This window comes from Geotrypetes seraphini, chromosome 13 (genome assembly GCF_902459505.1).
Source record: "Geotrypetes seraphini chromosome 13, aGeoSer1.1, whole genome shotgun sequence".
In the NCBI taxonomy this organism is placed as follows: Eukaryota; Metazoa; Chordata; class Amphibia; order Gymnophiona; family Dermophiidae; genus Geotrypetes; species Geotrypetes seraphini.
Genome location: NC_047096.1, coordinates 60,442,726 through 60,514,814, shown reverse-complemented (window position 1 = coordinate 60,514,814; position 72,089 = coordinate 60,442,726). Strand labels below are relative to the sequence as shown.

The 72,089-nt window shown below is 43.0% G+C and overlaps 1 protein-coding gene across 2 annotated transcripts; it reads right to left on the bottom strand.

The window, feature by feature from the left end:
- Positions 1 to 30,309: 30,309 nt before the first annotated feature.
- On the bottom strand, positions 30,310 to 70,916 carry LOC117347204 (collagen alpha-1(I) chain). 2 transcript variants are annotated; one of them, XM_033917797.1, is made up of 51 exons: positions 70,706 to 70,916; positions 68,719 to 68,910; positions 66,975 to 67,006; positions 66,829 to 66,864; positions 66,626 to 66,709; positions 66,443 to 66,508; positions 65,643 to 65,687; positions 65,217 to 65,270; positions 64,471 to 64,524; positions 61,711 to 61,764; positions 60,619 to 60,672; positions 60,431 to 60,484; positions 60,264 to 60,308; positions 59,206 to 59,259; positions 58,588 to 58,632; positions 57,609 to 57,662; positions 55,426 to 55,524; positions 55,283 to 55,327; positions 55,090 to 55,188; positions 54,227 to 54,280; positions 54,009 to 54,116; positions 53,704 to 53,757; positions 51,868 to 51,966; positions 51,001 to 51,054; positions 50,797 to 50,895; positions 49,748 to 49,801; positions 47,397 to 47,450; positions 47,249 to 47,302; positions 47,079 to 47,132; positions 45,688 to 45,732; positions 45,468 to 45,566; positions 44,263 to 44,370; positions 43,877 to 43,984; positions 43,232 to 43,285; positions 43,034 to 43,087; positions 39,553 to 39,660; positions 38,605 to 38,658; positions 36,549 to 36,602; positions 35,929 to 36,090; positions 35,272 to 35,379; positions 34,810 to 34,917; positions 34,550 to 34,603; positions 34,334 to 34,441; positions 33,897 to 33,950; positions 33,670 to 33,777; positions 33,054 to 33,107; positions 32,718 to 32,825; positions 32,332 to 32,614; positions 31,831 to 32,021; positions 31,473 to 31,715; positions 30,310 to 30,956 (listed from the first exon to the last, which is right to left on the bottom strand). In XM_033917797.1, the coding sequence occupies exons 1-51, from the start codon at positions 70,794 to 70,796 to the stop codon at positions 30,810 to 30,812; spliced, it is 4,353 nt and encodes a 1,450-aa protein (XP_033773688.1). In that variant the 5' UTR covers positions 70,797 to 70,916; the 3' UTR covers positions 30,310 to 30,809. The 2 variants fall into 2 exon arrangements, with proteins under 2 accessions (XP_033773688.1, XP_033773690.1); XM_033917799.1 differs by lacking the exon at positions 68,719 to 68,910.
- Between the last annotated feature and the right edge of the window lie 1,173 nt (positions 70,917 to 72,089).

Sequence of the window (72,089 nt, the reverse complement as noted above, 5' to 3'; positions counted from 1 at the left end):
ACAGATCACAATGCTCAATTGAGTGAAGCATCGAGCTAGCTCACGCGGCAATTTGCTCTGGACCAGGTGTTTAGGGGCCAACTTCTGTAAGCACATGAAAACATTTACCAAAAGCTTGTAACGTATCTTGTCCCTTACTTTCAACCAATACAATCTTATAAAATATTCCGGTACATGCTCACGTCTGTCCAATTTAAATAAAGAGCGTACTACTGAATTCTGGGCCACCTGAAGCGCACCCAAATAAGATTCTGGTACTCCCAAGAACACCAGACAAAACCATCAACTGCAACACCATCCTAAACAATGAGACCTCCAAATAAAGTCTAAGACCATTGACTAACCGAAGATGAAAATACACTTTCCGAACTACTGCAAGCACCTGCCCTCTCATAGTGAGTCCTGAGTCCAAAAGCACTCCGAGATACTTCACGGTTATCACATTCTACAATGAATCATCAAATGATATAAATTGAAATCAAGCACTTACCTGGCTCCTGATGCAAAAGATGACCTGGAAACCTTCTGCTCTTCCACCAGTATTCGGATGCTATGGTTTATTCTTCTTAGCAGAGTGGTAAATATTCCACTCCAGATTGAGTGCCAAATTCCACAGTGTAGTGGTTAGCACTCTGGACAATGAATCTGATGATATAAGCTCACATCATTTAACACTTACCTGGCTGTTCTGCTGGAATAATCATTAGTATAGTACTCTATAATAAATCCCTTGTAGTCTAATGCTAGGATTTAACCCAGAATCAATTCATGGCCAGTGAAACCTGGTTTGAAAGGAAATCTAAATTTGTTACGATGAAGTACACCTCAAAGAGCCATTAGCTGAAAATTGAAGACTAGAGGGTAGAATGTAAAGTTAGAGATTGTAAAGTCAATAAGCCTTTTTGTTATTAAAGTAAATAAAAACATGACAATGCAACGGATAACACATCTAACTGCTAGGGATCGGAAGATTCTAGGTTCAACTCCTGCCCGACTGATGCTTTCTTTTACTTTAATATACTCTAAGATCCTTGAAATAGAAGATAGTAAAGTAAAAGATTTTAATACATTTATATACTATCACTCTATAACTTGCAGCGCTTACAAAAACTACATATATACAGCAGCGTAACTAGGGAGGATGGCTCCCGGGGCAGTGCAAGAAGCTACTTATGCGCCTGCCCCCACGTACGTGAGCAGCATCTTCCACCTGCTGCTGGAGCCGGCCTCAGCTCCCTTCTGATCTCACCTCCTAGTTCCGTGCCCAGGAAATGATGTCAGAAAGGGGCCGAGGCTGGCGCAAGCAACAACTGGAAGATGCTACTTGAACACCTGTCCCCACGGTGGGACAGGATCCCAGCTAGGCCTACTTGCCCCTGTGAATCCCTGTCCCAGAGTTGAATGAAAGGCAGTGTAACACAGCTCTCAGTGCCTCTCAGAAAAATTGCACACTGAGACATCTCCGTTGTAACACAAAACACTTTAATGAAAAATCCAAAATCTCCAATAGGATGGTCAGTATGGCACGAGCAAATTCCTTATTGGAAAAAAAAAAAAAGTTTCAACAGCTCCACACACATCTTTAGCTCCAGGTAAGTCTCTTGAGTTTAAACTCAGCACACAGTCTCTTGAATACAAAAATAAACTTCCAAACACAACCAGTGCAATGGTTTGAGTCCAATGTTAAGAAAAATCAACCAAAACTTTTCTTCTGGCCCAACAAGAACAGTTCATTCCACAGTTTCTAACAATCCAGACCAACACTTGTCTCTTCATGGCATAAACTCTGGCTCTGGCTGGTGCCCTGCTTGGGGTAGAGCCAAGTTTCCCAAACAGGCTGGGAGGAGATAGGCACCACTGGTGTTGCTGCCCTCATCCAAAAGACAGGCACAGGTTTTATACTTCACCCCCACAACACAACTCAGAGCAGTGCACACGCTGCTCCAAAAAGCAAAACCCAAAATGCAGCTTCTGCTTCACAGTTCCTTGGATGGCTGGTTACACCCCACAATGTAACCAGCATGAACACTTAGCCAGATTTGATGGCTTGAATATAAATATCAAAATGAAAACTTCAGTGAACAATAAATTGTTTGGGTTTGCAGCCTACTCACAGACCATTTGTTCCTCACTAATATCAGGAAAAGCAAAGTCCTGGTAATCCATTGGATAATCCTCTTGCTGGGTTTCTGTAGCTGGCTTAGCAAGGCTTTCAGCTAGTTCCTCTATCTCCCAGTCAGTAGTCTCCATGGGGGAATTGGCTTGTGCAGGTTTCTGCTCAGCTAGAAGGACTGGCCTCCTTCCCAGCCTATGGTCAGCTGCTTGTTCCAGCTGTCTTCTTCCTCTGTCTGAAGATGAAAGCTCAGGAAATGGAAACCTCAGCAATTGACTGTGCATCAGCAGTCATCTTTCATTGTGTTCTCCACATCGGATCTTCCAGATTGGGAAATCTACTCCACAATATCAACATCTTATTAACAACCAGTCCCTTGAGAAAGGCTTTGTTAGCCGAAATACAGCCCATGTCGGATCCATTAGTTTCTCATACGATTGATGTGGATATACATTTTTTAGCATTGGTTGAAGATATTTTGAAGAAATAAAGGAAAGTCAAGAACATTGTGTTTCGTCCAGTTTCTTTCTTTGCTGGATTGCTCCTTTTTCTGTGGAACACCGGGTCTTCTTGTTTTGCTTTTCACATCCTCAGTACCCAGCCACGCCCCATCCTAGCAGGGACAGGCAAGTTCTTGAAGGGCCCTGCACTCTGACTGTCAGCATGAGCTCTAGACATTCTTAAAGGGGCAGGCTCCTGCCTAAAGCTGTGCACAGGATTTTTATAAACTGCAGGATATTTCACAGACCTGCTGAAAGGGTTTCCAATGGGGCTTACAGGATCTTTCTCCCTGTTTCTTGCAGGGCTAGTGGGATTCCTGTCACACCACGTACCTCTTGAAGGATTCGCCTATGTGACCCTGCATCATTCACCTGCTGCTGGAGCCGGCCTCAGCTCCCTTCTGATCTCACCTCCTAGTTCCGTGCCCAGGAAATGATGTCAGAAAGTGGCCGAGGCTGGCGCAAGCAGCAAATAGAAGATGCTATTTGAGTGCCTATCCCCACGTACCTCTTGAAAGATTCGCCTGCGTAAGCAGCATCATCCACCTGCTGCTGGAGTCAGCCTCAGCTCCCTTCTGATCTCACCTCCTAGTTCCGTGCCCAGGAAATGATGTCAGAAAGGGGCCGAGGCTGGCGCAAGTGTCAAGTGGAAAATGCTACTTGAACGCCTAACCCACGTACATCTTGAAAGATTCGCCTGTGTGAGCAGAAGCATCCACCTGCTGCTCGCGCCAGCCTCAGCTCCCTTCTGATCTCACCTCCTAGTTCCGTGCCCAGGAAATGATGTCAGAAAGGGGCCGAGGTTGGCGCAAGACGCAAGTAGAAGATGCTAATCACGCCAGCGTCCCCTTGAAGATGGCATCCGGGGCGATCCACTCTACCTTACTATGCCATTGCATATATAATTAAAACCATTACAAAGATGATAGGGACTTGCATGGCCAAAGAATTGTCAGTTCATGTTTGGATTTTTTGTGATATTTGAGTTGGTTTTTTTCAGTTATTTCACACATTCATTTGTAGTATTTTAATGTATTTTTTAATTAATGCAAATTGATTGTTCATGCATTGATTTCTAGATTTATGTGTGTGTCATTTATTGAATTCCTAAAAGTGTTAAGGTTCCCAAATGAACTGAATGTACTCCAACAAATGCACATCCCCAGAAGCTGCAAGTAGAAGAAAAAGTGTGAGGGTGAATCAAAAATTAAAGGCAATTGTTAAGTTACGCGATAACCAGAATAGAGCAGGTGAAATGCAACATATGTACTCGTAGATTGACTTTTGGATAGTTCGTCCACACATAGTGCAGCACTCAGCCTTTAATCATATGGCAGCCATGAGGTCAGAAACATGGACGCTCCATTGTAAGATTGTACCAACGAAGAACAATCTGCAGTAGTGTGCTTTCTCTGGGCAGAGGGAGTGAAACCTGTGGAAATTCACCTTCTGATATTGACAGTATGGACATATGAAAGGTTTATGAGGGGGTAAAAAAGGTTTAAAGCGAGAAGAACAGGTGTAACCCAAGAAGGTCGTTCTGGTCACCCATCAACATCGTGAATGCAAGAGAACATTGACAGGCTGCAAATTTGGATATCAGTTATGAATCTGCATGATGATTTGAAAAACAGGAAAGTCTGCCCATGATGGGTTCCCAAACAGCTTACTGATCTGCAAAGCAACAGTGTGTGGAGGTTGTAGCCCAGTTCCTGAGATAGTATGAAGAAGATTTGAGTATTCTGGAGAGAATTGTCACTGGCGATGAGACATGAGTGCATCACTGTGACCCGGAGCACAAAAGACAAAGCAGCCGAAAAACTTCATCTCCGCAGAAATGCAGAAGCTAGTTGAACGATACGACAATTGCATAGGGACTCTGTGGGAAAGTGATATGTTCAATTGCTCAGTTACTTTTATTAAAACCGTTAAATATATTTTGCCTTTACTTTTTGATTTACCCTCGCACTTAATATGATCAAAGAAGCAGATGATAGTGCTAAGAGGAAGGCCAAAGAAGGTGTTCCAAGACTCAGAGATGAAGGAGAATGTGTAGAGAATGATGAGGAAAAATTTGTGTGATTTAAAGATTCATCCTGACTTGCTAAATTGGTATCTACAGGGTTGCCTGGTGAAACTGTTTCTATTTGTGGGGAGTTGTGGTGGGGCAAGTGGGCAAGGCTATGCAAACTGAACCAGGAGTAGAATGATGTAGAGGAATACCGGGACAACAGTTTAGTAAGAGTACCTTGATGAGGCTTCCATTTCTCTTGAGTTTCTATGAGTTGGGGACGGCTTCCATTGGTCATGAGTTTTCTGAGGAACTGCACCAAGAGCTGCGCAAAGAAGCGCACCTTTATCTTGTGCCTTAGATGACATGCCAAGCGGTGGCACACCTCTAGGTGAACTGCCTTAAATGGTGGCGCGTAGTGGGGGACACCAGGGGGGTAGATTGACTCTCCTATGTCTGATCTAACTGCTCCGTTTCCATGATATAGATGAATCACACTGGGGCAGCTCTCGAAGGCAGTGGATAAAGGATGGAAGGGCTTCTCCTTCAGCTCTGACGTTATGAGGGAATAAGGGGAAAGCAAAGTTTTCAAAGTCCTACCTTTGGTGGGTGGTCTTTCCACCATTTGCCATTCTATTCACTCTGAAAAGTGCAGTCTGGATGAATAAAAATTAAAGCAACTATAAAACCTATATTGAGGACCAGGGTTCACAAACTAAAATATTGTGAAATAAACAAACATCAAACTTGACCCCTAGGACCCGAGGAAAAAGTGCAAATTACATTAAAATCACAAATTACAGGAGGTTTTCTTGACCGACGATTAACTTGAAGTTGAGTTTTGATTTTTCATGGGTGTAGCCTCTCCCATTCTGAGGTCTTTTTTCCTCCTTGTAGGTTTTGAAAGTTGGGTCATAGGGGTCATGTTTGATGTTTGAATAAAAATGAAACCTTTTACTTCTTTGACTTAAATCTTCCAAAGTTTCTTACTTTAACCTTCTCATTCAAAACTGATTGATTGATTTGGTTAGTTTTATCTCCCGTCCTCCCCACGTAAATTCTAGGTTCTACTACCCCTCCTCATTCACATGGCTCTCTTATTTCTTTTTTACTATCCTTTCACTCTCAGACTTCTTCATCTCAATTTGTCTCTACCTGACCATCATCTAATAACTTCACACTTAACTACAATCTTTCCCAATCTCCATCAACACATTAGGAATCTTCAGGCTATTGACTCTTGCACTCTCTTAACAGGGGGCATCCTTCCTGCTGGGGGAGGGGACGGATTGCCTGGGCCGCTAAACTGATTGTGGCAGCTGCAATCAGCTCAGCGGCAATCCAATCAGAACTTATACCTGTTTCGACTTCATCTAAGTCAAAACTTATAAGTTCCTTCCAGGTAACTTTGTTAAACCTTCGATTATCGCTACAGGACAACTAAGTTTGGTCGGCCCACCTCCCGCCCTAACCACTTCTCCAAAAATGCCCCTTTTCACTCTGAGTGCACAGCGGCAGTCAAAAGGCCTAAGCTGCTTCTAGATACGTCTAAATCCTGTTTCGATTATCGGCGGGTTTTTAGATGTATTTTTGTTTTGATTATGTACTTCTTAGGTCCTAAATTTATGCTCTTAGGTTAATCTCTTAAATTTGTGCTCTATTTTCAGAAAAAAATTAGAAGCACAACTTTTCAGCGGAAAATTCATCTTCATTTTGGATCTTAAAAGATGGGGTGCTGAAAAGTTCTCAGCCCAACCAACCAACTTCCTAAATTCTAGTGTTATTTTGCCACTGACGCTGAAAAGAGTGTTATCTTATTTCATTAAGTGGCCAATTTGCAGAAACTAAATTCTATGTTTTGATACTGTTTCAGATCTTTGATTTAACCATATCCATGTCATTCTCTTCTTGTTGGACTGAGAACGATTTAGCATCCCCTCGTAAATTTAGGTCTGCTATTCATTTGTTCAATGTTCAAGAAGTTGGAGAAAAGGGAAAAGACTATGCTTGTGTTAAGAAAAAATCAGTTCCTTGCCAAACCCTAGTCTTTACTCCAACTTCTGTGACTCCAGTCTTGCTTCAAGGACTCCTGTTCTGCCGGGATTCTTGTTTCAAATACTGTATACCAGTTCTGGATTCAAAAACTCATGTATCAGAGAGTCTGCTCAAGACTTTCCAGAGTCTGTTTCCTGCTTTATCAGAGACTTCTCCATTGATGTCTGTACTCCAGATATCCCAGTAATGGCCTCTAGAGACTCTTGATCCTGTCTTGACTGGCTTCTCTCTCCAGTCCAGCTGTCCCACTGCCTATCTTCAGCCTCAATCCAGAGATCGCAGCACTGATGACTTCAGTTTCAGAGACTCTAGTTCCAGTCCAAGGCTTGTCTAAGGCTTTCTCTTAGTTGTGTCCAATTTCAGCTTCATCTCCAGTAACTGGACCAGGATATCTAAAAACCATCTGTGAAAATACCCAAACTAGCTTGGCTATAAGGCCCCAGTATAGGCAGATAGGAGGGAGATATTCTGCCAGGGCCAACAGGAAGGAGGCATGCATTGGAATACAGAGCCAGCTTGTTAGAGCTGGGCCTGTGCCTTGATTTTCCTGATCAGCCCATCAGGACCACACATAGCGTGCATGAAGTATGTCTCCCCTGCTTCTTTGCTGGGCCATTGTATAGGGTTTACTTGCTCTTTTGCATCTTGGGCTGCTGTTTGTCTAATTTTCAGCTTGCTTTTGCTTTCTTATATTCCAGCATGGCTTGCATTTCTCTTTATGGACAGTTGCAAGTGTGAGCACTGTTTCAATTTCCCTTTTAAGCTAAAGACTTGAAGACCAATTTTAAACGGAACTTAGGAAGTGGAATTGATACGTCTAGATGTGAACTTGTACAATTTCTGTAGTATTTTAGAAAAGGTTCTTCCAACGTAGCAGCCTTGTGATTCACAAAGTTCGTTTGTAGAAACAAAAAACAAATCACACACTTTTCCTGGGAACATTCATATCACATTATATATATGGAAAACATTACACAGGAAACTCGGTAGCTTATACATGTAAGTGCTGACACGTATAATATGGTATTTTTCACAACCTACACATGTGAATGCTCTTAATTCACCACAGAGGCTACAATTTTTAATTGGTTTCAGTTTTAGAGAGGGGAATTAGAGAATGAGTTTTGCTTAAGGAGGATATATCCCTTCATCCCTCTGTAGAGGCCTGACCTAAATGGGCACTTTTAAAAAAACATTCATGTGCCAGGAAACAGCAGAAATTCCCCAGGTTGATATATTGGGATATGGAGATTGGGGGTGTAAATTTTGGTTCTGCCCAAACCCCACCCAAACCACATCTCTTTGCAATGTACATGTAGTAAATAGTGGTAATTCCATGTCAGCTGGTCCAGTTTCAAGGAGGGTCTCCACTCGACATCTTCTATGAATACAAAATTGCCCAAATAAATGGCCCCCTAATTCTGGACCTAGTTGAGACCATGTCCCCAGACTCTGGATATCTTCATTAGAGGTCCTTGAAAAAAAAATTTCATCAATTTCTGAGATGGTCGTGGGGAGCTCTGGACCACTTAGACGCGGACTGAACCATATGTGATGACCCATATGTGACCTGCTGAGAGAAGATGGGATGTGTAGCTTATATATAGCAAAAAAATAGAGGGATATCAACTGCATAATCCTGCAAAATTTCCTCAGGGATGGCCAAATTATGTCTTTTAACACATTTATCAATAAATGTGGGGTTTTTAAGGCTGTAGAACATGAAAAACATCACAGCTGTGGAAAAAAACTTCTATAGTCCCTTTGCGCTGATTCTACAGTACACAAAACTTTCAAAACTGAAAGCGGCCCCAATTTACCCTCCAAACTTTTATAGCCTTTATCTCTGTTATTTGTAACCTCACTTCTGGTATCTTTTACTAGTTTGCTAAAACCAGGTTTTACTTGGGTAAGTAATATACACCTGTAAATTGTGAATAGAACTTTTAAAATATGGGCCTAGGAGTGGTTTAAACTTTATTGCTTATGAAATGTTAAGTGCTATTAAACCTTACCTTTAAACTGCACTTTGGTTTGTGTTCATCTGTAGCTCCTTACGTCCCAGTCAGGGTTCCCTGGCGTGCCACGCCTTTTGTCTGCCATGTTTTGGGGTGCAACCACCAGTGTTGGTGCTGCTTTATCCCTCTCCTGGTGTTTCTCCAAGACTGGCACCTCTTTGTATCTCTCGTAGTGACTTGGAGACTTCATGTCAGTGTTGAGGCCTTTTGACCCTCTTTTGCTGCTGTGAGGTCCGTCATGGCACTCTTGAATCTTGGAATACTATTGCCTCTGTGACAGATGCCTGCTAACAAGTTACAAAAATTCAGTAGAAATGGATGGAAAGTCCTACCGTTAGGGTGAACAATTGCTTCCCTCATTGATTTTAATGGACCCTGAATGAAATGAAGGAAGCAAAGTTTTCCGAATCTAAAATCAAATCACAAGGCTGATTGGCACAAACAGAAACGAAACCATACATCAATCAGTTATCTATAGTTGTACTGGGCATTTGCAGTTCTGTACACCAAACATGAAAAAGCTTGAAAAAGCGTACAATCTAGTTATGACTGACAAACTGGACAAAAAAGGTGCATCTATACACAGTGCTCAGGTAGGGAATTACAGAGGAAATGATGACAGATGTGGGGGGTTTAGCAGATGGGTTGGAGTTAGGAATCAAAACCAGCTTCAAAGAATTGGGATTTCAGCATGGATCTGAATACTGCCAGAGATGGAGCTTGATGTACCGAGTCAAGCAGTTTGTTCCAGGCATACGATGTAGCAAAGTAGAAGGGACAAACTCATGAGTTGGCCATAGAGGAGAAGGCTACAGATAAGAGAGACTTAACCGATGAGTGGAGTTCCCGGGGAGGACTATAGGACAGATGAGAGAGGAGAGATATTGAGGAGTTGTGGAGTGAATATACTTGTATTTGCGGAAACAGGGAGCCAATGAAGTGACTTGAGGAGAAGGGTAGTGTGGACATAGCGCCACTGGCGAAATATAAGGCATGCAGCAGAGTTCTGAACAGATTGAAGGGAAGAGAGATGGTTTAGCAGAAGACCTGTGAAAAGCAGATTGCAATAGGTTACATCTCATCTCATAAAATATAAGATACATAGTAACATAGTAAATGAATGGTCCATCCAGTCTGCTCAACCATAAATTGACTTAGTTTAAATGGTCCTTTTTCTTAGAAATTTCTGGGCCAGAAACCCAGAGCCCCGCCCAGTGGTGTGCTTAGATTCCATCTACTGGAGTCTCCATCAAAGCTCACTCCAGCCCATCTTAAACATTCCAGCCATCGAAACCCTCCCCAGCCCGTCCTCAACTGAATGTTCATATACAGGACACAGACCTGCCCAGTACTGGCCTTAGTTCCTTCAATATATACCCATTATTTTCTGATTAGAGATCCTCTGTGTTCATCCCATGCTTGTTTGAACCCTGTCACCGTTTTCCTCACCACCATCTCCCTCAGGAGCGCATTCCACGCATCAACCACCCTCTCCGTAAAGAAGAATTTCTTAACATTACTCTTGAGTCTACCACCCTTCAACCTCAAATTATGCCCTTTGGTTTTACCATTTTCTTTTCTCTGGAAAAGATATAAGAACACTGAGTCATCCATCCCCTCAGATCTTTCAATATACTCAACTTTAGAACCCAAACACCACCAGGATCTTTGGTTTCTGCCAAAACTGAATGTGACCAAAATTGGCTGCTCAATTTTGGGAAAAAGCGAAGCAAAAACATAATTACCCCACCCAACAGCCCCCACCTGACCAAAAAGAGATCTCCCAGATCCACCCACCAATCTCACAAGCCCGCCGTTGCAGTTCCCAGCAGAAATTTTGAGACTGGAACCATGCATGGACTAAAGCAATCCCAAAGGATTACCCAAAATGCATAAACATACCATTCAGTACAAAATAAAAAGGTTATGTTTCAATACTTTAATAAAAGCTTTAGTATAATTAAGCAATTTTTTTAATATTTAGAAGAGAAAAATAAACAGACACATAAGTGACCAAGATAAGAAAGGAGGGAACCCTCAGGAACATCTCAAGGTTTCCTTTTAACTAGAGAAGTACTGTTCCATGAAGAGATACCCCCCTTCCCCCCCACACACACTCTTTTTGATACAAACTATGTTAGCGTTTTAAGTGCCGGTCATGCTCATAGAATTCCTAAGAGCGTCTGAGCTGTTACCTAGCGCAGCTTTGTAAAGAGGGGGACAATTAAGTATATCTATATTTAGGCTGTGCTACATAAAGTCTGCACTGCGTTTTGGAGCCGTTTTCCCACTATATATTGGTCCATAATCCCCACATTCTTGTTGCAGTCTTTACCCCAGTTCTCAACATTGAACGTACACTTTGAAACTTGCCTCTTTCAGCAGTTAGCATTTCGCAAAGATTTTAAAATTCTATCTGTGCCTATCTCTGAAAACGGCTCCTCTCAATATGACTAAAATTATGCACATTTTGGAAAAAAATTATACTTTTAGTTGCATTTAGAGGGAAAATTTTCAGACAACCAATCATCAATAGAGAACAAGTACAGATGTATAATGGGGAAAAAACCTTCATCCCCAAGCACGTGGTTTTAAAAACTGCCTCCTCTATATTCTTAGGATTGTTCCACTGTGTAAGAACTGGAAAACTCTTACCTTCATCAGCTGCCTCTGCCACAGCCATTTCTTGTCACAAAGGTTTCAGCGCCTACTGGCAGCAATACACCAGAACTGATACTGCAGACATTAAATAGGGTCCCCACTGGCTCCAGGATGGTCCTTCTCTCTTTGGGGGATCAGAGAATAAATAAAGCCAGCTGGTGCCACAGTGCCCCTGTCCCCCAGTTGGTCCAACTCAGAAATAAGGACTAACAACTGGCTGACACTGTGTGTGACTTCTGGTCTCCAAGCAACAACCTCTGTCATAAAGGACAGGATTGATGAAGGACACCAACTCCCCCACTGTGACATCGTCACATAGAAACCTTTAAAAAATACATATGCGCATCGTTTTGATGCATAGATACAAAAAAGGGCTGAATTAACATAAATTAAAAACTTCTGATCAATTGGAAACTTTTATTCCGTGGTTAATCTCTATTTTGCACATCTTTCACATCCATCCATAATTCAATTACCATTAAAAAAATATATGAAGTAGACTAAGGGACTCATTTTCAAACAGGTTTTTTTTTTACCAAACCCTTCCAAAAACGAGGATCCCTGTGAATCCCAAACCACAGCCGCTTTCTTTTTAAGGCCTTGCGCTTTTAGTTCTGTGGCATGTTTATTAAAAACTGTATATACTGCATAATAGCCAAATAAGGATGCAAGCACTTTACAATACATATTTCAAAACAATTAGAAAAATAATTATTTTGGTGGTTGGGATTGATGGTACTGAATACTGGGGGTGAGGGTGTATAATTTTGAGTTGGTTCTACAGCGTGCTGTTATAGTTCCAAGTTTATTAAAAAAAATTTTAAACCACTTAATCAGGTTTCTAAGTGGTGTACAATATAAAAATTACATAAAAACAAATTTAAAAGTTAGGGACACTAAACAATACCAAAAGACGCATAATAAGATGTATGGACTAACTTCAAACAATAGGGAAGAGAGGAGAAAACTACAATCGTGAGAGAAAGAACACAATAAGAGGGAAAAAGATAATATAGGTTAGGGTACAAAGTGCTGAAGCTTGATTTTGTCCTTAAGAGGAAGTTATTATCCAAAAGCATCCTGGAACTAGAATGTTTTTAATTTTGATTTAAATTGATTTATTGCGGATTCACTGCGCAACTGATTGGGCAGCGAATTCCAAAGAGAAGGGGCGGTGACCTCAAAATTATTGGAACGCAACATGTTGATTGATTTTAATGATAGTACGACAAGAAGGTTCTGTGATATTGAACGAAGCGGTTTTCAAGGACTGTAAGGAATTAAAAGAGTGAAGGCAGCGTCTCTATTGTTTATGTGGGTGGAACTGCGAGATTTGCAAAATGCTGTTTTGTGCCCCACCCCTTAAAGGACACACTGCATATCAGTACTGCCACACTTCTTGCTAGAAAAATGCAATGCCAGTGTGAGAAACGGAAATACAGTCAAACCTTGGTTTGCGAGCATAATTCGTTCCAGAAGCATGCTTGTAATCCAAAGCACTTGTATATCAAAGCAAATTTCCCCATCGGAAATAATGGAAACTCAGACGATTCGTTCCACAACCCAAAACCTTTAATACAAAATACTATACTTACTTGTATTGTAAGGCCTCACTCATTGAGAACAGTCACAGCACTCTTGCAGCGTCAGAGAGAAAGAAGAACCATCGGCTCAGTTGTGATGATGTGACGCGTGTATACTGTATGTACTCATTTTGCAAGACTTTGCTCATTTAGAACAGTCACTACACTCTTGCAGCGTCAGAGAGAAAGAAGAACCATCGGCTCAGTTGTGATGATGTGACGCGTGTATACTGTATGTACTAATTTTGCAAGACTTTGCTCATTTAGAACAGTCACTACACTCTTGCAGCGACAGAGAGAGAAGAACCATCGGCTCAGTTGTGATGTGTGTATACTGTATGTACTTGTATTGCAAGACATTGCGTGTATATCAAGTTAAAATTTAATCAAATGTTTTGCTTGTCTTGCAAACCAAGTTACTTGCAATCCAAGATTTTACTGTACTAGTATTTTCTAATGGTGTTAATTGTTGCAGAATAACACAAAGGGGGTGAAAACTTAAATGGTATAACATTTAATTGGATGTGGTTATCTAACTACAGAGAAACTATAAGGATATTACTTATACATATAATTCTAATAAAGCAGGGGCTCACCAAAAAGATAACATTATAAAAAATATATTAATAAAGTGGTAATGAACAGCTAAATGAAATATTGGTAAAATTCCACAAGGAGTTTGTCTAATACAGTGTGCACATACAAGTAACAAATATTTGCTGACTCAAAAAGTGGGAGGGGGCATTCCTGGGACACTGAATACAAAGCCTACAGTCAACTGAACATTGTATCAGGGGTGTCAGCAGAATTAACCATAAGGACTATTGTTTTAAAAGATGGTCTAAGCATGTCAGTTTATGTATTAGACATCTGTGTGGAACACTGTCAAAAGCCTTGCTAAAACCTAAACAAACTGAGTGCCCATAGGATGGGTCCCAAAGTGACGGGCTGGGTCAAGAACTGGTTGAGTGGAAGGTGACAGAGGGAAGTGGTCAATGGAGATCGCTCTGAGGAAAGGGATGTTACCAGTGGTGTGCCTCAAGGGTCTGTTCTTGGGCCTGTTCTTTTTTAACATTTTTATAAGCAATATTTCAGGCTGAAGGGCTGCCAGGTAAGATGATACCAAAATCTGCAATAGAGTAGATACGCCGGATGGTGTGAATAACATGAAGAAAGACCTGGCGATGCTTGAAGAATGATCTGAAATTTGGCAGCTAAGTTTAATGCTAAGAAATGGAAGGTCATGCATTTGGGTTGCAAAAACCCAAGGGAAAGGTACAGATTAGGGAGTGAAGAGCTTATGTGCACTACAGAAGAGCGGGACTTGGGTGTGATTGTATGTGATGATCTTAAGGTGGCCAAACAGGTTGAAAAGGTAATGATGAAAGCTAGAAGGATGCTAGGTTGCATAGGGAGAGGTATGGCCAGTAGGAAAAAGGAGGTATTGATGCCTCTGTATAAGACTCTGGGGAGACCTCATTTAGAATATTGTGTACAATTCTGGAGGCCGCACCTTCAAAAAGATATAAAAAGGATGGAGTCGGTCCAGAGGGAGGCTACGAAAATGGTATGTGATCTTCATCATAAGGTGTATGGGGACAGACTTAAAGATCTCAATCTGTATACTTTGGAGGAAAGATGGGAGAGGGGAGATATGAAAGATGTTTAAATACCTATGTAATGTAAATGCGCATGAGTCGAGTCTCTTTCATTTGAAAGGAAGTTAAGAGGTGATGGGCTCCGGAGTAATCTGAGGAAATACTTTTTTGCAGAAAGGGTGGTAGATGTATTGAAGGATCCCTAGCTAGCTGACATAGCTGGGTCACGGTGTAGATGAAGAAAATTCCATTTTAGATCAGTGGGTCATAATTAGTACAAAGAACAACCTGTGACTCCATTTTATTGCTCTGAGAAATCACGTATACATACAGGCCTGTTCTATGTATCTGTCTTAAGTGCCAGGCACGGCAAGGAGGCAATAGGATGTTAGCCTGTTAGTTAGCCTTGATGTATAGATTATAGGATGGATTTATGGTTTTGTTTTTCTCTCTGCTGTTACCTTTTGGTCAGAGCTGGTTAGAACTGGTTTGAACTGGTTAGGACCCTATATAACTTTTGTGTCCGAGATCCTCAGGGTCTTCTGTTTTTGCAGCCAGTTCTGCCCAGAAGTCCAGCATATATGCTTGTTTAATAAAAGCCTTTTTTTTAATCTCTTCAGTCTCTGGCTCAAGTCTCTGCACTACTAACGGAGGGCCTTATCCTAAAAGGTACCTTCATTTGGCGCAGCCGAACAGGGACTTGATCTACAGACTTGAGCCTGTTTGGCACGATCGTCTCCCTCGGAGGATTTCAAACCTTGCCTCCTACGAGACCCGTAATAGCCGGCATTAACCTGGTGGTTGACCAGGAACGGTTTCTCGTCGAAGACAACGGATTGCACCTCGAGAAGGAACGAATCGGTGGAGATTTCTGGCTCCTGGTTTTGTTGTGCCGGTACCGGACCTGTCTTGGTAAGTGAGAAGTTGATTCCTTCTCTATCCTGTCTCTACCTCTTCTGTCTAGTAACTTCTTAATCCGTTGTGAAGCACAGAGAGGTATATAGGATTCTGGTTTCTGGAAATTGGAACTTTTGTTGGGTGCATATATAGATTGTATAATATGGGTCAGAGCACCACCGACCCCCTTCAGATCATGCTTAAATATTTTACAACTGCCTTTTCTGGCGATTATGGCGACCCTAAGATTTTTTATTGTTTTCTTCATCCTTATTTTTATTGTTGTCAAAGGCTTAGTATTTGGAATTTAATCAACTTTTTGTCATACTTGTCAAATTAATAAAACAAAAGCTCTGGGGACACCTGACAAGACACAGAGAACAAGAAATTGGTGATGTTGAGAAATTACCCGGGGAGATGGAAATAGCATTTAGGTTGGAAACCTGGGAAAAGTTGGTAAAGTAAGCCAGCATGATTGTTTTGCCGAAAGTTGCAGACAGGATAGTGTAAGTTGCTTAACAGGGTAAAATGCATGTGGATCAAGACAGAATTAAGAATGTGAGTTCGCACTGATGAACGAGAATAAGGACTGTGATTTTAGATATATGTTGCGTGCAGTGGATTTGTTACAGACAGTGAGTAATTTAAAGAAAGTTGAGCCAGATAGTTTACGTGTTCTCGCAGTTGTCAAAGTGTGTCTGCTGGTAATAAAAAAAAAAGAAAGAAAAAAAAAAAAAAGCAACCGTTTGTCAGACATGTGGGGTTTGTGTTGGGCACATCCCTGCCTTTGTATCCCAGTGTTGGGGGATTTAAAGTACAAGACTAACAATGATAGAGGTTAAGTATCCATATTTTTCTGAAAATTGAAATATTTGCTAAACATGGGCTTGATAATTCAAGTTCAAGTTTCAAGTTTTATTATTATTTGATGAATCGCCTATACAAACATTCTAAGCGCTGAACAATTAAAAAAAAAAACACATTTTAGAGGATAAACAATTTTAAGACACAAGTACAAAGTTAAATAACAAAGTTTTTAAGAGTTTTATAAAAGAGATAAGATCTTTTTCTTTTCTGATGTACAGTAGCAGTACATTCCACGTTTGTGGCGCTGTAACAGAAAACATGTCATTTCTTCTTGTACCCACAATTTTTAAGGAAGGGACAGTTAATAAGTCTTGTGATGATGATCGTAGAGAACGAGGGGCATAATAAGGAATGATCATTCTAGACATGAATTGAGGCTCATTGAAAGCTAGAACTTTAAAAACCAAGAATAATATCTTAAAAGTAATTTGGTGGCTAATAGGTAACCAATGGGACTTAATCAATAGCGGTGTAATGTGGTCAACTTTTTTTTTTCCTTTATGAATGAGTTTTATTGATAACGGATGGATTGAGATTACTTCTTTTGTGCTAAGTCTCCCTTGCTTTCCCGTATTGTGTCTTTATCCTGGTGTTCTTTATGAATTCTTTCTTCCCATGCATGTTTGTATAAAGTGTTATTATCAATCAGATTCTAAATACAATTGGAAACAGAAATACCTTTCAAATAAACTTGGTAGCTCAAACTCCAGAGGAAGGGGGTAGTTATTATGTAAGGACAGTGCAGAGTAAAGTAGCTACATCTAGTCTGCAGCAGTGCCCACTCCTCAGAGTGTAGCGGGACCCAGGTGGCAGACAAGGGTTCCAGGTCTGCCTGCAGGGAACATGGCTAAGTGACCTCAGGGGTGGTGTCATGTTAAAATGTCTCTTCTTTGTCTTCGCAGTCATACATACAGAGCTGTTCTGGACCTGTTACAATGAGCCTTTTTCTACCCAGAGAAGGAGGACAATGTTCTGCTTTCAGTAACCTTGAAATGACCTTGCACTTAACATTTAACATGTTTCTTTTTTTTTCCTTTGAATTGACATTGCCATACTTCAGAATACCTCTATATTTAACATTGTACACTGTATCTTACTTTACCTAGTAAGTTTTGCTTATTTTTCAAGATTGAAGCACACCCTAGCAGTTGCGTCCCTGTCTGCCTTATGAATGTAATTGGCAGGGCACCAAGCCAGAGTGATAACATTCTTACGTTTTCTCTTTCGGACGTTCCAGTAACCATTTAGATGCCTTTTATGATTATGTGATTATTATGCCATGTGTTATATCGCACTTTACTTTGCCACTGTGTGCACACAATTATGATTCGTGCTATGATGGACGTTTGTTTTTGTATAACTGTGCATTTCTCTGCAGATCTAAGTTCAGCTCTGAATCCTTGCCAGCTGGAAGAAAAGTTTCAAGCCTTTTGTGTTTTCTATGTTTGTTTATGCCCTGTAATCTTTGTGTTGTCTATCTGTTTGGTTTGTGGGGTACCCCAGGGAAACCAACCATACCATTGGCCATTTTTGGAGATTTTTCTCTCCCTTTTTGCATTTTTGTTTTTTTCCTATCTAAATTGCCTTTCTAGCTGTTCACGCCCACGCTGCCCTCTGGCGCCAGCGTTCCTTCCTCACCTCCTCTGGATCCCCTATCCAACACCACCAACTCATCCTGGACCTTTTGGATGCTATCCTGCTACCCTCCAAAGTTTCTATCATGCACTGCCGGGCCCACCGTCGCCTCCATGATTTCATCAGCCGCGGTAATGCCTTGGCTGACCGCTTGGCTCGCCAGGCGGCCCTCCAAGGTCCGCCCACACCCCCTCTTCTGTTATCCCTTTCCTCCCCTCAACCTTTCCTTCATTCCCTTTCCCCCCAGTACACTGACCCCGAGCGCAAGTGGGCCACGCAGCAATCTGGCCATTGCACCCTCCCATCCGGATGGATTACTATACCTTCCTCCCACACATCCACCCCCCTCCTGTACGTCCCTCAACTCCTGGCCCTCACTGTTGTCCAGCGTGCACACGATTTTTCTCATGCCGGTAACCCAGCCCTCCGCACTCTTCTCCGACAGAATTTCTATATCCCGAATCTCTCTCAACTCATCTCCCATGTCCTGCTCCGCTGTGTCATTTGCCTTCGACACAACCCCTCTTCTGTCAGACCCCCCGTTCTTGGTCACCAGCCTATCGGTTCACACCCCATGCAAGTCCTCTCTACAGATTTTACCCACTTGCCCCCCTCCCATGGGTTCCGTTACCTCCTGGTTTTCATTGATTCCCACACTGGGTGGCCAGAGGCCTACCCAGTGTGCACAGAGAAAAGTAGGGAAATAGTAAAGGTTTTACTCCATGACATCATCCCTCGCTATGGCCTGCCCCTAGTGATTGGCAGCGATAATGGCCCCGCCTACATATCACAAGTCACACAAGCTGTCTCTCGGGCTCTGCAAATCACCTGGAAATTACATACGGCCTATCACCCCCAGAGCTCTGGCCAAGTTGAACGCATCAATAGAACTATTAAAACCCTCCTCGGCAAAGCGGCAGAGGAAAGCCGCCTGCCATGGCCCAAACTGATCCCTTCTGTTCTATTTTGCATCCGCTGTACCCCCAGGTAAACGCAATCGGTTGTCCCCATTTGAGCTCATGTATGGCCGACCCCTGCCGATAGTCAGTCTAGACCCCGAGTCTCTTGAACAGATAGGGAACGCTATCACAGACGCAGAGATAAAGCAGCTAGGAAAGACCATTATGAAATTACAGAACTGGGTCATTTCTAGAGCCCCGCTACCAATTACAACCCCTGTTCACCTCTACAAACCTGGGGATCAAGTGTGGCTGAAAGTATGGAAGAAAGAACCGCTGAAACCCCTTTGGACAGGGCCTTTCACTGTCTTACTTGCTTCCCCCACAGCTGTCAAATTGTCCCGCCACGAGTCTTGGATTCACTACAGCCGTGTGAAGCCCGCTGCTGAGTATATTTGTGAAAAAGGGCCTACTGACCTTCAACTGAAAATCACACGGCTGCCCCACACTCTGGAAGAGTAATCACGCACGTCTGATCCGGAGATCTGACAAGATATTTAATATGAACTCTGTTGTATATTTACTGCTTGTGATTTACGTCTTGCCAACATTGTCCATGTCCCCTACCCCTCCCACGCCTGGGTGTGCCCCTTGTGTGGCACTAGTGGACAATGGGGGCAAAACGGAAAATGTTATTAGATTTCAAACTAATTATGAGTGTAAGGGTCAACTAGTGACCCCTGTATGTATATATAACAAGGTTGAATATTCTATATGTAATAATGGAGATTCACAGATCTGTTTCGACCCCAGAGCAACTAATAGGGATACTTGGATAGAGGTCAGGTCAGTCTGGGATCAGGGCCCCCTGATTCAACAAACCCTGGTCACTAATCCCCATGTCCCGGCCTCAGTCCTCTTTGATGCTTGCCATGCCATGGACAAGAACCCCACCTTCCTTGGATGTTGTGGTGCCCTAGCATGGAGGAGGGAATATATGCACAATGATAAATACATGTGCCTGGCGGGACAGAAGCCGTCCCACTGTGAAGGGTCTTCCGAACACTACTACTGTAACTACTGGAAATGTGTATCCTGGGCTACTTGGGGTATGACCCGACTGCCCACCACCCGAGCCATATTATCCAAAGTGGTGACTACCTCTGACTGTGGCCTCCAGAACTGTAACCCACTTAATTTCACTATTCTACAGCCGTTTAAATGGAACCTCGATGATAGCCTCCGGAAAGCTCGCTATCTTGTGGGCCTACAGATATACGGTAAGGGCACAGACCCTGGTACTGTCTTGCACATCAAACTCGTTGAGAGACACCGAATCCCTGAACAACACAGCATTGTGTTTCCAGACTTTTATGAAACTTGACCAACAAGACTTTGTGCCCTCTGTCACCACCTGCAACCTTTTCATACAGTTCGCTGAAGCCATAGGAGCCACCTTAAATCTGACAAACTGTTATGTCTGCGGGGGCACCCAGCTGGCCTCTGAAAAACTCCATTCTGGCAAAACACTGCATACAGCACCTCTCAGCCCGGTTGGACTTATTGGACCGGAGATCCTAAGTTAAAAATACCCAGACGATGGAATACTACTGGCAATGCTACCACATTAAATGTCTACCTCAACCTGCCTGCTTCTGCCCCTTGGGCTGCACCAGAAGGATACTACTGGATCTGTGGGAAAACGGCATACCCCACTCTACCCTCAAATTGGACTGGCACTTGTGTTCTGGGCACTATCAAACCAGCCTTCTTCCTCCTCCCGTTATCCGAAGGAGAACATCTGGCTGTCCCAGTATTCGATCAACGGGCCCGTTCTGAAAGAAGTTTGGAAATTGGTAAATGGGATGACACTTGGCCCCCGGAGCGCATCATTGCTGTCTACGGTCCTGCTACATGGGCTGATGATGGTATGTTTGGGTACCGGACTCCAATCTACATGCTTAACCACCTCATACGACTGCAGGCGGTTTTAGAAGTTATCACCAATGAAACAGCGAGGGCCCTGGGAGCCCTGGCCAAAGCGAACACTATGATGCGTACCGCCATCTATCAGAACCGACTGGCCTTAGACTATCTATTGGCCGCTAAAGGAGGGGTATGTGGAAAATTCAATTTTTCCAACTGCTGTCTACAACTGGATGATGAAGGATTTGTGGTTGAAGAGGTCATAGATAAAATTACCAGATTAGCTCACGTTCCTGTCCAGACTTGGAAGGGTTTTTCTGCTGATATGTTTGGACTCAACTCACTGACTGATTGGGCCTCCAAACCGGGACTCTTTAAAGCCCTCACCATAATTTTCCTGGTCCTGTTACCATGTTTATTGAAAACCCTTAACCGTACTATTAGGACTACGATTGACAAAAGTACCACCGCCCTAGTCCTGGCCCTTTCCTCCTATCACCCAGTCCCCACTTTTGATACAGATGGCCCTGACCTCCCATAACCCAGCTAGTCAGCTAGCCTACAGAAGAAAAGTTGGGAATGAAGGATCCCTAGCTAGCTGACATAGCTGGGTCACGGTGTAGATGAAGAAAATTCCATTTTAGATCAGTGGGTCATAATTAGTACAAAGAACAACCTGTGACTCCATTTTATTGCTCTGAGAAATCACGTATACATACAGGCCTGTTCTATGTATCTGTCTTAAGTGCCAGGCACGGCAAGGAGGCAATAGGATGTTAGCCTGTTAGTTAGCCTTGATGTATAGATTATAGGATGGATTTATGGTTTTGTTTTTCTCTCTGCTGTTACCTTTTGGTCAGAGCTGGTTAGAACTGGTTTGAACTGGTTAGGACCCTATATAACTTTTGTGTCCGAGATCCTCAGGGTCTTCTGTTTTTGCAGCCAGTTCTGCCCAGAAGTCCAGCATATATGCTTGTTTAATAAAAGCCTTTTTTTTAATCTCTTCAGTCTCTGGCTCAAGTCTCTGCACTACTAACGGAGGGCCTTATCCTAAAAGGTACCTTCAGTATGAAACAGTCTCCAGAAGAGGTGGTGGAGACAGAGGCTGTGTCTGAATTCAAAAGGCACGTGGGATCTCTCAGAGAGAGAAAGAGATAATGGTTACTGTGAATGGGCCATTTGGCCTTTATCTGCCGTCATGTTTCTAACATATGAAATTGATTTTAAGTTTATTTGTTATTAGATAGTATCTTGTTTGTCTATTAAGAACATAAGAAATGCCTTTACCGGATCAGACCGTGGTCCATCTTGTCCGGCGATCCGCACACGCGGTGGCCCATTTAGGTACTCCTTTTTGGAGACCCGGATTTCTCGTATCCCTCAATATGATTTGCCAGAAGGTGTGCATCCAACTTGCGTTTGAAACTCGGAACAGTAGTCTCCGCCACAACCTCCTCCGGGAGAGCATTCCAAGCGCCAACCACTCTCTGTGTGAAACAGAACTTCCTAACATTTGTCCTAAACCTGCTGCCACTCAGTTTCAGGCTATGACCCCTTGTCCGTGTCACCTCCGAAAATGTTAGTAATGCTGTTTCCTGGTCTATTTTATCAAATCCCTTTAATATTTAAAAAGTCTCTATCAAATCCCCTCGCAATCTTCTCTTCTCGAGTGTGAATAGTCCCAGTTTTCTGAGGCGTTCTTCTTAGCTCAAATTTTCCATACCTTTGACTAGTTTCATGGCTCGCCTTTGCACCCTCTCCAGGAGAGTTATATCCTTCTTTAGGTATGGAGACCAGTGTTGGACACAGTATTCCAAGTGAGGTCTGACCATCGCTCTGTAAAGTGGCATTATGACCTCTTCCGATCTGCTCGTGATCCCCTTCTTAATCATGCCCAACATCCTGCTTGCTTTCTTCGCCGCCGCCGTCAGGGTCTATTGTGGAGTACATGTTTTAAATTATGAGTGTCTTTTGTAACTCGCTCAGAACTGCAGGATATAAGTGTGTAAGAAATTTTTTAAATAAATAAAGTAACCTTGAGGCAGCAGTGTGCTGTTGATAATGACTGAGCCCAATATATGAAAAAAGTTCTATCACAGAGATAAGATGAAAACCAATCCCAGATAAACTGAAGTCTGTAAGTCTGTTCTGGAGGTCAATTCAGCAGTGTCAAGGTCATTGCAGCACTAAGATCAGGCTAGAAGTACATCTCTACCACTATCTTGACTTTATGGTTTATGAACACGATTTCTAGTGTGACCATATGGCTCCAGAAAAAAAGGGGACGGATTGAGACATCCGGGTTTTACTTCCATTGAAAGCAACCAAGATGTCTCAATCTGTTCTCCTTACTTCCATTGCTTTCAATGGAAGTAAAACCCGGATGTCTCAATCCGTCCCCTTTTTTCTGGAGCCATATGGTCACACTAGATTTACTGCAAGTTCCAATGAGAGGGTCAACGCAGTTTATAATCAAATAAGCACACATAGGAAAGGAACTCTATTAAAACACTCATACAAGACAAAAGATTTTAAAAAAAACAACACACTGTGTGCAACTCTTGATTCCCAGGCGGGTCCAGGAAGTGACATCAGAGGAAGAGCAGCAGGTTGGGATTGCTGCTCATTCCAGGAACATTAAAGAGGTACAGGGGAAGAGATGGTTCACGTGCACATGCAGTAATGGGGGTGGGGGTGGGGGGCAGAGAGGATGATGGGTGCCAGCACTCCCACCAAGACAGTGCCTGGGGAGGACTGCCCTCCCCCTTACTATACCACTGGATACGATGTCAAAATGTAGAATTTTGTTTATGCAAATTGGCACTTAATGAAATAAGAGAACACTCTTCAGTTACAGTGGCAAAATAATGCTCAGAATTTAGGAAGTTGTTTGCTTGGGCACTCCCTCATACTATTTGGGTTTCTTCAAGTTCAAGTTCAATTTATTTGATATGCCACAAATATAAAACCAAGAGGCAAATCTAAGCGGTTTATAATTGTAAAAAAACACCAAAAAACAACCTAAGACAATCAACAATAAAAAAAAGTAAGTCAAAACGTGAAGAAGGACTATTGAGATTGGTCACAGTTGGAGACAGAATACTGGACTAGATGAACCATTGACCCAGTATGACTATTCTTATGTGAGCCAAGTATAGGACAGTCAAGCCATTGTGACATCACTGCTGAGGTTGGCTCTTAGGCATTGGTGGAATAAGGCATTGTGACATCACAATCTCAGCTCCGGAATGTTGCTACTCTTTGGGTTTTTGCCAAGTAACATAGTAAATGACGGCAGATAAAGACCCAAACGGTCCATCCAGTCTGCCCATTAATTATTCCCATTACAAATACATGATTAGATTAACTTGTCTCTTCTTTGATATTTCTGGGTCATAGACTGTAAAATCCACCTGGTACGGTCCTAGGATCCGATCTGATCAGACCCGTGCAAATTAGTAAAACCCCATGCAAAATAGCCAAGTGGCCGATGCTCAAACATTGCTTGGCTATTTAACAACGGGTTTTACCAGTCACAAACTTGCATGCAAACTTGTTTGTGCATCGATCGCTGCTGGGGAATCGGCCAACAGCGATCCAGTCAGTAATATCAACTGACTTTTGTGTATCTAGGCCAGGGGTAGGCAATTCCGGTCCTCGAGAGCTAGAGCCTGGTCAGGTTTTCAGGATATCCACAATAAATATGCATGAGATAGATTTGCATCTCAAGGAGGCAGGCATGCAAATCCATCTCATACATATTCATGGTGGATATCCTGAAAACTTGACCTGGCTCTGGCTCTCGAGGACCGGAATTGCCTATCCCTGATCTAGGCCAATGTGACAAGGCGAGAGCCAAAACCAGAGAAATGTTAGGCTGCATAGAGAGGGCATGACCAGCAGGAGGGAGTATTATGGAAAGAACAGTCCTATTCCAAATGCAAGTAGCTCAAAACTAGAGAAGGTCATACAAGGCTGCAGGAAGGTAGGATCAAAAGCAACATTAGGAAACTTTTTTTTCCTTAGGAAAGGGATGTCTGGAATGTCCTCTGGATAAAAGTTCTGGAGGTACTGGAATTCAGAAAGGGGTGGGATAAACATAGTGAATCTCCAAAGATCAAAAGGTTGAAACCAAGAATGGATCACTTCATAAGAACAAATTGCCATACTGGGACAGACCGAAGGTCCATCAAGCTCAGTGTCCTGTTTCCAACAGTAGCCAATTCAGGTCCCTAGCTAGATCCCAAGTAATAAAACAGATTTTTTGCTGCTTATCCTAAGCAGTGAATTTCCCCAAGCCATCTCAATAATGGATTTCCCTTTTAGGAATTTATCCAAATCTTTTTTAAACCCTGCTAAGCTAACTGATTTCACCACATTCTCTGACAACATATTCCAGAGTTTAATTACACGTTGTATGAAGAAATATTTTCTCTGGTTTTAAATCGACTACTTAGCAACTTCATCACATGCCCCCTAGTCCTAGTATTTTTGGAAAGAGTAAACAAGTGATTGACATCTACCCTTTCCACACCTTTCAGTATTTTATAGACCTCTATTATATCACCCCTGAGCTGTCTCTTCACCAAGCTGAAGAGACCTCGCCGCTTTAGCCTTTTCTCATTTTCGTTGCCCTTCTCTGTACCTTTTCTAATTCCGCTATCTTTTTAAGATATGGTGACCAGAATTGCACACAGTACTCGAGGTGCGGCTGTCCCATAGTGCGATACAAGGGCATTATAACATTATAACAAATGAACGTTGTGCTAAACCAAAGAAAAAGTAACTCACACAGCAGCTATACCCTCCCCCTCCAATAAAAACAGGCATGGCGAAAGTAGTATTTCCCTGGCAACCCTGGACAGACTGGATAAACCATAAGGATCTTTCTGAGCCCTCATCCACTGTTTCTGGTACAAAAGACTGATGATGAGAGAGGAACAGGAATCAAGCTAGGGATAAATGTGCTTACCTGCCAGTAAAGTTGAGTAACTCCTTAGCCACAGCAACTGGAATCCTCACTGTTTGGATTCAACAATAGGGTGGCAATAGGGCTTTCAAAGTCACCAATGTCAATACATCAAACCAATATGTCTGACTTTGGCTCATTTCGTTGCCTCCTTATGTGATGTAGCTCGTCTATTTACTATCATTCATGCAGAAATAACAACTAGTTGACAGCATATGTTCTTTTTACTTATCATTTTAATGCAGGAGGCAACGAGATGAGCCGAAGTCGGATATACATTTGCTTGATGTAATGACATTGAAAGCCCTATTGCCATCCTATTGTTGAATCCAAACAGTGAGGATTCCAATTGCTGGGGCAGCAGGGGGCGCCCCATTTCTTATTTGGATGCCAAAGACATCCACCAGTCCAGGAGGTTCCTTCCCTGAGATGCACGGACCGAGAGAGATGGACCAGAAAGAGTAAGACAGACAGAATGGTTGAGACAGAAACATGCAGCTCAGACAGAGGAAGAATCAGAGAGGAGAGGAAAGAGAAAACCAAATTGCATATGATCACAGAATGGGAAAGAGTATGAGATCCATACCTCAGGAGAGCAAGGTGTTAAGGAATTAGAAGCCTCAAAGGTGTCAGTTGTGTAGACAACGAGCAAGAAAGGAGAGGGAGTGAGATCCTGAGCAGAGAACTTGCCTGGGTAGAGGCTGAAGGAGGAGGTGGGGCACTGGGTAGAACAAACTTCTGCTCTTGACCCCCCATGGCTGTAGGGCAGTGTGAATGGGTGACACTGCATGCGTCTGCACCCTTGTGCGGGTCTATTTATGACCGAGGTGGCATGGTTGCTGTGAGAGTCCACATGGACCTATTTTCAATGTCCTGATGGGGGGAGGGGAGGCACAGTTCTCAAGAGATCATCACAAATGTATTAGCTGAGTCCAGTGGAAAGGCCTCGCCTATGACCCTCTTTATTCTACAGCTTAAACTAGATGTCCATTTCCTCTCTTGCCTGGGTGCCTTTTGCATGTCTCACCATGTTAATTCAGGAGGTTGCTGTGTTTGCCGGGAGTCTGTTTCTCCAAGTCTCTCCCTTGTGACCTGTTCTTCAGGTGGAGTTTATCAGTCGGAGGAAAACAACATTATGAGAAGAAAAATATACCTGCATAGCTGAATAAATGTGTTTTTTTTCTTAAATAACAACTTGGTACCGAGGTTTGAGTTATTGGAGAGAATGACTCCTCTTCCCTCTGTAGATCTGCTACTGCAGAGATTTGGGATGTCTAAACTCTGCTGGTATTTGTGCTCATAGGAACCAACTTTTAAGAACATAAGAATTGCTGCTGCTTGGTCAGACCAGTGGTCCATCTTGCCCAGTAGTCCGCTCACACGGCGGCCCTATTTGAGTCTAGCCTTACTTGCGTATGTTCTGTTCTAGTAGGAACTTATCCAACCCTTTCTTGAATCCCTGAAGGGTGCTTTCCCCTATAGCATCATTCGGAAGAGTGTTTCAGATTTACGTTTGTATGGAATCTCTTCCCTTTTAACTTTAGCGAGTGCCCTCTTGCTCTCTTCACCTTGGAGAGGGTGAACAATCTCTCTTTCTCTACTAAGTCAATATCTTGAATGTTTCGGTCATGTCCCCTCTCAATCTTCTCAAGGGAGAAAAGGACCAGTTTCTCCAGCCTCTCGTTGTAAGGCAACTCCCCCAGTTCCTTAACCATTTTTGTCGCTCTTCTCTGGACCCTTTTGAGTTGAGTAGTACCATATTGGTTTTCATGTACGGTGACCAGTGTTGGACGCAGTATTCCAGGTGGGGGGGGGGGCGTACCATGGCCCGGTATAAAGGCATGATAACCTTTTCAGATCTGGTCGTGATCCCCTTCTTAATCATTCCTAGCATTCTGTTTGCCCTTTTTGCCGCCACTGCACATTGCGCGGACGGTTTCATTGACTTGTCTACAAGTACTCCAAAGTCTCTTTCCTGGGGGCTCTCTCTGAGTATAGCTCCAGACATCCTGTATTTGTGCAAATGATTTCAAAATGATTGGGGGTGCTAGACCTGATAGGAATGGTCCCTTTTCTGGACACAGTCAGAGTTTGCTCTGTGGTGGGGTTGCAGAAGTACCCACAGCACCCACAGAGCTGGATCCCATGTTTCTACCCATCCTGTTTTGTCTGGAGAAGACTTAGGCTGGCCCTTTTCAATTTAGATCAAGAACAGAAATACATTTGTACCATTTCCAGAAAGGCCCAGAAATTCTTCACCTGAGAGGAAAAAATGTGATTTTTCTACAAAATGTACACAGAGTAATAATTCTGCTTTAAACAAAAACCAAGGAAGTGGGAAGCAGTGACTTCCTGACTGTGACACAGAGGGTGTCAGTGCAATTTTCCCCCACCCCTTGTTTCCAGGGGTTTGCTTACACTTGTAGGTTTTTTTTGGAAGGGACAAAAAAGCCAGTGATTTCAAAGCTGTCATGATTATTATAGCTCTAAGTCTAAAACTTTTTACTCCTCTTATTTTTCAAAGAATTTTGGACAGTCAAAATTTCCAAACTCAGGTTAAGGGAAGCCCCTTGAGCATTGCTGGGGTAGGGGTTGAAAGTGATAGAAAGAAGGAGGATACTTAAGACATCCCCACATTCCCTGCATCAAGGAACACAAATATTTAATCTGTCTGCACCCTAAACTTTCACTGATCTCCCCTGTGGTATTTTGTGGCATTTTCAGGTGCCTCCCTATCTTGCTTTCTTGGAAAAGAGATACAGCTTTTCACCAATTCTGTCATGTTGACTGGGAAGAGAAGAAATGGGATTCTAAGTAGACTTTGGTACCTTATTTGTTTATTGGGAGGGGCAAGTTACTTGTCCAGAGTCGCAGGCTGGGATGAAGCTCACAACCTCAAAGTGCTAAGGCAGCAGCTTTAACCACTAGGCCTCTCTTTTCCTTGTATTGGACCAACATAAATATTATCCAGTGATGGTGCAAGGCATAAGCTTTCAATTTTAAACAGGTCTCTGTCTTGAGATGACAAGAAAAGACCTCTTTTATCTTCAGAACTGTGAGGGGGCACTGGAAAAGTTCTCAGGCCAACCAAGAAGAGGATGATGTGGAGCCATGAAACTTACAAGTTATTTCACACTTTTCTTGACAATCTCTTCTTGGCTGGGCTGAGAAATTTCAGCGGCCCCTCGTATTGTGATGTCATAATGCCTCACTCCACCAATGCCTAAGATCCAGCCTCATCGGTGATGTCACAATGGCTTGGTTTCACTACACTTGTGCCCATTTACTAGATCTTTTGCCTCATTGAAATGAAAAGTGTCAAGAGAAGTGCGGAATAACTTGTAAGCTTCAAGGCTCCACATCAATCTGGTCTTGGTTGGGCTGATGTTTCAGCGACCCCTCTTAATGGACAACATAATGGTTATGTTGGCCAAACAATGTACATCGAGCTGCATTTTTCTTTAGGACCAATAAGACTACCAGGTCTCTGCATTACAAAATTCAAGGTGAAGTGAGCCATCTTTTCTGTCCTGGCCCCTGCTCCTTGACCCCCAAACCCCAACCTTTGCTCAACCAAAGACAATGAAGGACATTGCTATTACATGCGTGAACACTGCCACACCAGAGAAGACTCCAGAGGACCAGGCATTGGTTTGGATCATTTCACATGCTTTATTTCAGCAGTCAAAATAATTAAAAACATCTCAAATTATTATACATATACAAAATAGGTACAGATCCTTGGTCACTATTACCCCTCCCTACCCCAGAGGAGCATCAGCCTCTAGGTTAGAAACTCCCAGAGAGCATGACTGAGAAAGGAAAAGAAGTTGAATGGGAAGGAAGGAGCATCAAAGGAGGTCTGAGAAAAAGAGGGAGGGAGGGAAGGAGAGATGTGGAGATAAGAAAGGGGAAAGAGGGGACAGGAGGATCCACCTGCTTCACTTTGAAAAGACAGAGGTACACACTTTGTGGGTTTTTTTCAAAATTGCTTTTTTATTTAAAAAAATGTGTAGAAATAGCACCTTTTAAAACTTCCCTTGTGTCCCTGGGCAAAGAGCATGTCCCTATGAAATATAGCACCAATAAGCCCTGCAGCTTCACTGGTAAATCAGTGAATATAGGCCAAGGCCTTCTCTCTACAGGACCTGAACTAGACATCAAAGCTTCTTCACTTCAGAAGATAAAGTCACTTAGCACCTTTCATCAAAGTGTGAAACTCAAAACCTGGGGTTAGAAAAAAAAAGGGAAATAATGCATTGACCCTCAGCTTTGATTTTGGAAGCGGGATGAGTGAGGTAGCTTTCCAAAGACGTAACACAGATTTAAAAACCCCAAAAAGCCCTGGCTCTGATTTCCTCATTCGTCTTTTACTTTTTTGTCCCGTGGTCTGAGTGTTGACCTTTAGAACCACATTGCCCTTTTCTTTCTGTTTCTACTGCTCGGCGTTACAGAGAAAACTCCTTTGCCGACCCACCAGATTGGGGGGAAAAAAAATCCCCCCTCTCCCAAAAAAGACATCTGGGTTATTTTTGCTGTTGCTGTTATAACACGAGGACAACAAATACCAACACAAGTTTCGTTTTTCATATTTATTTTTGCCACCTGAACAAAAAAATGTTGAAAAAAAGGTACATTTACAACGACTTTGGCATGTCACGTCTTCTTCTCAGTGATATTTAAAAAGAACAACCAAGGCACAACCCCAGCACTGTGTGACTTATAAGTTAATTATTTTTCCAACTCCAGGATTTGGTTTTTGATGGGGTAGTTTTCAACACTTTTGACAAGCAAAGCATCAATGTCTTGGTCCCCACAGGAACAATAAATTTTCAAAGTGTTCCTTTGTACGTTTTTGGGGAGAGCTTGGTTCCGAGAACCCCCCCAAATCTGTCTTTAAGGGGTGAAAGGTCAAGCAAGTGGACCCCATTGCTGGACTTCCTCTTTTTAAGTGGGGCTGTTTTTTTTAAAGGGGCTTTTTAATACTTTAACGGAAACAAAAATAGTTTTAGAGATGATGGATAGAAAGACAAATTCAAGTCCATGTGAAACTCTCTCTTTTGTTTGGAGGTGGGGTTTATGAGAAGCAGACTGGGCCAATGTCGAAGCCAAATTCCTGGTCGGGTGCGCCAACATCCATGGGTGCGATATCGATAATGGGAAGGCGTTGGTTTTTCGCTGTTTTGTATTCGATAACAGTCTTGCCCCATGTACCAGTATGTTGCTGCAGATGGAGAGGTTGGAAGGAATGAAAAAAAGCAGTTAGAAGGGTTAGAACAGTTACTAAAACTCCAGACATATCTGCTAAGCTATGACGTGCGCCAGTTAAGGCTAAAAAGATACATTTTTGGAAGGTAATGAGAACCTCAAATCATCTTAAGGCTCCAAATGCCCTAGACTTGTGAAGTCCCTTATGGTTTCCATCTCACCCTCATTCTGAGACTGACACATTCACATTTAGAAGTTTCAATGACATTGCTCTCTTAAAATATTGCTCAGCAGGTTAAGCATAGCTTTAAAAGAAGGAAATATATTTGACTTCTAGTGAGCTTCATATTGCTTTTTCCATTAAGGAGGGAAATAGTGAGAAATTGCCAGCTAATTACAAAAGCCATATCCCAGGAGTGTCTGTTCTCACTCGGTATGTCCCAGGAACTACTAAGTGGCACATGCTTTGCTTTTGTGTAACCAGGCCGAAATAGGGGATTATGGGTAGTAGTTAGCAAGGAAAGAGATTTACCGTGCAGCCATCTTCCGTGACGGTATAGGTGAAGCGGCTGTTGCCTTCTGCTCTGATCTCAATCTCGTTGGAACCTTGCAGGAGTACGGCCTTCTTCAGGTTTCCAGTCTCCTGGTCCATGTAGGCAATGCTATTCTTGCAGTGATAGGTGATGTTCTGGGAAGCTTCAGTGGACATGAGACGCAGGAAGGTCAGTTGGATGGCAACATCGGCTGGGTTGGATCCCTTACCACCATATTCAAACTGCCAGAAGACCAGAGACAAACCACATGGTTCAGTTAACAAATCCTCTTCCCTCGTGTGGATAAATTGTGTCCACAACATGTGCGCATGCCAAGAACCTCGTTCTCCCACTTACCTGGAATCCATCATTCATTGCCTCACCAAACCAAACGTATTTGTTTTCCCTGGGGTTCTTGCTGATGTACCAGTTCTTTTGTGCAATGTTAGCTTGGGTTGGGTAGACACAGGTCTCACCAGTTTCCATGTTACAATAAACGTTAATGGCATCCAGATTGCAGCCCTGGTTAGGATCAATCCAGTAGTTGCCTGAAAAGAGGGAAGGCCAAGGAGAGAGATCCAGGATAAGTTTTGGGAAGCAGGTAACCCGATTTGCAGAGGCTGAAAAGGAAAGCTATTAGCTTGTAGTCTAGGGCAGAACCTCCTATTGATCGCCTATGTTATATAGTAGAAAGGTTAATGGAATGGTTTGAGACTTTTTACTAAATGCTCTATAGTACAAAAATCACCTTAGTGATTACTCACTACATCGTGAACACTAGTGTCCGTTGCACGTTCATTTAGAACCAGCGCACCCCAGTGCAACAGGAGAAGCATAGGCAAGGAATGATGGGCTTACCGCTCTTCCAGTCAGAGTGGCACATCTTCAGGTCACGGCAGCTGCGGGCAGGGTTCTTCCTGGTACCCTCGGGACTGCGGATGCTCTCAATCTGCATGTTCAGGCTCTTCAGGGTAGTGTCAACTTCCAGATCACGGTCGCGCATGACATTAGCGTCATCGGCTCTGTAGTAACGGCCACCATCGTGGGATTTCTCTTGAGGAGGCTGAGGGAGGAACTGGAAGTCGAAGCCACCGCTGGATGGGCCAGGAGGTCCAGGCAGACCAGGAGGACCAGGGGGACCCTATTGGAGGAAAGCAGACAGATGCGAATGAAAGGTCATTCATTGTCTTTACAAAATATAATTAGTGAGAGCACCAAGAAGAAAAATATGTTGTTTTACTCACAGCTGGACCAGAATCTCCATTACGACCACGTGGGCCAGGTGGACCAATAGGACCAGGCAGACCATTGACACCATCTTTGCCAGAGATACCAGAAGAGCCAGGGGGACCCTAGGAAAGACCACAGGGTGTGTAATCAGTATAGAATCTGGGCAGGAATAAAAAGTCATTCGTGCTTCAAAGAAAGAAGACCAAATAATTTCTAAATGATATTTAGTTTGTAAAATACATATAGACATACTTTGAAAAAATATTCTCTATTATTCTGTCTACAAACACATTCTGTTTATGAATATGGCTGGAAATTGAAGACAGAACTGTTGAATATATTGTACTTACTCTTGGACCAGCAGGACCAGAAGCTCCAGAAGGACCTTGTTCACCAGAAGATCCCTACAACAATAAGCAACAGGTCAGTGAGAGGAGTATAGAGAGATCAATAAAACCAAACAGGTGTGGGGTTCCAAGTGTTTCAGCAAAAGTCTGTAGTGTTTAACTAAGAGTCACCCATGAGGGAGGCCTGGATTAATTTGGTTTCCACCTAATCTGTGGCTTCTTAAGAATAGTTGAAAAGAGGTCCCCAGATGTTAATGAAGATTGTGGAAGGTACTGACTCACAAGTTCATTTTAAAAAACCACTAAGGTCGTCACCGCTGAAGAAACTACAGTAGGTGTGACGCTTGTCTTTCTCATTGGGCCTAAGAATACAGGACACTAGGACCATCCTTGCTTCCTCCAGAAGTATTACCTAAGACCAGCTCTCCGAGCTACTGAATGGGCTACTGTATTGAAGGGTCAACATCTGTAGTATCACAAACCCACCTCACATGAAACATAGGCCCAAGGCTTGTTACTTTACACAGCACAGTACGCTCTAAATCTGATTTTTAAACCTTGGTTTAAGGTGCTTTTATTTTCTATGTAACCCTGGACAAAGCCTCATGCTTCTACTTACAGGAGGACCAGGAGGACCTTGAGGACCGTTGAAGCCTCTGTGACCCTTCATGCCTCTTTCACCCTGTTCACCTGATTCACCCTTGTCACCACGAGCACCTTGGGCACCCTGAAGAAAAGAAGAAAAGTGTATGTCCTTAATACCTGACCCAAAAATTCTCCAAACAACATTTTAAAATTAATTTATGCTTTCACTTGAAACAGCAAACACCCGAGCAAGGAACTTACACCAGGACCACGAGCACCAGCAGGACCAGCGGGGCCAGCAGGACCAGAAGGACCCTAGAAAAAAAAGAGAGAGACACAACAATTGTATATTTGCACCTTTGAATGACTATTGTTAGTAAGTATCTTGGTTTCGTCATTAATTGAAACAAAGTAGTCCAAAAATATTTTTTATCTCACTGCAGACTACCAAGCCCTCTTCCTTCACCCCCAAAGAGTCCTCCTTGGCAATTTCCAGGTGTATGAGGAAATATGGGTATTAGAAGATCATCAGCCTTTGAATTTATCCTTCATTAAATTACTTGATGGGTTACTTAACTGAGATGTATCAAGATTATTCTTACATTCTGCCTTCACTCTTTCCAACAAAGATTGTGAAAAAGGTAATGCTTGCACTTTGGTTTCAGGAATTTCTTGGGTTTTAAGAGAAATTCACTTACAGTCTCACCACGATCTCCATTCTTGCCAGAAGGACCGACTGGGCCAGGAGCGCCAGGAGCACCAGGAGCGCCAGGAGCACCGGCTGGGCCATTCTCACCACGATCACCCTATTTATAACAAATACAAGACGTTTCAGAAAGAATTGTGGAGATCCTCACAGTTGCCGAGTTGAAAGTGTGATCATAAACTACTGATGTATTTCAGCTGAAGCTCACCTTAGATCCAGCAGAACCATCTCGGCCAGGAGCACCTTCAGCACCAGGAGAACCCTAGAGGCAGAAAGACACATGGATGGGGTTCAATAAGTAAAAATTGCAAATGGGTCTCTTTCACAAGATTGCTTAACTATTAAAGTTTCTGTAGAGTGAATCTAGTTTCTTGAGTTGGCAGAAGCCAATCTGATGAGCATCTGAGTTTAGCAGAGTCTTCAATTTTTAGCATTTGTTGATAGGATTGCATGAAATGGGCTACTGACCTCACGTCCAGCTTCGCCAGGAGGACCAGCCAGGCCAGGTGGGCCAAGAGGACCAGGGGGACCACGCTCTCCATTGGGACCACCAGGACCTTGTTTTCCAGGTTCACCCTATACAAGTAAAAAAGGCATGTCATTCTAAAGAAGAGCTCAAGACAGACAGAGGTCACTTTTCCCTCTGAAACCCACCTAATTCAGGTCTCAGTATCTTAATTCCTGCTGTGCACAATCTCTCCTCCCAACTTCCTAACACTGGTCACAGGGGCCTAATGGAGTATCCCCATTTCACTCTGGTCTTCTTTTTAGCTTCTTTCTCCCTTGCTTTATTAGTAATTTATGCAGATGTCTTACAGTACAACCATATATTTCTATGAATGGTTGCACCATGAACATTTAACCCATTCAGGTATTATATGAAGTAAGTCATGTTAATCCTCAAAGATAAGAATTCCAGGTGCTACTCACAGTTGGGCCTGGGAGACCAGAGAAACCTCTTTCACCTCTCTGTCCGGGCAGACCAACAACACCACGCTGTCCAGCAATACCCTGAGGACCTGGGATTCCAGAAGCACCCTGGAAATGAGAAATGTAAGTCAGAAACGAGGTTCTTAGAAGCAGGGTGTCTGCTTTGGTTCTGGTGCATGGTAACAACAGTATCCATTCACTACACCCCCATCCAAATAATGCTGCTTCTTCAAGCTTCCAGCAGCACTGTGACATAGGGTACAATATTCTCTGCCTTTCTTCTTAGGACTTTATTCTAGACTTGTGGCAAAGTCTTCTGTTGCTCTACCATGCTGTCCTGCATGATGGCTATCTCTCTGTACTCCTCTTCAGTTATTAAGAAATAGGAGTTTGGCTTGCGACTTCTTGATTTATATCAAGAAGGGTTTTTCTGTTTTAAGCTGCACAGATGGGGAGGAAGGAGGAGGGCACAAATCCATCTTCTAGGCCAATGGTCTAAACTCATCTGTACAGGTGAATCCCTGAACAGATCCTTCTCATGACTTGGCTGGCACTGTGCTCTCCTCTTCCCCCCCCCTCCAGTACATAACTCTAAACAGCCCACTGAGTTCCTGTTAAGAGAGTGATGGCATTCAGGAGAAACTGGCAGACACTTACAGCAGGGCCATCGGAACCAGGAGAACCTTTCTCGCCAGATGGTCCAGGTGCACCAATAGCTCCAGGCTCACCAGGTCGACCAGCAGGACCAGTCTCACCACGAGCTCCCTTTTGACCTTCCTTTCCACCGGGGCCAGATGGACCTGGGGGACCAGCATTACCCTTGGAAAGAGAGAAACAAACAAGTCAGACCCGACAGCCCAGAAAATATGAGCACATTGATCATGATAAGACACTCCTACAAAGGCCCTCATTCTGAGGGGGAAGGGCTGAGGGCTAACTGATACTACTCAAAGTATGTATCTAGTATTTATAGAGAGGTGTTAACAAAAACCCAGTCACATTGTACCTGAAGGGTCTCTCAAGCTATTTACCTATCCAAAGCCTGCCAGTTCTAAACCACTAAATCTCAGGCTGGGTTAGCAGATTAACCTAACAGAAGATCAAAGACCTTGATTGGATACTTCCCGGTGGATACATCCCTTCCTTTCCCCTTTTCCCTGGGTTCAGAATCCTGCAGGTTTGGCCTGTCTTTTACTACTCCCTCCCTGCTCCCAACTGGTATGCACAACCCCCCACCTCCAAATCCCCCCCCCCAAAAAAAACCCTGAAGTACTTACAGAAGGACCTGGGGGGCCGACTCTTCCAACAGCACCGGGGAAGCCAGTAGCGCCCTGAATTAAAAAAAAAAGAAAGAAAGAAAATGGACTTGATTTGCTGGTAACATCAAAAGCAATAACCATTCCTTCTGCAATGATCTTACTGGAAAGTGGAGGCCTGCAGGATGGTATGTGACCCTGATCAAGAAGGGGGTGTAGAAATGCACTGTGATATGTGCAGACTCTGGCTAGGCGCAACCTAGGGTCTAAACAACTCCTGATTCTGTTGTGAGTTTGTGTGGGCTATACATATGTGGACAGTGTCTTCAGCCCACATTAGCTGGGCCCCCACCCCACCCCCCACCTGCGGCTTCTCAAAATCTAGTGAATGCCAATCATGGGTGCCCTCAAGGAATACATTTGTCCTCTTCCCTGGATTTTAATAACTACTTGTGGATATTCCTCTCGCCTCTGAAAATTTTTCAGTGCGCTCACGGCAGTAGCCTTTTCTCAGTCTGTCTTTTCTCTCTGGAAAGATAAGCTGTGACTGGATATTAACCCCGTCCCTGTTCCCAATCTCCACTTCCCTGTTTTTCTGTTCCTAACAACCAAGTCGGGCTTGTCGGTTTCTAGCGGCTAGCTTGGGACTGTACCCTCCCCATGGTGCATCTCATTTCTCATCTGATCCATTGGGGGGGAGGGGGATCTTGGGCTAGATTATGGCCCCAGTGCCATTTTTCTGGCAGACTACTGAGGAGGTCTATCACTGCCTTCTGCAGGCCACACTAGTCAGACCTGACCTTGCTTAGCTTCTAGAAGCAAACAAGTGAAGCTGTCCCTGAACAGCGTTGCTGGGGGTCCCACAGTTAAAGATACAATTAGTGGTTTGGGTGCGTACACTGGGGCTAATTTAAAAAGCCATATCTGTAAACAAACAGCTCCTTTTAAAATTGCCCAGGCCCAGGTATGAATATGCTATTTGAACACACATAAGATTGCTTGAGCTGAACTGAGCTATTCCTTGAGATGGTTTATGTACAAATACTGTACAAATTATGCAGGCATGCATACAACAAAAGCCAGGAAATCGGAGCGCCCTAACTAGTAGGTTAATTGTTTGCATGGGGTCATTTCAGACACACTTCCCCTTTGACAACTGGTTAAACATAGACATCCTGGCTGCACAAGTTAGGCAGCCTGATAGACCTGGTATTCTAGCTGACTGACTAGTTTTATTAAATACTGTATAATGTACATCTATAAAAAAAGCATAGGGCTTGCACGGCTACATAGACTTCTTGACATCAGTTATCAATTCAAAACAGCTCATATTCACAACTCTGATTGTTAAAGATTTCCAAAAGAAGCACTTTTCGGCCTACGACTCTGAGGAATTCCTAAATTAAACAGGCTATCAAATCCCAACCTTTTAAGCCCTACTTCATATCCCAGTCAGATTTTCCCAATTACAGAATCCCATGGCTATGAATTCTGGTGGGAACAGAGGCTTAGGCCTAACAAACATGAAGTCTGAAAAATGTCTGCTTAGGAGGTAGATTTCAAAAGATTTTACTTGATTAATTTAAGCAGTTAGCTGGATAAAATCGAGGGCTGACGGGCACCCTCCCCTTTTGTGGGTCCAAATATCGATCTCCAAGGATGGAAGCAGAAAGAGGGCAAAGCCAAAAGGCGACACACAACGATTTTGGTTCAAAATCCCTTTGTGTTATTTTAAGCATGCCTTTTCAAAAGGGAAACTCTACAGAAAGTTTCCCTTTGAAAATGTTCTTGAAGGCTTGCACCTGTGGCCCTGCAATCTCCCTCTGGGATTTCAAAATTCCCCCTTAGATCTTTTCAGCCTGCTTCCTGTTTGACCGCGAACCATCTTTATGAAGTCTTCATTTCCTTTGAATCCAAGAAAGCGAATCAATTGGTTATCTCCCCTGCCATTGACTACTTGTTTTCTTGCAACATTCTGCAGCTATACTGGGAAAGTAGGGGAACGATACTCCTTCTCGCTCATCTAGTCTCATATTTCGATATCAGTTTGTCCAGAGTTTCAAGAGTTTATACTCACAGGGGGTCCAGCACCACCACGTTCACCTTTGGAACCAGGAGCACCAATAGCTCCCTAAAAAGGTTTAAAAAGATCAAAGATACAAGAAATGTGAGATCACATTTTAACTCCAAGGTATACTGAATACAATGCACACAGGAAGAACAAGAGAGCACACGAACTATCAATGATGTCGACATTTGATTTTCAGATCGTAGTTCAGACGATAGGCTTATCAGAGCTGGCCTATTGTAATGCCCTTTATTTAGGGATTCCTGCAGTACAGTGCAAAGCTCTACAAATGGTCCAAAATGCACTGGTTATCATTTTCAAAACTTTAACTCTGGTGTTCAAGGTCATTTCCCAGGGGATCCCTTGGTATCTATCTCAAACTATGGCGATCTATCGACCACTTAGAGCTCTGCGATCTGAAGGTGCGATACGATTGGCTCTGACTGACTTCTCAAAAATGCATTATGAAAACATCTATATCATGGGAGTAACACTGTGGAACAAATTAACTGGACTGCTAAGGGCGTTATCTGACATTCAGAAGTTTAAGAAAATTCTTTTTTTTTTTTAATCTTTACTGATTTTCAAACCTCGACAGTGCAATACAATTAATTGAACATAAAATACTGCATAAAACGCACTATTAACTACACAAGTAACACATAAAACAATCATTTTCTCCCATCCTTCCCCCAATTATTAATACAATAAGAAAATTCTTAAAACAACACTATTTTTAGAAGCTTTTCAATAAAATATGTGTTGTTTAATGCTGGTTTTAGGATGAATGGTACTGTGAAGATCCATTTAATTAAGGTTTCCTAAGATGTAATTATGCATTTGTAACTTAAGATGTCTGTATAGGTCCTGTTTATTTTATTCTGTGTATGCCTACTTTTATAATGCCACCTAGAAATAGGCAGTTGATAGATTTTTTAAAATAAATAAGCTACTCACAGCAGGGCCAGGGGCTCCAGTTGGGCCAGAAGGACCAGGGAGTCCAGCATCACCTTTAGCACCATGATCTCCAGCTTCACCTTTGGCACCAGGTTGACCATCAGCACCCTACAAGAAGAATCAGGGAGATGAGTAGGGGAATCTTTATGGGGGGGTGAAGACAAAATAGAATCCAAACCATATTGTCCTAATTCACTCGGACCAGCCTAATTCTGCTTCTGCTTAAATCAGCTCGAGGCATTTTACGGAACAACACCAATTCCAATTAAACCACATTAATTCATTCCCCCCCCCCCATCACACCCAAGAGTAGTTCCATGCTAAAGTACAAATCCTGCTCCAGAATAACATAAGTAAGCATTATATTCAAAAGATCATAGCAGGCCTACTATTTCCTATAGCATACACATCACATCTCAGTTAATATAAGACACTACAAATTCTCATAGATCAAAAACATTGCTATATTAACCAAGTTTTCAAATTCTTTCTAAATGTTAACTAATACTTTATAACCCACAATTCCAATGGAGTGGAATTCCATAATTCTGAACCCATCACCTTAAACATATGCAAGCAGGTTGCACAGTCTCCTTGACCACTCATAGGTCATTAATAGATCTTTCAAATATTTGAGAACATCCAAATGAAAGGCCCAAAAAACTAGACAAAGCAACTTAAAATACATTCATTATTCAATAGGCAACCAATGTAGCTCTGCCAAAAGGGGTTGAAGGGGGGGGGGGGTAATATAAGCCTGTGTGTTTTTTTATCAACAAAAGTTGAGTGGCCTTATTCTGGACTAACCATAGTCATTTTAATTGCCATTTTGAAAGGTCACAATAAATGGCATTACATAAACTAGCCTTGCAGTGACAAAGGCGTGGAGCAAGATGTCTACATTCTTAACTTCCAGTAACGAACGAGGACAACAAAGTACCTCTAAACTAGAAAATGAAATACGAATTACGGAGGTAATCTGGTCATTGAAAGCCAAGTCTTTATCTAGTCAAGCTCTTCACAAACAACTTTTCAGTCACGGGAAAGCCAGCGATAGATGCGGGCAGGGGGGTGATACCAAAACCCTCTTGATGCCTTGTTAATCACTGTGAAAGTTCATGCAAACACATGTGCCAAGATGTTCCTGCAGCCATTTGGTCTTCCCCAACTTCTAGCCACAACTGGAAGACATCAGTATAAAAATGACAAGACATCTCAAATGTTTCTTTTACAGAAACCAGGAGACTTTAGTATACAGGGTGGGTCAAAAGTAGGTATACGGTATTTGTTCATTATTTCTTTTTATTGTACAGGTGTCACAAATAATATTTGTGTGAAGTTTTTGTATCAGTTACATTGTTTTGCTTTTATTTATTTAAAATATTTATATCCCGCAAATCTTTTACTTGATTATCATTCAGTAGTGTATTATACCTATTCAAACCTGTACAATAAAAAGAAATAATGAATAAATACTGTATACCTACTTTTGACCCGCCCTGTAGATTAAAACATAGTGGAGATAGAATTATCCCTAAGGAAGTCAACAGGTGAGAAAGGTGATATCCAAATGTTGACCATTCCAATGGACTGTTTATGATCTTTCTGTTAGAAAGAAAGACCCCCCAAGCTAGCACAAGTCCTCCAAGCTTCAAATCAGTCAGTCCTAACAATAACTGATGGCTAATTGCATTGAATGATTTCAGGAAGTCTAATAAAATAAGAAGTATCAATAACTCAGAACAGTGAAATCACCATTAGTAATTTATAATAAATGCATTCCCAGTGATCGTGTAAGAGGTAGAAAAAGCTAAAACATGAGTCAGGAAAGGCCCCACTGGCCTCAGACAAAGCCTTACCACCACCACAGCTGTGGCTAAGGTGTTCAGGCAGAGAACCTCATCACATCAAAACCTCCCATGGAGCCTACAGTGGCTCTATGGTGTGCAAATATAGCAAAAAGAATAAATAGATATATAAATGACTGAAAAACATCTTTTGTCACAAAGCTCGATCGAGCTTTGGTTAGATCATTTGATCTAAGATTCTATTGTTAATATTAGGCAGGACAATGATCTTTTCACAGGTTCTCAGCAACTGCAACCCAATCTCTGGCAGGGCAGGAGAACTGGTCCTTAAGAAACTAGGACTGTTCTCCCTTGAGAAGAGAAGGCTGCGAGGGGACATGATCGAGACGTTCAAAATGCTGAAAGGCATCGATAAAATAGAGCAGGAAAATAAATTATTTACATTGTCCAACACGACACGGACAAGAGGACATGGTTTGAAGCTAAGGGGGGACAAGTCCAGGACAAATGTCAGGAAGTTCTGTTTTACGCAGCGAGTGGTAGACGCCTGGAATGCTCTCCCAAAGGAGGTTATCAAGGAATCCACTGTGCTGGGATTCAAAGGCAAATTAGATGCACATCTCCTTATGAGAGGCATAGAGGGATATGGGTGACTAAAACTACATCAGGTGTATACCTGACCGGGCCTCCGCGTGTGCGGATCGCCGGACTTGATGGACCATGGGTCTGATCCGGAGATGGCAGTTCTTATGTTCTTATGTTCTTAAGAGATCAACCAGGTCAGTGGATACCGGGTACCTCATACTAAAGTGTGTTATCAAGTACAAAAGCTAATGTGTCCACAGTTCTTAGTAATTCTAAAGATAGCATCAATCCTCTGAGAGATTTATTGCCAATTCAGATATTAGAGAGAGATAATTCTTTAATGAAGGAGCCAAGATTTAGGCACTAGGAACATACCTAAATGACCAGAATACTGGTGCTCCCATACGCCTGTGAATGCCAATATTCTACAAAGCAGTGTCTAAATGGCATGGTGCATAGTTTGCAGGTGGGCGGTCACATGGGCGGAGCTTGGGCAGGGCACACATTGTCTGCATTCTTTTGTGATTTAGGCCTGATCATGTACACCAGCGCTATGTCTGTAGCACAGACTATAAGCAGGCATGTCATACGTACTCTTCACAGAATGACATTAAGAAGTTAGTAGGACGCTGGGAAAAACGTATCGCAAAACAGGGTAATTTTGAGGAAAAGTGATGTAATGTGCTCTTCAGATATTAACCTCCCCTTTTATGAAGCCGCGTTAGCGTTTTTTATCGCTGGCCAACGTTCCAACGTTCATAGGAATTCTATGAACATCAGAGCTTTTACCGTTGTGGCAGGTGATAAAAAACGTTAACGCAGCTTCATAAAAGGGGGGGAGGGGTTTAATAGTTTTTTTTTAAAAAAGTGTGGAAACTTTTTGAAGCTTCCTCGTATATCAGCACTCATGTACAGAATTGGTGGCTATAAAAACTAACCTAAACCAACTACTGTGTCTTTACTATGAGTTTATTAGGCCACCCCAAAAAAACCTGGGCCTTCATGCCACTCCCAGTCCCTTCTCCTAAAGGCTACAGTGTGCACAGTTGTGCTTTTGAACATTTCTGATACAAGAATGTAATACTTACAGGAGGACCAGCAAATCCAGCAGGGCCAGGAGGACCATGTTCACCACGCTCACCCTACAACAGGATGAAGAAAAAAAAAAAAAGCGAGAGAGCAGTGTGATCAGTGAAGATATCAGACAACAAAGTGGGAGTTGAAAGCTCAGCCCACAAAGAGGCACAAAAGGTAAAGATATGAAAAGTGAAGAAACGATAACTTACAGGGGCACCACGTGCACCAGTTGGACCAGCAGGACCAGAGGGACCACCTTCACCCTGAGCAAAGAAAAGAAATGCATCACTACTCATACTCATCGAATCTCAGGACAATTATGTCTTTTCCAGAGCAATTTCCCTCTACAGAATGTTTTCCAAATGGAAAAATAGCTCTTACTCAGCTTAGTCCACTACACACCTCTTACTATTGCTGCGTAGTTACGGGTAAGTGAGTAGGTAGCAGTGTTGGAACTGGAATCTATGAGTTTTCCTCTTAGTCCCATGTAACAACGCCAAGAGGTTGTATTCATTGTGTGCTAGGTATACAATCTGGTACACTACTGAACTGAACAAGTCTGCAACAGAATATCAACCAGCGAGTGACGTCAGGCTCTTCCACAACAATGACTGAGCTTTCAGACGTCCACTTCCTCCAGTTGAATTGTGGGCTTTAACACTGGCGAAGGGAGGTGACACTAAGACAGGGCTATGAGCTAAGCAAGGTGCTTTCTAAAAACAGGGGAACTTTCGGAATTAAGGGTCCAGTGAACACGAGGAAGAACCCAAGCTGTTGCCTTTGCATTTATGGCCCGCACGTTCCACCCCCATCTGTCCGTTCATCCGGAAGCAGATTCCAGATGCCGTCCTTACCTTGTCGCCAGGAGCACCACCAGGGCCAGGTGGACCGATTGGACCAGTCAGACCTCTTACACCATCTTTGCCAGGAGCACCATCACCACCCTTTGCGCCATGATCACCCTGAAGGAGGACAACAGACATAGTGGTTAATGGTTCCCAAAAGGTTCATGCGTTTATTTGGTTATGTGCATGCTAGAGGAGTTGTAGACAAAAATATTGGAGATGAGAAAGAAGAGAGAGAAGAGCAGGAAAAAGGCAAGATAAAAGAATGGATGATTTGGCTAGAATTAGTCTTGTACAGAGAGTCAGAGGCTGAGGACCATTGACTAAAGAGAAGACCATGAAAGCTTGACACTACATTTTTTTCTAAGGCCTAGGCTTGTTTGTGGGATACTTACTCTGTCACCCTTTGCACCAGGCAGGCCAGCAGAACCACGTTCACCGGGCATTCCCTGCAGACCAGAAGGACCTTGGGCACCAGGGGAACCAGGAGCACCAGCTTCACCCTAAATTGTGGCATTGAAGAAAGAAAAGGGTTGAAACCCAGAGTCTCTCGGGAGACAGCAGTGATGCTCAAAATGTTACAGGCTTTGAAAAGGACTATCTTAGAGGTTATTGTGCCACCAATTCTCCTCCTACTCGCCCCAATACACAGAACTCAAACACATCACTGACCCACAAATCTCTTTCTAACTCATAAGAACATAAGAATTGCTTGGGACAGACCGAAGGTCCATCAAGCCCAGGATCCTGTTTCCAACAGTGGCCAACTCAGGTCCCAAGTACTCAGATCAATCAAAGCCACTTGAGATCATGGGCCCAATATTCATATTATCGGAGTTAGCTGGGCTGACTCCCGTGGTCAGCACTGAGCCTGGATATTCAATGCCAGACCATTTTGGGTGACTGGCATTGAATATCCAGTTTATTTTTAGCCGCTAAAAACTGAGCTGGCCATGTTGATATTCAGTGCAAAAAGATTATAACGGCCACAGATAGACTACCTGTTTAAGTGGCCCGATTTGACTGCCAAACTTAGCTGGTCAGCGGTCTGAATTTTGTGAACTAATTGGCTATCCATTAGCCACTAAGCGCTAATATTCAGTGGCCATCTCATGCTGAATATTAGAGTTTAGGCTGTTAAATAGCTCTGAATATTGGGCAGCATGTGATGAAAGTTACACATAGTATGGAAATCCTGCTTGCAGTGTTGAGTCCATTGGCTAGACACTTGCTGTTCCCTCTACACTTCTGAGTCAGACATGGTTCCTCCATGGGTGCTCCAAGGAGAAACGTGTAAAATCAAGGATCAAAGTCCAAAAATCAGACAAGGAAACCACAGCTATATATCTTTAACTTGCTTAAACTAAACGTTTTTAGTTTAGTTTTTTGGGGGAGAAGGGAGAAATGCAAGCAATGTCTAATCAGAGTTGCTGCTTCCCTCTATACCACAGAATGCTAGATTTCCTTCAGAGACCACCATCTTTATCAGATATGGAACCAGTTGCAAGACAACCAGTGATCTTTGCTCACCTATCTGTCTATCTGTCACTTATTCAATTCAATGAAGATAAAGATGGGAGAAGCTGGAGAAAGATCCTACCTTAGCACCATCGTTACCAGGAGATCCATTAGAACCACGAGGACCGTGGGGGCCAGAAGGTCCTTGAGCACCACGTTCACCAGGGAAACCTCTCTCGCCCTGAAGAGGTGGAAATAGAAGGGAACAGATTATGAGCAAACAGAGTGGGAGGAAGAGTCTCAAACTAACTGTATGCAAAAATAAAAATGAGGTACTATATATAACAGCGGTGTTGACTTACTCTTGCGCCAGCAGGACCTGGACCACCAGCATCACCAGGAGCACCCTGTTAAGGAAAAGGAGGAAGAGACATTCTATTAAAGAAGATGTAGAGATGTATAAATGTCACAAGAAAACATTTTCCCTGAACAACAGTGTCCGAGGAAGGAGACTGGATTGAGAAATCAAGAGAAAGCTATGAGAATACAGGACAGGGAGAAAGACAGGCTTGGGGAAAGCAGGGGAACTACACGGAGGAAAGAAAGCAAGAACTGAGAGAATCAGAGATGGACGAGGAGGAAGGAGACATGTTGAGGCAGGAAAGAAGTTCCAGTGGGATAAGGAGGGTCAGGGGGAAGGGTCATAGGAAGGGCAAAGAGGAGGGGTTGTGGTTGTGTTCATATAACATCAAAGCAATGATATTTTAGAGGAAGAAGAGAAAGAGAGAAGAGATTAGAGAAGAGAAGATCTTTGGATAACTAAGTTTATCATTCTGCATTACTGTAGGTCAAATGGAATATTCTTTTCAATGTTGAGTACATTGACTGGCTGAAACACTAGACCAGGGGTCGACAACCTGAGGCTTGCGAGCTCTTCTTGCATGTGGCTGCAGCTCTCCAGGTCCCAACCCTTTAATTTCCCTCCCAACCCCACGATACCCCCCCCCCACAGGCCTACCGAGATATCCGGTTGTCCAGCAGGGGTCTTTGTGGTAGGAGTGCGGTCCTCTCGCACATGCCTCCTCGTGGTTGCCTTTTCACAGCTACTCACGGCATTTCCTGTAGTACCTTCAGCTGCTGTGAGAGGTCACAGCAGCCAGTTTAGAAGGCAACTATGAGGAAACAGGAGCGAGAGGGCCGCACTCCTCCCACAAAGACTCCTGCTGGACCACTAAGTACCTCAGTAGGCCCGAGGGGCGGGAATCATGGGGTTGGGGCTGAAGGGGGGAGAAGCTATACCTTGCGGTTCTTTGAAAATCTGGGTCAAATATTTTGGATAAACTGGCTCTTGGATAAATTGGCTCTTTGCTGTACAAAGGTTGCCGACCCCTGCCCTAGACCTTTCTCTCTTACAAAGGTCTTGGTTCACTGATTTCATTGCTGAGAGTATTCACATAAACTGTCAGATCTCACTCAGTTGGCTAGACTCATGCAAGGAGAACATAAGATGTCTGCTTCATTTTCAACATTGATGGCTTCTCATCAACATTATCCCCATGAGCTCAATTTGCTACAGTTCCTACCCTAGTATTTCTAGGGTGTGGGGCAGGCTTAAGTTACAATGGACCTAATATAGATGGTCACAATTTTCATCCATGTTGAGAATGCCTTGTTTGCAGTTGCTAACTAACCTGCTCTCTCTTTCAGATTTTGGCTTTTAGAGTAATCTGTACAAAGCCTCCTTGGCACTCACCTGTTCACCGCTTTTGCCAGATTCACCAGCAGGGCCAGGAGGTCCGGGCAGACCCTATAAGAAGAGAAAATATGGAAGAGAAAAGCTAAGTGACAAAGTTCACTTTTAATTGAGAAAAATCTTCTTATATTTTATGTTCATTTTACCAGCTATTTTTTCTTTTGACATACCTGGAATCCAGGACCACCACTGGGGCCGGGTTCACCTCTCTCACCAGCAGGACCCTGCCCAAGGAAACATATGAATCCAATCAGATTTCATTTCATCAACTAATCAATAACGTACGCTGTGTCATGTCAAACAGAAGTCTATACTTACAGCAGGACCAGAAGGACCTTGAGCACCAGCCTCACCATCTTTACCAGTAGCTCCCTGCAGAGAAACAACAGAGAATTTGTTAAGAGACATCAAATATTCTTCCAATAGATATACAGATTACTAATACAACTAGATAGAGAGTCAGTATAATGGCATGATGATTTCAGCGTTGTGCTATGTCTAAAGTAGAACTCATGGCCTCTGTAAGAGAGCTGGTGCTCTTCTGGTGTCCTATGTTGGGTCATCCTGGAGATACAATTTGGAGAGTGCCCCCTTCTGTCTAGGAGGTCACACAGATTGTTGGCCTATTTGTCACAGACAATAGAAGAGAGGTGAAGAGAAAATAATGGGAGCCTGATGTGCCCCAGATGACAAAGGATGTAGGGTGGTATAAAGACAAAAGTGAAAGATATTAAGAGATGAGGTAGTCGTATTAAGCCTTCAATTGAAACCTTGCTGATTCTACTCTGTTAAACTAGAGGGCTCATTCAGAAAGGTTAGCAGCAGGAGACATTCTTTAAAAAATTGTCTTCATGAGATTAGATTTTATGGAGTACGGTGCGTTTCACAGCAGTTTTAACAGACCCTGTAAATCCAGCTCTTCTTGGGCCTGGGAATTCCCAGAGTTGATAAAGGCAGTTCAAAGGCTTCCTACAGATGCACCTTAGAAGCACTGCCAACACTGTATTTCTTTTCTCACATCACTTGATTTAAACACCTCTGCAATGGAGTCTGATTCATCTGTACAGGGCATTTAATTTTCTTTCACTAAATTGTGAACGCTGAGTGGAAGACTCCAAAGAATAAGTGCATTGTTAGGCCTTGCTCCAAACTATCTCCTAAATCATTCTGATTTATCAGAAATTAATCGCCGCACACATGGTACCCTCTTGGGTTTTTTCCCCCCATCTTTGAAAGGCTGTATCTATAAAAGATTTCTCGATAGGACTTTATCTTTCCAAGCAGGGAAATGGACTAGGAGTTTAAGCGATCTGATTTTGAATTCCCTCTCATATCAAACTTTTAGAAGACCATTGAAAACCTATTTATTTGACAAATTTGTTTTTATTATAACCTGTTTTGATCTAACTTCTCTGTGCTTTCACAGCTTTTCTTGTTGCAAAGTGCTCTGAACCGTAAGGTATTGCGGTATAAAAAAAATAAAGTTATTATTATTATTATCATTATTAATTTCAATCTAAGACTTAAATGGACAGGATTCCTGAAAAGGCGCACAAAGTTATTTGGATAATTTATATACATGTTAATTTATGTGTTCAGTACTTGACCGAATATTGGATTCTTAATGTTTATGGTCTGCATTTTTATATTTTATTTTATTCTCTATCATTCTTGGTGTCAATTAATTGTGCTGTCTATTGAGTTAATTGATTGATAATATGTTGCACTTTATGCTGGTTTTAAAATGAATAAAGATTTTAAAAAAAAATTAATTGTGGCCTATGAGGCGAATTTTATATTGCTTGATTGGATACGTGATTGATTGAATATGTTTTGCTATTCCATATGTTTACTTATTTGCATCACTTCTTCTTACTCTGCCATCTATGAGTGAATAAAATAACTTTTAATAAATTAAAGGGGACTTGATTTCCCAACTTTCTCTGATTACAATCAAAGTGGTTTATATACAAGGACTTATTTTGTACCTGGGATAATGGAGAGTTAAGTGACTTGCCCAAGGTCACATGGAACTGCAGTAGGATTTGAACCATGTTTCCCCAGCCACCGCACAAACCATTCGGTTAAATTTATAGGATTATAGACTGTCAATGCTACTTCTCTCTAAGGAGCACTTGTCAACCACAAGGGACAGGGCATTTTTCTGACTTGACCTAACACCCTGGAACAATATATCCTGACAAATACATGGGGAAGTTAATTACAAGAAGTTTAGGGCATTGGTGAAAAGGCATCCCTTCAAGCGGGTTTTTGGCTTGTGATTATCAGTATACAGAGGACTATCTTGTCTTTCTAGAGAAATATCTTAGAAGGGATGTTCAAGGGAATGTGACCTTGGCTTGGATGAGTAGCTCTTCCCTATTTCTGGATGGAGTTCTTAACTGTTTAAAGAATTAATGGATATTTTTAGAATTGTAAACTGCTTGGGCCTGATAAAAGTGAGCGGTATATCCAAAATTTTAACTAAAACGTAAACATGAAGCATAAACCTTAACAGGTAAAATGCCAGAACTGACAGAGAATCTTCAAGAAAGGAAAAAATTAAGTAATACACATATCACCATTGTATATCAGAAGTTACTATATCTATCTATGACAGATTATAAATCAGGAGAGCAGATGCTATTAAGTTGGTAAAGAATACTCACAGTAGGACCGGCAGGGCCGGCAGCGCCTCTCTCGCCATTTTTACCAGCTTCACCCTAAATCATCATCATAAAAATAAATATCAATCAGTTAAGGCTAGAAAAGTGCTATTGTGTTACTTCACCTTCAGCTGCCTCTCCAGGGAAATGGTTGTTTTGTTTCAGAAGGTCTTGCCAGCTTTTCCTGGATATTTATTTTTTATTTATATACTTCTTATATCCTAAGTGGGTTTCCATTCAGGTACTTATCATGTTCCCCTTTCTGTCCCGTTGGGCTCAAACTCTATCTAGTGTACCCAGGGCAATGAGGGCATTAAGTGACTTGCCCAGGGTCACAAGGAGCAGTGAGGGATTTGAACCCACAGCCTCAGGGTGATGAAGCTGTAGCTCTAACCCTTGTGCCAAACACTTTGGGCTGGGTAGGAAGTGAAGGGCCTTGAGAGACAAGTCTATGACAGGCCCAGTGTGAAGGGTAAGCTGTGAGCATGGCCAGGGGGTTGATATTTGAAAATCTGCTCAAGGTTACACAGCTCAGTAGCAGCCGTAGCAGGGAGCTTTCAGCTCATACGCCCAGAGCCTCTCCTGAATCACAGGGCAACGTTCTAACTGCTACGCTATCCTCTATCCCCAGTACCATTAGCAATGGGCCTACAACAGAGTTGTAGGATAATGGTTCAACCAAAACTTCTGGTGGATTGGCCTGGGCAAAGGAGTATTTTCAGAGGACCCCAGAGCAATTATGCATTGTACGTAAATAAAATGGGTCATATCTTCTAGAATACCTAAAAGATCGTAAAACCCACTTTTTTCCTCAGAGATGTGCTACTGTATTTTTTTTTCTTGGCCTACATTGCAGATGTGGAATGCACCATCAGAAACCTATAGAACTACTTTAAAACACTACTATCAAACCATACAAAGCTTGGCCACGGAAACCCGTATGGTATAATAGGCTATATTAAAATTGGGTCATCTATTAATGCTAAATTGTGTTTGAACCACAGTGTCAAGGAATACTTGATCTCAATGAAACTTCTACGCGTTATACTCACCGCAGAACCCTTGGGGCCAGGGAAACCCATCACACCAGCTTGACCTCTGGAACCAGCTGGACCAGGGGGACCAGGGCGACCATCTTGTCCAGGTGCACCCTGTTGATGTTAAAAGGAAAACCACACGTTATCTATCAGCCTTCTGAGGCAGAAAGCAGTTCATAATTAAAAAGGAAGTCCTTTATGGACAGGAAGACTACTTACAGAGGGGCCAGTCTTGCCATCAGGACCAGGGCTTCCAGGGCTACCAGTCAGACCCTATGAGGCAAGAAGAGGCAAAATTCAAGGCATGTTGTCAGTGAAAGGAATCACACACAACTAGTGATTGAATACAGATAGTTTGTAGATGATATCAGATGGGCAGGAATTTACTGAATGTGGTGGAAATAGAAGGAATACATTTAAATTTATCTTCATTTGTTGTTCTGTGATGGAATAATAAGAATTTGAGGAGCTGGAATAAACTCAGTGATTTCCAGGATCAGCTACCATAATGTATATCTAGATTTTGTCTGTCCATTCATACACTCCAACTCTTGCTTTGTAGCTGGGCTTCCACTCTGTCCTGTCTCTTCTTAGATCATTACCATAGTAACATAGTAGATAACGGCAGATAAAGACCCAATGGTCCATCCAGTCTGCCCAATCTGATTCAATTTAAATTTTTTAAATTTTTTCTTCATAGCTATTTTTGGGCAAGAATCCAAAGCTCTACCCGGTACTGTGCTTGGGTTCCAACTGCCGAAATCTCCGTTAAAACCTACTCCAGCCCATCTACACCCTCCCAGCCATTGAAGCCGTCCCCAGCCCATCCTCCCCCAAACGGCCATAAACAGACATAGACCGTGCAAGTCTGCCTAATACTGGCCTTAGTTCAATATTTAATATTATTTTCTGATTCTAGATCCTCTGTGTTCATCCCATGCTTTTTCGAACTCTGTTACCATTTTCATCTCCACCACCTCTCTTGGGAGCGCATTCCAGGCATCCATCACCCTCTCCATACCAGATTCGCACTCACCGCACTACGCATGGCTGTACCTTGGAGCTTCAGAAGTAGTTTGCACTCACCTTGGCACCGGGAAGGCCGGGCTCACCGGGGCGACCAGCTTCACCAGGAGATCCCTTAGGACCAGCAGATCCAGGTCCACCACGCTCACCAGGGGCACCCTAGGGAAGGAAAGAACACAGGAAGTCAGTCTTGCACAACGGTAGAGTCCAGGCATCATCATGGTTCATGCTGAGTGGCCATAATACACTACAATGCTGGGTTTTGCAGTGGGGGGTCATTGGAGGCTTTCTCCAGTAGTGAATGCACTGGAATATATGGCGCCAGAATGGTGATGCAGTGCTTTGTCCTATAATAAGGAACTAAGTTCCACAGCAAATGCACAAGCTGGAAAGACACCCTTCATTTCCTCAAGAGCAGAGGCAAGTGGAGGGGTGAAACGATAAAAGTAACAGAGAAAAGAGGCGTGGCCAATCAATATGGCAGGTCATGAAATGGCCAGTTGGGAACCAGCAAGCTGCAGCCCCCCCCACCCCCTTCGAAAATGACCGGGTGAATGCCAACAAGTTGGAGGTGGCTGGACATTGTTCAGCCCAAGGCCACGGGGAGCTAGGAGGCTGGCGCTCAGGTTACATCTTTTCTGTCTAGGTTATTACAACATTTGACATTAAGAAGTGATGGTGGGTGATGAATTCTACAGTTCATCCATTCAGGGTGAAAAAAACCAGTGAAAGCAAACAAAAAGTGACTTAATTAAGAAAGATCTCCTACAAGTGGTCAAGCCTATATATAGGTATTTGGGATATATCCAAGCAATGAGGATGTTATGTTATGCTATGTTAATCAGGTTTTCTGTTCTGCCTTTACCTATTCAATTCAAGGTCGGATTACATTACAAGAGGTTGGGTAAGTTATCCAGGAAGTTACAATGGATGGTTTGACATGGACATTCAATAAGGTTGCTAGTACAGGTAGATCAGTAGTTAATAATACAGTCATAGTTACAAGTTTAAATAGGTCATCTTTGGCTTATCATTATGTCCTAAGAGTTGCACTGGACAAATGGGCTTTTACAAGTACCATTTCAGTTATTTCTGGGCTGGCTCCCTGTCTTGGTACAGAAATGCTTTTAAAAGTTTTCTGAACCTGAGATAGTGGTCACAGGATAGAATGTGTGAGTGGTAGTTGGTTCCAGCAATCTGCTAATTGATATTGGATGGATGAGGTGATTTGCCTGGTAGACTTTATATTGTTGCATGCTGGGAATTTTAAATGGAAAAGTTTTCTGGTAGAATATCTGTTGGAGGCACCCTGGAGTAGGATAGCCAACTCTGTTAGGTAGTCAGGGGCATTTCCTGTCAGGATCTTAAAGACAGCGATGCCTAATTTAAATTTGATCCTTGCGGTTATGGGCAGCCCATGTAGTTTCATATAGTAGGACTCAGCAGTATGGATGACACAACAAGTCTTTATCTGCTGGTTAGATACATAAATTAACACTGTCACACCAGTCTTTATTATGGCCTGGTGTGTTTTTATGTCATGTGATGGTATGCTTATAACCCTGCTCATACTTGAACACCAACACTTGTATTGGGGCACTGCGTTATATCACCATATCTAAGGCAAGGTCACCAGAGATACAGAGACTCTCTTGAATTTGAAGAAGCCAAAAGCAAGACTTGGCTTTCTTATAAGACTCTCTAACAAGACACGTTTTGTAAGAGAAAACTAGCTTCAGAAGCACTTCCCATGTTACAGATAAAAAACTGCCTCTGCCATTTTGCTTTTCCCAAGAAGGTCTCAGAGATCCTGAGTTCTCAAGAGCTTGCAAAAGCAGGATCACTGTGACCATTCAATTAATTTTCTCATCTAATATAGAAGACCTAAAGACATACCTTAGGGCCAGCAGCACCATCAGATCCAGGGAAACCACGGCCGCCAGGACCACCCTGTGATTGAAAATCACAGAAAAAAAGAATTAAAGATGAGTATCAGCAGTGGTGCGATATCCAAGACAGTCACAAATCTTATTGACTTCAATCTTCTGGCTGTGAATTTTGTCTTTGCCAGCAAGTTCTCCCTATTGCGGTATTGCGGTATATAAACTGTTATTATTATTATTACACGTTCTGCAGCACACTATGGGTTCTCCAGCGATTTCTGGAACCCTGGCAACTGGAAGAACCAAAGGGCTACTTACACGCTCGCCAGCAGGTCCGGGTGGGCCAGCAGGGCCAGCCTCACCCCGGGAACCTCTTTTGCCTTCTTCACCATGGGGACCTGGAGGACCTTGAACACCAGCAGGGCCCTGAGTGGGGTAGGGAGAAAGAGATAAGAAGCACAGTATTAGTAGCCAATCACAGGCAAAAACTATGGTACAGCTTTCATAAACTGGTATCATTGCACTGTGGCACTTACAGGTTCACCTTTAGCTCCAGGCTCACCCTTGTGACCTTGGGATCCAGGTTCACCCTAAATGTAAGAAGACAAAAGAAAAGTTGTTTAAAATGTAACATCGCCAGTTGTTCCAATGTCTTTCACTCATATACTAATCATAGCCAACACATTTCAATAATGGAAGACAAATCATCCAAGCTCTTCCTCCTGCTTTGGGTCATTAGCAAAAATACTTGCCACATCAGCCCTCACTTTATTAAACAAATGTACTTGTGAAACAGATTAAACAGAACAGCTTTCCACTTTATTAAACACACGTATTTGTGAAAACATTATTGCTGGCGAGGTAAATGCTCCGATGCTCGTAGAATTCCTATGAACGTCAGAGCATTTACCTCACTGGCCCGCGGTACAAACCTCTACCGTGGCTTTGTAAATGGAGCTCTGTAATTGGAGAATGTTAAGTTCATAACATGTTCTGTTCTCGGAATCACCCACGGGCGCTGAATATCCCCAATACCGAGCAAGAGTCCAGGGAGGGACACTTGTTTACACATCCAGTCATTTTGAAATGTTGGTGCCTATGGCGGGAATGCAGGCATATGTAGGTAAGGGTAGGGGACCTGCCTTTCATATCCCCGGTTTTATGGGTATTCAGATTTATGTCCGTACCCTTCCACGATCAGGGGAATTGGCAAACACAAGGCAGAGCATGTGTATTTATGGCCTAAAGTGAAATAAACCATATAATATCACTCCTACAGGTCCACTGAATTCAGAGTACAACTGTGTGAAGTCCAACTTATATCACTAGTCTATCAGAATTGTTGAGAAACAGCCGAGCAGCCATGACCAGAAAAGATCAATTTTTTAACGCCACTTACATTGTTACCCTTGGCACCGGGAGCACCAGAAGGGCCTTGGGGTCCAGGAGTACCTCGAGCGCCAGGGAAACCAGGAGCGCCAGCAATGCCAGGAGCACCCTATAGCAGGAAAAAGGGAGACTGTAAGGAACAGGGAACAACTGCCTACTGCCGAGGAAGTAGACTCAACCACAGGTCTATGAGAGATACTTACAACACCACCTTTACCACCAGGTTGACCATCAGTTCCAGGGTTACCCTAGAGTAAAGGAGAAGAGCAACATTGGTCAACTACAGTTGTTTTGGTTCCATCTGTCAACGGCAGAAAGTCAGGTAGGAAACGCAGATTGAACTTACACCGGGACCAGAAGCACCAGCAGGACCAGGGGCACCAGGCTCACCGCGAATACCCTGAGGACCTTCAGAACCACGAGATCCTTGGGGACCAGCATCACCCTATGCAAGAAGAGGAAGAATAAAGGCAAACATGAGTGTGGCATCTTCAGAGAAGGCTACTTGTCTTTGGTTTGATGGGCTGGATCTCTGCAAAAGCCTCTTTGAGGAGGCAGGCTTTCTGAATCTGTGAGCCAACCATTGCTGCTTTGCAATCCAATAAAATAGGGTAACGGACAGCAGATGTTTACTACGAATGAGACAAGGGGTTCACATAAATAACTAGATTCTCGGAAACAACATTCTATGAGGGCTGGAAGAAAGATCCCGTATTGTGCAATGGAATTAGTTGCCAGTGATTTTTTTAAAAAAATTTATATTCTGCATATCCTACAATTCAGTGTGGATTACAAATTATTCAGGTACTCAAACATTTTCCCCTATCTGTCCTGGCGGGCTCACATGCTATCTAATGTATCTGGGGGATTAAGTGACTTGTTCAATCAAAATATATGCAAGAGAGGAGGTTCAGTTCTAATGCCAAAAAATATACCAACTGGTCTCGTTGGTAAAAAGCTTTTTCTCCTTGTAACATAAAAGATTTTGGTGCACAATTACCATAAAAATTTTTGTGTTTTAACAACTTGAAAAAAATAGAGTTGGTATATTTTTGGGGATTAAGTGACTTGCCCAGGGTCACAAGGAGAAGTGTGGGATTTGAACCCACAATCCCAGGGTGCTGGGGCTGTAGCTCTAACCTCTGCGCCACGCACTCCCCAGAGGAGATGGAGAAAGCAGCCAGCATCCTTTCAATGAAGCCTGACTGTGGCCATTGGCTAATAATAAAATGAGTTTGGTCTTGCAACAGTATCTCACCCACCAGAAATTAAATCTCTTAAAGCAGGGCTGCCCAAGAGATCTCCTGGCAGGCCAGGTTTTCAGGATATCCACAATGAATATGCATGAGAGAGATTTGCCTGCACTGCCTTCTTGGTATGCACATCTCTCTCTCATCCATATTCATTGTGGATATCCTGAAAACCTGGCCTGCCAGTAGATCTCGAGGACGGACTTGGGCAGCCCTGTGTTAAATGATCAGTGATTGTGTTCTCTTTTTGTCAGGCTAATGTGTGCTTTCACATTACTGAGGGCCAGGAGTAGCAACATCCGGGATCCTTAACTGGCTATCGTAACTATCTATTTCACTTTAACCCTTTTCACCACAGAAAGGCCAAAAGGATCATTTCATTTTCACTAGTAAGGCTTTGCTCAGGAGACATCTAAGGCAGGATAGTGCTACTGGGATGGAAGTTCACTGGTAACGCCTTGTATGAATGAGTTAAACTGACAGCACCCTGAAGGCAGAAGATTCACTGATCAATCCTCTAGGTAGGTAGATGTACCTAGGTGGTACCCTGCAAAAATGAGGTCCACTCGAAAGCAAAAAGAGAGAAAACAGCCCTATAAAGATGGCAAACAGCCAAAACGAACAGGGCAATTGAGATGACTTTTCAGATCAATTCTTCAAAGCAAGACGTGTAGACACGCCACGCTAATTTATTACATATGATGTAACCCTGTTTCTGGCGCAATTCAGAGTGAAGACGCCAGGGAGGTGACTCTAGCAGCGCCTTATTACAAACGAGCCTTTTTTAAAGGCTGCACTGATGCTATAATTGTTTACCCCTGATGAACCTGTGTTGCCGAAACTTGGATCCTTGTTGGGTCGTATCCTACGTAATAACCACTCAAACAAGGACTAGCGTGGAGTGTCTACACATCCTCCTTTGAAGATTCGATCTGAAGACGTACCTCGGTTGCCCTGTTCTTTTTGGTTGTGTACAGAATTAAAACTTCAGAGGAGGACTGAGATAAACAAATAGCTGGCAGAGAGGACACAGTGCTATAATATGAGGGGGGGGGGGGTGTTCTAGCCGAGTTCTGGGGGCAGGGGAGGATCTCAGTGCTGGAAAAGAGGGTGCTGCAGGCAGGACTGAGGTGCATTAGCAGAGCAGTATCTCAGTTTTAGGTTAACAGGGCCAGGAGTATGAAGTTAAGGGGTCTCCCTACTGGAATGGCAGCTACTATGAAGAGAATTTCTGTGTTTCTTGAATCACATGTAATTAAAACTTCTGAAATGCACTCACCTTAGGACCGACAGCACCGGGGAAGCCAGGGGGTCCAGATGGGCCGGTGGGTCCCTAAAGGAGAAAAAGAAATTGGGGGGAAAAAAAAAATATATCACAGAAATATTAGAATAGTCATTTCAAAAGGATCAGTGTGAAAAGTGACAGAATGAAAGCAAATCTTTAGTTTTCGAAGCAGCTCCCAAGAGCCTTAGGGGCTAACATCAAAAAAGTGGTTTATCGATTATATGTAAATAAAGTTACTTAAAGACAAGGTTAGAGAAGGAGGGATATGACATTCCCCTTATCCTGACCCCCCCCCCTTTGGGGGAGGAGGCAGGCCTATGATGTTGACATCAAAGGTGTTCAGCTATGAGGGCATATATTCATGACCTTCACTAAAGATAACTAATATTTGCCATAGCTTTTCCCCTAAACTAACTGGGATACCTCATCTTCACCCAAGTGTCCTAATTCCTGGCTCCTGTCTGCTTTTGCTCCATACGATGTTCCTTGGAGAACAGTAGTGGTTCATTCTTACTTATGGCTGTTTATAGGGTTACAATATGGCTCCAGAAAAAGGAGGATGGATTGAGACATCCTCCTTTTACTTCCATTGCTATCAACAGAAATAAAACCAACATGTCTATCCGTCCTCCTTACTTCCATTGCTTTCAATGGAAGTAAAATTCAGGTATCTCAATCCATCCTCTTTTTTTTTCTGGCGCCATATAGTAACCCTAACTGTTTATATCCTTCATGACTTCTCTTGAATCTGTCTTCTCTCTGTCCCACCCTTCCCCCCCTCCTGACAAAGCAGCACCACCAGGCGGCCGTGTCTTAAAAATTCTACGTGCAAGCCTCTCCTGGAATAGGCTGGAAACTCCCATCTGTGTTTGCTGCTCACATGGGGAAGCACCGACTTCAAAGAATCAAGCTAGAACGCGGAGGGCATTGGAGGTCAACGGAGTGTAGAAAGACATCGCAGAAAGATACTTACTGCGGGTCCAGCAGCACCGGGAGCACCATCATTACCACGACCACCCTAGGGAGAAGAGGAGACGTTGAAGTTAGTCTCAGAAACATCTGTTCATATCCCATGCTTTTAGGGTTACCGTATGGCTCCGGAAAAAGGAGGACAGATTCGGATATCCGGGTTTAACTTCCATTGAATGCAATGGAAGTAAAACCCGGATGTCTCAATCCGTCCTTCTTTTTCCGGAGCCATACGGTAACCCTACATGTTATGATATGCATTGTGTTGACGTTGTAAGTAACATACTATTCTTTAAGATTTATTTATTTAGCAATTTATATACTGCATAAAACTATGCGGTTTACACACTGGCTATATATATATTATCTTGATCGCCTTTTAGTCGCCCTTTACTGTTATTGAATATTTTTACTGCTGTAATTGTCTATTGCCTATGTTTCGCTTATTCTTGCTGTATACTGCCCTGGGTGAATTTCTTCAAAAAACGGTAAATAAATCTTCATATATAAATACATTTACCACATGCAGAAATGATTAGAAAAAACCCCTGGCGTTGTGCTGGATGAGTTCAGGCCATGGCTGGCGCTGACCCGGAAGGAAAGTGGTAATGTCAATACTCACAGCAGGGCCAGAAGGACCGGGACGACCTCTCTCGCCAGAAAGACCACGAGGACCCTATAGAGAAGACAGGAGACATGCTTAATGATTGCAGGATGGTAGAAAAAGCCAGGCCTCTTCAGTTGCCCTGCCCCAGCCCTCACCCACACAAATATTCACTCCTAACTTTTCCGTTGGCTCTGAGACCAAACTTCTCCAGACTATGTTGTAGCTCTGGCTGAGTCTAACACTAAGGGGCTCATTTTCAAATATACAAAGTACTCTGAGTGCTTTGGAAATATGCCTCCTTACATCCTTTGTGGAATGCCCTCCCTTTGTCCCTGAGACAGGAAACTAACATAGTAAATAACGGCAGATAAAAAACCCGAGTGGTCCATCCAGTCTGCCCAACCATCCATGCTCCATAAATCAATCATTTAATTTAAATGGTCCTTTTTCGTAGATATTTCTGGGCCAGAAACCCAGAGCCCTGCCTGGTAGGGTGCTTAGGTTCCATCTACTGGAATCGCCGTCAAAGCTCACTTCAACTAACTTCAACAATTTCAGGTCTAGCCTTAAAACCTTTCTCTTTAAAGATGCCTTCGAGATCTATTCCCTAGGGTTAATTGTTCATGAGACTCAAGACAATGGCCAGACATCAGATAATCCCTGTTTCCCTCTCGTTTTTCCCATTTCTCTTTCTTTTCATGCAATGCATCCCACCCATTCCCCTTTTCTAGCATATTTTGTCTGTATTGACCGTATAACCTGTCTTTTCTTTGTTTATATATATTATATTTTTTTTAAATTTTAAATTTTGTACAAAGGTATACCGTTTTGGTAATTAAAGCGGTATATCAAGACTAAATAAACTTGAAACTTTTTTCACACTCTCTCTCTCTATATCTACACATACATACAAAAAACAGTCAAACACACGTACACTTCTTATAAGCTATGTTTTCTCATTGTCTTAATGCTGTTGTCATTTTGTCTTCCCTTGCTGCTTTACTCTTGCTCCCCAGAACCATTTGACTTCCTCTCCTTTCCCAGAAGCCCCTCAAAAAAGCTAGATTATTTACCACTTGTCCAGGAGCGCCATTTTCACCAGAGCTACCAGCTTCACCCTAAATACAAAGAATAAAAAAGCAACGAGAGTCAATATATTTTGCCATGGCTCAGAGGAGACGTGTTGGTTGTGATCCAAATGAGTAATGCCCCACCTTCAACAAAAAATGAACTACTGTACCTTAGGACCGGCTGGACCACTGTCACCCTTAGCACCATCAAGACCATTGAAACCCTATAAAGGAGAGACAAGAAAGAGATTAGCATCCATCTTTTGGTTGAGAAGACAAGATGTCTGCCATTCTACCTAAAGGATAAATATTACTGTTATCAGTTCAAACTTGAATTAAAAGTGTTATGCAAACGTACTCTGTGACCCTTCAGGCCGGGGAGACCAGCAGTTCCAGGTTGACCTCGAGCGCCCTAAAAAGAAGGGAAGGAAAGGAGAGAAATTTTAAGACCCATTAAAGTACGTTGGCAATTGAAAATGAAAGGAACTGTTTACAACTGGAAAAGAAATAAGGAATCGGTTGCCCATATGATGAAACAGGGAGCTTACTGATGACGGAAAAGAACAAAAGGCCTAATTTATTTATTTTGGATTTTTCTCAGACCTTTTGTAGTTGCAGCTCAAGTTGAGTTATATTCAGGTGCATAATGTATTTCCCTGGAGGACTTACAGTCTAATCTTGTACTGGACACAAAGGAGGGTTAAGTGACTTGCCCAAGAAAAGAAGGGGCACTGTAGCATCTCAGAATGTCGAGTCCAATGCTCCAACCATTAGGCTAATCCTTCTCTCTTAAGGGCAAATAGAAACTGTTCTCATCAGGGGAACATAGCAATGCAATCAGTTACTGGCATGGAGGAAGTTAACTGGAAGTTAATAGGTGGATCTGGATTTTTGTGGGACTGTTTAGTTTTACAAATTTGAGTTGAAGGTGAGTTAGAAACGCAATTACGTTGGTGGGTTCCTTCCTCAGAGGCCTTACAGTATAAGTGCCACGTGGCTCATAGGTATAAAATTGAAGACAGCACTAATATCTGTTAGCATGCCCTAAACGTCAGTAAAAGGGCCCCTATGTTTGAACTTGAGATCATGGAGAGAAAAGTCATATGGAGCAGCAGTGAGATTTTAGCCATAGATCCCTGCTTCTCAGCTTGCTGCTCCAAAGTTTGCTCTGGATAACTCTAACTTGTTCTTAGAGAAACAGAAAGGACTAGGCTACAATACAGTCAACTGTCATATTGACCCTGGGCTCCTAGGTCTGAGAGCCTTAAATACAAGTGTCTGAAAATCAACAGTCTCATTTCAACTACAGTCCAAGGCTGAATTCAAGGCCAAGGTGGCTAATTTCCATCTAGGCCTCCCTTACCTTCCCCACCAACACACCCCATTGACTTTCACCTAGCGTCAGCCCTGGTAGTTGGACCGTTCAAAGGGGCAATAAGGGGCAACTCACCTGAGGACCAGAGGCACCACGCTCGCCAGGACGTCCGGGTTTTCCAGCTTCACCCTTTTGAACAGAGAGAAGAGACATAGCTTTAGCCTTAGCTTTTGAGAAGCAGAAGCCAAACCCTACTGCTTAAACTAAAAACATGTTTAAAATGGCTAATTCTATGTGGGCTACTGTCAATCAGTGCTTTCTATGTTCACCATGGAGTCAACGTCTAGCCTGTATCTGTAGAGTTTATGAAAATAATGGGCTGAGGTAGGCATTGTGTTTTAGAACACTGGCCAATGTTTCGACTCGCCGTATACTCAACACTGCGATCTACATACAGAGCAGCAGTGAATATACATATACAGCACTCACCTGCACCAGCTATAGTCACTATCCATACAGCAAATCATATCATATGGGTCGTGTATCCCACTATTGTCCGCTAGTATTTGTTGCGATTCACAATAAGAACTTGCATGTGATAATTCACAGTAAGATTGATGAATGGTTACTTTTAGGACAGGAGCGAGTTGATGCTGGTTATATTGCAGGGATCTCAAAGTCCCTCCTTGAGGGCCGCAATCCAGTCGGGTTTTCAGGATTTCCCCAAGGAATATGCATTGAAAGCAGTGCATGCACATAGATCTCATGCATATTCATTGGGGAAATCCTGAAAAACCGACTGGATTGCAGCCCTCAAGGAGGGACTTTGAGACCCCTGTTATATTGCATGACCCCATTAGGGCAAAGGAGTAGAAGTTAGGACTGGCATCTTTTCTGCCCTGCATAGCTTTAGAGATAGAGACTGAACATCACCACTATCCGTAGAGCTGGGTGAAGAAGCCTCATTCTAGACCAGGGGTAGGCAATTCCGGTCCTCGAGAGCCGGAGCCAGGTCAGGTTTTCAGCATCTCCACCATGAATATGTATGAGATGGATTGGCATGCACTGCCTCCTTGAGATGCAAATCTATCTCATGCATATTTATTATGGATATTCTGAAAACCTGACCTGGCTCCGGCTCTCGAGGACCGGAATTGCCTACCCCTGCTCTAAGCAGACAGTGCCACAGTGGGCAGAGGACCTGCTAAAATTCATGGATAAGGCGCTTATGTGTTCAGATGTCAGCAGTAAGGAGCAGTTCTATAAATTAGGGCAGTGTTCAATGCAAGGCCCGGGCACCAATGGCAACCCCAAGAGACTGCTGGGGTGGCTCCCATTGTCTTTTCTGGGGGGGGGGGGGGGTTTCTTGCTTACTTTGCCTCTCTATCCAGGCGCAGGGCAGAAAGAGGAAAGTGGATGAGGGGAATGGCTGCATGCTTAAAGCACAGACATTTCTCAGCAGACAAAAGAGAATGCATTTGGGAAACGCTCACAACCTTGAGGATGCATCCAATGAAGTCTGAATGCGGACTGGTGGGGACGAACATCATTGACACCCACTGGTCAGCAGTGTCATGGATATTTGTAGGCTCTCCTTCAGCTCATTAGAATCTAAAATGGCTCTAGCTTAAAAATTAATGAAGACCACTGAACTAGGGGCTCACACTTCTGTATGCATTAACCCCCAAATTCTGTATATGGTGCCTTAAGTTGTGCTCGCAAATCGTTGTATCGATGTACACAGTCGATTTGCAAGCACGACTTAATTGCTCAATAAGATTAATCAGTGATGATAATTAGCAATTAAAACCTCAAAACTGATACGAATTAGAAGCTGAGTGACGAACTTGGTAGGCGCATTTCATAAAGTGGTACGTGAATGGCATTGCCAGGGGAGGTCCTCTTATGTAAATTATAATAGGAACAAACTTTAATTCTCTTAACAGGGTCACAGAGGACGGCAATGGCATGGTGAACCGGGAACAGACCTTGATACAGCGGCTAGGAGAAACATGATTCCTGTCGGCAGAGTAGTCCCTTGACCAACTTGGATTGACTAAAGATAAGCTGAATTTACTAAAAGTAGTTGAAATTCAAAGTGAAAATATGTGACGATATGATGTATAAATGCCGGGTGGCGATGAAATATTGAGCCGCTTAAGGTGACATCGCTGAGGTCCCGTTAAGGGAATGAAAGTTTGTTTTAATTATAATTTACAGAAGAGGACATTTTTTTATATAGACTTGATATTGCTTTCTGTAGAAGGTGTTCATAAGTGAATGGCTGGGGAAGGGGGAGCTTTGGCCTTCCTATAACTTAGCTGCACTTGTTAATGAATGCGCTCGATCTACGCAGAAGTTGGGCACAAATATTTAGGCTTGGTTTTCCTGTGCGCAGATCTATAAGGTATGTGCAACTTTTACAGAATGGCGCTAAGTGCTTTTTTTGGCACCATATAGAGAAAATGGACCTATGGGTGTACTTACATGTAAATGCATATACCCACTTAACTTACATAGCATGAATTTGCAATAGGGTGTACACAGAGGGCGGGGCATAGGCGGGGCATAGGAGGGGGCTCCAGGTTGCGTGTGTAACTTAGTTGGGTAGCTGTGGCACTTAGGTGCTTACATGTACACTGGCTTTATGGTTGGCAAGCCATCGCACTTAAATGGTAGGCATGTTGGCAGCTGGTTAAGCGAGTACCCTATAAAGGAATATAGGTGTCCATTTTTCTTCATACAATAGGCTTGTACAAAATGCCCAGTTATGGAACTGCCCTCTAAACATACAAGTGACTTTGAATATTGCAGAAAACATCTTCTACCTCAATTGCCCATATGTATATGTGTGTGCATTTAAAGAGATATTTCTAGTTTTCAGAGCTTACTTACATCATCTCCATTCTTGCCGGGTGGACCAGCGGGACCACGGGAACCCAAGGGACCCTAGAATAAAGAAAAGCATGTTTATATTAAGGAGAAGTGCTTTCAAACAAGCAGTGAGAATCTCCATGAAAACGGAAAAACCTTGAGGTTTGCTATCAGGTACTAATGAACCACTGGTCCCCTGAGAGTTTCTACCCTGGGGCTGGAAATCTACAGGGAACCAGCGAAAGATCAAAGAAACTGGGCCTCTTCTCCCTTAAACAGAGGAGATTGAGAGGGGACATGATCGAAACATTCAAGGTACTGAAGGGAATAGACTTAGTAGATAAGGACAGGTTGTTCACCCTCTTCAAGATAGGGAGAACGAGAGGGCACTCTCTAAAATTGAAAGGGGATAGATTCTGTATGAACGTAAGGAAGTTCTTCACCCAGAGAGTGGTGGAAAACTTGAACGCTCTTCCAGAGTCTGTCATAGGGGAAAACACCCTTCAGGGATTCAAGACAAAGATAGACAAGTTCCTGCTGAACAAGGACATACGCTGATAGGGCTTGTCTCGGTTATGGCGCTGGTCTTAGACCAGACGGCCACCGCGTGAGCGGACTGCTGGGCATGATGGACCACTGGTCTGACCCAGCAGCGGCAATTCTTATGTTCTTAACCATGTTTGGAAGAGTGGTGGATGCCACACACCACTGTGCCTGTGATTCAGCTAAGCAAAGAAGATGGAAAAAAAATCTTGGGGATTACTTACAGCAGCACCAGGCTCGCCAGGCTCACCAGGTGGACCTTGAAAGCCTTGAGGGCCCTAAAAAATTGAGGAGAGACAAAAAAAACCCCCCAAAGTTAATGATGCCTTGGGTATTCATCTTGTTGGGTACATTATACATTGGAAACACAGAAGATTGCTGTTCTAGCTTCTGCAGGGTATTTACCCATAGGTCTAAGCTCCACTGACTCACTCCCTTTAAAATGATCATTTACATACAAAAAAAAACATATATTTATATGATCGCATGACAAATATTATTTATAGCAAAATTGGGGTCTTCTATCAGGTGTTTCATCAAAGGTTTAAATAATATTTATTTATTTATTTATGGAATAATACATTTTTGAAAAATATTTGCAGACAGAATAATTTGCGGGTTACTTATGCAGAAGACAAAGAATCACTTACAGGTGAACCAGAAGGGCCAGGAGGACCACGGGGACCCATTGGACCCTGCAAAATAAGAAACCATAGCATAAATTAGTTGTACTAAGAGATTAATTTTTAAGTAGCAAATATCTTGCTTCCACCTAGGCTTACTGCACGCTATGCATCAGCATTCTGACTTCTTGTCCAGGCTTACTGTAGCTATCAGGCAGCAGCCATCTTGTTTACTGTTCAGGCCTATCAATCAGAAAGCAATCACCTCATTTCCTCTGAAAGCTCACAGCAGTCATCTTTGATATCCAAGGCCTATCTACCAGAGAGCAGAAATTTGTTTCTTCTGAAGGAATAACTACTGGGTAGCTGCCATCTTGTTTACTTAATTTCTCATGACCTTACCATTCAGTGCCAAGGTCCTGAGGGCTTAATTCTACTAATGGGTGAAAGCACAACCCTTGCCAAAAGCTCGATGATATTTTCCCTCAGCTATACTCTTGTGTATACGCCTTCACCAAGGTCTATGGTTTGCACAAAGCCTCTTCCATTGTCTTCAATGATCTCTTAAGCTCACAATGCATTGTACAGAGATTTCTAAAAACACCTTGTCATGGCCAAGAAAGGCTTAATTTATTCAGTTATTAAAATCTTTGATGTTCCTGCTGTTGGTGAAATGGGATTTACATGATGCCAAGCCAACTAAAGTTGATGGAACTTCTTCCCTCCAGTTCTTCCTAGCTGTGTATCTACTTCCTACCTCTCCATCTTATCAGGCTCCTTCCCACACCAGCTCCAACATTTGCTCTGAAGAGACTTGAAAGGCTTACCATAGGGCCAGGAATGGAGACGCCACCAGATTTTTCACCTTCATAGCCATATTGAGGAGCGAAGTTCTGTAGAGCAAAGAAAACATGTCGGTTACCATGGAGTCTTTCTTATCAACCAGAAAAGACAGAAGAAAAAGGGTACGCTTTCTGTTTATTTGAAGATTATTTTAAAACAAAACTCACTCCGCCAAGGCCGGGAGGGCCAGGGGGGCCAGGGGGACCAGGCATTCCAGGGTTGCCATCTCTCCCAGGTGGGCCAGGAAGTCCCTGAAAGACAGAAGGCAGCACATGTCTGTCAAACACCAGGACTCACGAGGAATATTGTAAATGGAGCTACACTTGAACCAGACATTGCTTGGTGGGAACAGATCTGAATAGATACCTACCCTTTCTCCCCTGGGGCCAGTCTCTCCCTTGGGACCCTATAGACAGATGTAAAATAATGAATTAAAAAGGCACTTTGTAAATAAAAATATTTTCTAAAGGAACATTAAAATAAAGACTGGACTTCAAAATGCATTAGCTCATGTACCTCTGCTCCAGTTGCTTCTGGATATTGCATATCTGTGGACAAAATATGTAAAAATGTAAGATTAGAGAAAAGAAAGGCCTAAACAGATCACACATGAGGCAAAAAGGTGTAAGGAGTCCTATATCAGACTTTTCTACTGACAAACTTGTCCTCTGCAAATAGGATTACAGGAAAACAAAACAAGGCTTTGAAAAATCTAGCATTTGTCTTCATCCCATAAACATTCTTTACTAAAACCATCGTATATTATGTCCCATCTGCCTCATGCAGGTGCGACAAAGACGGTACCACTGAACCATTTGAACAGTTTGAAAGACACAAGTCTGGCAGAAAAAAAATGTTTCAAGGGATCAAAACTAGAAATAAGAAAACCACATAATTGGGCCACATTAACTAAGGATTTTTCCATGTGGACATTCTTGGGCCAACTCAACGGGCCTTATGGTCATATCTGCCATCGCATCCTCTGTTTATAGGGACCTAAAGTAATTTTAAACAAAGTTCATAGAAGAAAAATTAAATAAATAAGAGGCCCTTTTTCTAAAGCTTGGAGTAGTGGTTCCCAACCCAGCCAGTCAGGTTGTCAGGATATCCATATATGAATATGCATGAAAGAAATTTGCATACAATGGAGGCTGTGTGTGCAAATCAAGTTTATGCAAATTCATTGTGGATATCCTGAAAACCTGACTGGCAAGGGGCCGAGTTCAGAAACACTGTGCTAGTAGACATTAGAACATGCTAAGTGCCAAGTGGCCCAGAGGCATCAAATAGGTGTGTGGCATTTAGTGTGGGCAAATTCTATGAGCGCTCCGTATGTTTTCGTACAAGGGCCCCTTAATGAAAACATCCAGATGCTTTTTAAGGATTGATTTAGGGCAGTGTTGCCCAACTCAGTCCTGGAGATTTCAGGATATCCACAGTGAATATGCATAAACTTGATTTGCACACACAGGTTCCTTCATTAGATGCAAATTTCTTTCATGCATATTCATTGTGGATATCCGGAAGACCTGACCGGCAAGGGGGCTAGTCCAGGACCGAGCTGAGAACCACTGCTTTAGGGGAAGCTTCTGGGATTCTGGAAGGGCTGGATCCTGGGTCAGTTTTGTCTTGTAGAAGGAAGCAGCCTTAAGAGTACACTGGCCATCGCTAGAGCAAGCTCTTCATCACTAGGAGTAAAAAAAGCTCCTGGTGCTGAGGTTTACCAGCTTTGCAAGTTGATATGAAACAGAGGATTTGTGGGGTTGGAATGTCCTGCACTAACTGTGGTTGGGTTACCATAATTTTAGCGTTTGCATTGGCATAATTTATTGTTTTATAAATTATTAATTGTAAACCACTATACGACGGCAGGACATCCACATTTCGAAACATCTTAAAAGGGAAAAAAAGGTGGAGTGGAGGAGGGGCCTAGTGGTTAGATCCCCTGGTTTAACACCCTGAGCTAGTGGGTTCAATCCTTGTGACTCCTTGTGACCCTGGGCAAGGGCAGGTATCATAATTAGAATGTGAGCCTGCTGGGACACATAGGGAGAAATACTTAAAAGTACCTGAATGCTTTGAATAAATGTTATTTGAATAAATGTTATTTGTAAACAAGGGTCTGTAGTGGGCATTAGTGGCCCCAGTACACCTGAAATACTAGTGCTGACATGGCCCTAGTTTCCAGCCTTCCTTCCTCTTCCATCCCTCAACCCCTTCCTTCCCCCCCTTCCCCCCCCAAGAAGACTGTTTACAGTACCAGAGCTTGGGCAAGTTTTGCAGCATTCTCCAGGAAGTTTTACAGAATTGGGGCATTTTACATCTTCGCACATCACATAGTCACAGACTATTTTGCCGTTGTCGCAAACGCAGACCCTACAGTCTTCGGTTTTCCATATATCCTTGTGTTGGCGGATCTCGCCGGCATAGTTGCATTCGTCTCCATATTCAACTAGACAAGAAGAAAAGGGGGTTGAGACACAGACGGGTAAGCTGTGACTTCCCCTGACACCTTGCCACACCTTGTGAAGTACTGATCCCCCTCGTTAGCGGCAGAAGCAAAACGAGGGTGATCTGCCGCAGGTATCTAAGGCTCAGCGCTGCTTTGCCCGCCTCCACGTTAAAAAGCAGCCAGAACTGTTCCCAGAATCAACCAAGATCTCTGACAGAAGAAAAGTTGCCCGCAAGCCCCACTACCAATCTCTACACTGACTTGGAATTTAGACATTAGTTAGCACAAACTCAGCTTGATGGAACATAAGCCAAGCTCAATAAATCCTACAGCTTTTACAGATGGAATTCCTATAGGTGAAGGGTAGAGGGAGGGATTTTGCTGCAGCGCTCTGGTTTGGAAGGTAACCTGAGATTTACAGATGTGAGCTGGAGCTCCTGTCTAAACTAGTGGGAGGGAGGGATTCTTGGAGAAAGCAAAGGGAACCTTAGAGAATGGATAGGGACCCAAGGTTGTCCAAGCTTAGGTGGGACGAGTCACGCTAAGGACAAGAATCAATATCATCTATCCTCTTTAAGCACATATTATAAACATATTAGTAATATTTACAATGCTCCTATAACTCAGAATACAGTAGGAAGAATGTTTAACTGTGCAATTAACACAACTCCAAGATATTTTAAAAGTCATTTTATAACGGTGGATTGAATTCTATTATCATAAACTTTAAAAACGACAAGTAAATGTTCTTTTCTATATTGATACCCAGTCTTCCAAAGCAAAGTGATGAAACAACGTGGCATAAGTGTTTAATTATGAATGGAGAAGTAGCCCCATGAATTTAGTCAAAGGGAACTTTTTCCGTTATTGCCTTATGGCATCCGTTTGAAGCCATCAGCAGTCCCAGTGGACTGTTAAAAATCCAAATCAAAATCGTAGTGAAAACAAAGAATTTTAGGATTTAAATTGCCAAAGTTTGGGACTTAAACTTGAGCCCAAGGACATTTAGAAGTCTACAAAAACCAATCAGCGCCATCCCCCTTTCCTCCTCTAGGTGGCGCTATTGTCTAACTGATCACCAATACTAGACCCAAACGATAATTTAGGTTTCCTGCATCCATAGTGTCAGTGGCAGAGTCTAGACTTGTACTTTAGACATTTCTAATTCTTTTCTGATGGCTTTAGCAGATGTCTCCTTGACTCCCCTGCTGCCTCCTTTTCCCTTGACTTTTATTATCTTTCCTTGGCTTTTAATATCTTTCTCCCCCCTTCCCCCCCCAGCCTCCAAATGTTTTTTGTAATGGTACATTCGTGTGTCATCCTGGCATTCATCACTGGCTCTCAGCCCCCCCCCCCCCTTCTTCATCCCCTCGCCCCTCCCGAATCCAGCAAAGAGTTTCCAGTCGATGCAACTTGGAAGCCCCAAGGGACAGCAACACACCCATTTTTTTCCTTTGCACTTGGCTGTCTTTTGTCATCTCTGTCTCCTTTTTAAAGCTTTGCTTTGCACTCACTGGCCATGGTTTTTGCAAACACAACTTGCTCAAGATCTTACAACCATCATCCAGGCGGTGACTTCCCCCTACCCTTAAGTCATTCTGCAAAGATTTCAACCCCTGCCACAAACTTGTATTAATGCCCAAAGAAAGCCCAAACTCTGGAGAAACTTTGCTAAGTTTGTCCTAGACCTCAATAACCTAAAATATGCATACATCAGAAACTTTCGGGGGGGGGGGGGTCCTTAAATCCCCAACAATGATCAATATGCATGTGAAGAGAAGCAGCTTGCTCTTACCTTCCTCCGCCTCCTCTTCCTCTTGACCTCTAACCAGTAGGACTGTGGCTGCTAGCAAGAGCAGAAACCGAGTATCCACAAAGCTGAACATGACTAGTTACTAGGCATGTAGACTCTTTGGGGGCCCGTTGGTTCTTTTAGAGTCCAGTCATGCACGGGATGGGTGTAATTGCAATCCAGACCCCAGCAGAAACTTCCTACTGACTCTGCTCTCTCTGGGCAGCTCTTATATACCATCCTGCGCCCCGGAGAGGTGGGGACCACCCCAGCCTGGCTTCTCCGAGTGGGAGAGAGCTGGGCCGTCCCCTCAGCCAATCAGGGGAGCCCAGCGGCAAAGTCCCTCCGCTAGTCGAGTTGGAGGCGAGATTCAGCCCTCCCCTCCCCAGCTCCTGTCAAGTCACGTGGCGAGAGGACCAGTCGATGACACCCTGCGCCGGGGACTTGAACCTCTGGGCTGGAAGCGCAGCTGGAGAGATTTCATTGACACACAAAAAAAATTTTTTTTTTTTTTTAAATCACACAAGAAAAGAGACTCTTTTAATGCTGAGGTGCAGCTGAGAGACCGAACCTGATCTATAGGCGCACGAGCGCAACAGGTTGGGATTCAGCATCGCCTGGTCTAAAAAAAAAAGTCCGTTTAGTTGCACGTCTAGGTTGAATGCGTCTAAGGGGCTTCAGAACGCCTAACTTTAGCCGTGCAAGGTGTCATATTTTTAGTTTGGACCGAAAGACCAGAGTTTTGGCGTCACCGCAAAACTTTGTATTCTGCAGAATATTTTATTAGTATTTTTTCTGCTGCCTATAGACAGGAAGTGCATGAAAAGTAGAACGTGTAACCCGCCCTATAGAATTGTTAAGTGACTAGATTGCAATTCGTGCCTTTTGGACGTGCATCCCTAAATGTTTTGCACTGAGAAAGTCTGATTTTTCTTCGAATAAATCCCCAATGTTGTATCATTTGATTTTTTTAAAAAAATAGAAATTCTACAGTTTGCACCCTATCTTACAAACTTTGTACTTGCACCTATAATTGAATTTTTTTTCAATATATAAACTGTAACAGCTATTCCATATAAAAATACACTGTCGTTCTTCCAGAAAGGAAAAGAAATAGAATGGAATCTTTGTGAAATAATTCCCATCATAATGCATATTAAACCGTTAAAGTTTGATTGAAAGTTGGAAGGGGGGGGGGGGAATAACTCTAAAAAAAAATCTATTTTAATTACTGCACTTTTCCCAAAATTTGGCAGCAGTCCCTCGTTCTCTATATAAAAAAAAAAGAGCCACGTTGGAAAAGGGGGAAAAAAAAGCACTGACAATAATACACATATACTGTGCAATTTAAGAAGACTATAATTACAACCAGTAATACATATTTACC

Coding starts and splice junctions, on each gene's coding strand:
- LOC117347204 (XM_033917797.1), bottom strand. CDS start 70,796: ATGTTCAGCTTTGTGGATACTCGGTTTCTGCTCTTGCTAGCAGCCACA. Junction 66,865..66,974: donor CAGAAGCAACTGGAGCAGAG/GTACATGAGCTA, acceptor ATCTGTCTATAG/GGTCCCAAGGGAGAGACTGG. Junction 65,688..66,442: donor TCTCCATTCCTGGCCCTATG/GTAAGCCTTTCA, acceptor CTTATTTTGCAG/GGTCCAATGGGTCCCCGTGG.